This window comes from Sciurus carolinensis, chromosome 4 (genome assembly GCF_902686445.1).
Source record: "Sciurus carolinensis chromosome 4, mSciCar1.2, whole genome shotgun sequence".
NCBI lineage: Eukaryota > Metazoa > Chordata > Mammalia > Rodentia > Sciuridae > Sciurus > Sciurus carolinensis.
The window spans coordinates 38,812,740-38,884,828 of record NC_062216.1 but is presented as its reverse complement, the minus strand read 5'-3'; the positions used below and the strand labels follow the sequence as shown (position 1 = coordinate 38,884,828).

The following is a 72,089-nucleotide window of genomic DNA, read 5'->3' as shown; positions in this document are numbered from 1 at the left end:
TAATATTATGGCATTTGCAAATAAGTGGATGGAATTGGAGAATATCATGCTAAGTGAAATAAGCCAATCCCAAAAAACCAAAGGCTGGATGTTTTCCCTGATAAGTGAAGAATGATATCTAATGGGGGTGAGGGGGTGGGGAGTGAGAGAAGAATGGAGGAACTTTAGATTATGCAGAAGGAAATGAGAGGGAGGGGAGTGTGAAAAATGAGTGGAAGGAGACAGACATCATTACCCTATGTACATGTATGATTACATGAATGGTATGAATCTACATTGTGCATAACCATAGAAATGAGATGATGTACCTCGTTTGTGTACAATGAATCAAAATGCAGACTGTAAGAAATTAAAAGATAAATAAAAAAACTAAATATGCTTTCTCAGTGAAACAATCAAGCATATTTTTAAAAAACAAAATAGTTCTTTCTTTAAAATATGCTTGGGTAAACTTGGTACCTTTTACATTACCTCTTAATTTGCATTCAATGCCTCATTGATCATTAAAGTAGTATATATAGTCATTGAATACTAATTATCAAAAATATTCTTAATATAAGCAAGTGTTACATATAATTTCACCATTCATCAATAATCTTTGTAATATTGTTTATATATATATCTGTATGCATATATATATTCATTTTTTTGTCCCTTTTTCTCTTCCTTTTTCTTTTCCTCCCTCTACCTCCTTCCTCCCTTAATTTCTTTTCTTTTTTTTTTTAATATGTTTTTTAGTTGTCGATGGGTCTTTATTTTATTTATTCATTTATATGCAGTGCTGAGAATTGAACCCAGTGCCTCACACATGCTAGGTATGCACTCTACCACTGAGCCACAACCCCAGCCCTCGTTTTTCCTTTTCTACTCACCTATATGTCCAACATGCTAATTACTTCACTCATATATGTGCATATATGTTTATATGTGTGTATGTATGCATACATACAATATGTATAGTTTTTTAAAAAAATATTTTAGTTGTCCTTGGATCTTCATTTTATTTATTTATTTATTTATTTATTTATTTATTTATAAGTAGTGCTGAGACTCAAACCCAGGGCCTCACACATGCCAGGCAAGTGCTCTATCACTGAGCCACAACCCCAGCCTACAATATGTATAGTTGAGCTTTAATCCAATATATGTAATAATCATGTTGTATATATATAATTACATGTTAATGCGTATAAGTTAACTTAATTCTTTTTATCTGTTTCTGTAATTTTAATCTAACCCCACGTTGGATATAAGTCTTTCTTCTAACTCATGTGGATTATGGAGGAGTCGATGGCTCCTGGAAACTGAGATTTCAGGCCTGGGTGGCATCGGGAATTCTTTGAGTTTGCTCCGCAGTTCCCAGTGCTGTGCTCACCTCAGCTACCATAGAGCTCCTCCAGGGGGCGCCTTCTCTCACCATGCTCACTGGTTCTCTCTTAGCTTCTCTTCTCTTCAGTCCAGAGAGAGGAAAACAGAGAGCACATTCCTGCAGTGAATACTGTTTGAAACAACCTGAGCCTGTGGGACTGTCTTTTATCCAGAAAACTGACCTTTTCTATGTTTCTATCATAATCTTCACGTCTTTGAGATTTTGTTCTGCTATTTTATCAAAAGTATGTTTCAAAAGTCCCCTTTATGGCCAAACTTAATTCACAAGTTTATTTTTTAAAAAAAGAATGTCACCTGTCATGGAATATAAGTTTAAATCATTTAAATAGAATATGATAAAGCTTTTAGATACATACATAATTATTGAAAGGTAAACTGCTTATAAAGAAAAATTTTGATATATTTTATAAAATTCATCAAGTCTCTAATTTTAATTTAAGCATGTTAATTTCATTGAGGCTTAATTCTATAATGTCATTTTGTTAAAATGACACAGAAATACATACGTGTATATGCACCTCTATTATTAGCTTATTTATAATTCAGATTTGACCCCATCTCTATTTTAGTAGCAGCTGAGTGACAATCCACCCAAACTCAGCACAAGGATTCAACGGCTAACATTAATATCTCCTAATTGCTGATATAGCTTGAATTCCTGTCTTAAAAAGAAATAAAAAGGAAAGCTAAATATCACTAATGTTGTAACAGTATGTAAACTCAAATAACTCTTTGTTCCATTTTTAGTACTGAAGAATGGCAAGTGAGAATTACTTCCAAAGCACCCCAGCATACTTCAGCTTCAGTCCAAATGCTTAAAACAGGTGAGACTGTCTCCAAACTCGTTACTGCACTTGGCACAGCATGAAAGCTTGACTCCTTCACCTTGAGTGAAATAAAAGAGAAAAAGAACACCTTGAAAAATTATGGCTGATGCCTACTATACTGAGCATCTTCAACTTCTAGGTTGAAATAAATGACACCAAAGAAATTTGAATTGTTAAAAATAATAACCTAAGATCAGCTGTCAGTAAAGGTTGTGAAAGAAGACATGCTATCCTGTAGTTTGTCATTTGAACTAGAGATGGCAGACAAATGGAGAGTCCATTAGGTGGGGTGGATTATGTTGTGGCTCATTAACATCCACCCCCCACACCTGTGTGGCTTCCAACAAAAAGAGCTGGTTTAGCATTTGGGCAGAATCCTCTGTGATCCTGGGCAACAAGAGCCCACTGTCCTCCATGTCCCCAGTGTGATTGCTCCAAGTCAGCCCACGCTTCCCGATCCTCACAATCAGTCATTTTTTTCAGAAAATGTAAACGTTCCTATTCATAAATGATGTATTCACAAATGTTAGTCACATCCAACAGTCAGGAAGAATAACATGGCTCTGCCTCATTGCAACAGGGTGGGGAATAGGATGAGCCCAGAAGGAGGGGAGATGAAACGTGGCTGGACGCTGGAAGTCTCGGCCACGATTAACGCAGCTCCAGTGCAGCCTTGGACCCCCCTCCAAGCATTGCCAAGTGAGGCTCCCCTGTTATCTATCAGTTCAGTCTCTACCTATTTACAATTCATAGTATGTGAACAAATTCTGTTCAGCACACTCTCAAAGGTACTCTTTATCCATAAAATAAAATTAAAATGTAGTAGGTTGGTTGTAAATCCCTACAAGTTGACAGCAGCAAGAACCGTGAAGACGAGTTGAGAGTGTTGGTGGAGTCGTAGCAAGCCTGCCCCCCAGTCCTACTCCTCACTGAGCCCAGGGAAAAGTCACCCAGCCCATCAGTGACTCAGGGACAAGTTGCCCAGTCCATCAATGACTCAGTTTCTTTATTACGAATACGATCAGCTTCGCCAGGTTATTGGGAATACTAAATGAGATTATTTTTACAAAAAATTAGTTATAGCGCCAAGCTCATAATACAGACTTGATAAAACATCAGTACTTTTGTCATTGTAAACCAGTTTTAAAGCAATGCTGTGACCAGTTTGGCAACCTTACCAGTAGGATGGTCATGGGATATCATCTTAGCACTACATAAAAATGAAAAAAAGAAAGGAAAGCAAGCATTTATCCATGAAGAAATAACAATAAAAAACATTTTTTAACAGTTCAAAGGTTAAAGTCCCTGTTATTTATTCTTCTACCTTTAAAGTTAGAAGAATACAAAAAAAAAAAAAAAAAAAAAAAAAAAACAGTTCAAGAGAGGTGCTGGGTTCCCCATATGTGACTACTCACCATCATAGGGACAATCACAGGACAACTCTGGATCAGATCAGAGCTTAGGAGGTGGGTACTGGGTTCCAGGGAGATAGAGCGTAGGAGATGGGTACTGGGTACCAGGGAGATATAATTGCTACTGCACAGTTCAATATATGCTTGCATGAAATAACCAAGAAAATGAGTCAAATTTTCTTAGCAAAAATGTGAGAATCATCCTCATTTTGGGCCACTAAAACTATAATTTCAATCTTTTAATGGTTTGAAATTGCATCATTAAAAATGAGTGGAAGTACTTTCACTCCTACAGAACTAGCTTGAGGCAGATGCTACAATTCACCTTTGTCTCCTTTTCGCCTATGCTTTTCAGTGCCCTTTGTCTTCTTCTTACTTCTTTCCACAGGTACCTGAGTCCTCGTGCTATCCTCTGGCTCATCAGTGCTACGGTAGCCACAACAGTTTCAACAGGGAAATAACTGGAGGGCATGATTTTGAGCCAAGCCATAAAGTTAAGTTTAAGTGGGTGGGCTCAATTGTAGAATTCAAAACAATAATACTTCCAGAAAAAGAACATTTGCATCCTCTTGGGTTGGTGATAAATTTTTATTTTAGTTTTTAAACAAAATTTAACAGATTCCGGGGTTTTTTTCCCATGCTTTTGTTGGTGCATTTATAGTTGCACATGATGGTGCTTTTGTTATTGCATATTCATACAATGTAACAATGTTCTTTGGTCAGTATTATTTCCCAATATTTCCTCTTTCTCTTCCCTCTGGTGATAAATTCTTAGATACAATACCAACAGCATAATCCATAAAATGAAAGTCAGTAAGTTGGATTGTAATAATATTAAAAGTTTCTGCTCAGAAAAAGGCACAGTTAAGAGAACAAAAGACTAGTCAAAGACAGAAAAAAACTTTCACAGAGCTTATACAAAGGCATTAAGTCCAAAAATAACCAAAAAACTCTTCAAACTCAACCATAAGACAAATAATCCTATAAAACATGGGAAAGGATCTGAACAGACATTTTATCAGCAAATAAGCCTATGAAAAGATGTTTAGCACCATGAATTGTAAGTGTGATACAAATTAAGAAATATCACTATATACCTCTTAAAATGACTAAATTAAAAAAAGAAAAAGAAAAAAAAAAAAAGAAGCCAGATAATAATAATTCCAGGCAAGGATGTGGAGCAACCAGGAATTCCCATTCAGTGCAAGAATGCAAAATAATATAGCAACTTTGGAAGATAGGTTGGAGGTCTTTTTTTAAATAAAGTTGAATGGAGCCTTTCCATCAATTGCACTCCTAGGTATTTATCCAACTAATTTGAAAATGTCTCTATACCTAAGCTTGCATGTGAAAGTTTACAGCAGTTTTATTTAAAATGGATGGAAAATTGAGAGCAATCAAGGTAGAACTTAGTAGACGATAGTACATCAAATGTTGGAATATTATTCAGTAATGAAAAGGAACAAGCTATTAAGTCACACAATGACACAGGTGAATCTTAAATGAACCTTGTTAAGTGAAAGAAGTTGGTCTGTGAAAGCTACATCTATATGATATCAACTATGTGACATTCTGGAAAAGGTAAAAGTATAGAGACAGGGACAGACCAGGTGTTCAAGGCATATGTGATATTAAATAAGTAAAGCACAGGGCATAATTTGGTGGTAAAACTATTTTGCGTGACGCTCTAAAGATGAATACATGACACTGCATTTGTCACACCCCCCAGAACTCAGCACAGAGAGTGAGCCTTCATGCATGCACATTAAAAAGTGGTGTAGAATGTCAGGGAATTAAAGGATAAAATACGTAACATAATAATGAAATATAAATGAAAATATAAACCGAATCTGTTTTACAGATATGTGAAACAAATTCACTGAAAAGGGAGAGAGGAAATGATGTGGACCTAAATCCTTCTGGAAGCCACTGGATTTTGTGAAGACTGAAAATAACTCATGCAAACCTTGGGCTGCAGTTTGATAAAGCCACCCCATGGGAATGCAGGTGAACCACCCTGAAACATCACATGTGTACACCAATATCCAAGAGTTCAAGAATTGGATGGCAGGGACAAGTTTCTCACTATTGAGTTGGAGGATACAAAAGGTAAACAGTTATTTTCATGTATAACTGATACAATGGAGTGGGAGTGAGGCGGATGAACAGGATTGGACCAGTTGTAAACTGGAGTCATGAAACATAAACCTTATCAAACTCATATTTTATAACTATGATGAATAAGTAAGATTTGTTTGTAATGGATTTGCATATTTTAAATAATGTTTGGGGTATTCGCACAAAGCACAGTTCAATTATGGAATTCAAATTTTCTTTCTCCTCTCTCCCCTCTTTGCCTCTTCTCCTGCCCTGCCTGCAATCCCCGACACACTCCGTTGATGGAGCATGAAGTTCTCATCCCGGACACGTCTTACCCAGAACTGGGTTTTGTTGGGTTGCGACCACTACTGAACTTTTTTTCACTTTCTCCCAACATCCCAAATAAATGATCAGTGTTTATGTGATAAGCGCTGGAGTATAGGGAAGAGGAGGAACAATTCCTTGTCCACGATGAGCTCAGGCTTAGTAGGGCAGCCACAAGCAAGTCTCAGACTTCCAAATAGAGGCCTGCAGAGGGCGGCAATGGAGCACAATAGGGGATCTTCCTGAGAAAGCTGAAGCAGTTTCATGGACATGAGTGTTGATCCAGTTTTAAAATATAAAAAGTGGATATGGTGGTAAAGGGATGATAGGCAGTAGAAATGACAAGTGCTGTGTCAGAGAGATTGAGACACGTGATAGCAAAAGAATGTTTGATGTGACTGGGTCAAAGACACATGAGATAGGGGATGATGGGTGTCAGGAGCCAACCTTGGCCTGTAACAAAGAACCAGCGTGGTTGAGCTATTAGGGAAATCTGGGCTCAGAAACTGCCTGAGTCACGGGTTTCCCTGCCTTGGTTCACTGCAGAAGTTCAAATGCAGGCCCTGGATGTGGGAATGACCACCTAGAGCCAAATGGCTTGCTTAACTCCACCCGGCATCCTGTTCTTCATGTCAAAAGCTCCTACTGACCCCCTTCTGATCTGTACCACTATAAATGAAGCAAGCGGGGTCTCCTTTTTTTGTTAGAGTGAGACCCTTATGGGTGACTCAATGGGTCATGCCCCTGCCTCTAAGACAATTCTGTCTTCTGTCGTTATTCCTGATAAATAAATTTCATTAGCTTTTCATTTTGCAACCAGCCCATTCCTTCTTCTATAGGAACTCTTTCACTCACCCACACAGGACATGGGGCAATAGTTGGGGACAGAGGTTAAAGAGATGAGCAGAGAATGCCTGGGAATGTCTTACACATTTAGAAGTAATCCTGGAGGATTATATAATAGATTATATAATCTATAATTATAATTAAGGGAAAAAGAATCTCTACGTTTGGATGACAAAAGCAAAATAGTGGAAAATGGGGATATAGCTTGAAATGATTTGCAACATGGAGTATGGTGCAGGATTAACACAGAGAGAGAGGGGAGTTTTGCTCACTGAAAGCATAATTTTCTCATCTTTCATTATGCTACTGATACTCAAAAGACCTGATTATTTTCTGAAATCCACAACCATTGTAACATACTCTATTTAACATGAAGTAGTTTAAAATTATCCTGAAAATACATAAAAAAATTGCAATCTTATTGTAAGTTTTACAGAAAACCTAAAATATCAGGTAAGATGCAATTTCATAGGTGACATATTTTCATTTTTCACAAACTTATCTAAAAACAGAAGACCAGGGCACATTGAAAAGTATATCATGTTTACATCAATTAGTATAAAATACACTAATTTAGTCCTGTTATTGAGAACAGCGCCAGCCACGGGGGATCAAAAATTATTTGTTGAATGAGTGAGTGATTGATTGATAAAGTGATCCCATCCTATAAAACATGGGAAAGGAGCTTTCCTTTCAGTAACACCCCACAGCTGGGCTAGAGGCAGTGAAAGTCAGATAGTTTTTTTGTGTGTGGAGTTTAAGAGCAATATGACTTGCCTTGTCTTACAATTATTGGTGAATTTCTAATACTCATTTTCTCACTACATAATAATATTTATCAGAAAAAGGAATTGTGTATCATTTGATGATCTTTCATGTAGTTGATATAAACATAGAATAAGGAGCCACACAATATGGATTTTATTTTTCTGGTTGACTTTTCATTCCCTAATTCTTAATCTCTATTTGTCTGGCTTCTCACCTATAAAATAAGAATATAGATAGTACCTTTTCATAGGATAAATGCTTAGTATATTGCTAGTACCAGTTGAGTACTTCATATTCTATTTCTGAATGGAAATGGGCATCCTGAGATTCAAAAATGTTAAGACAAATCTAGTGAAATTTCTTATATTGTGGTTTTAGAGTCTTACACCATAGGGCACAGGTCACAAGGATATATAAGTGTATTGGGAGGAAAAAAGTTTTTTAGAGTACTGGATCATGATAGGCCAGGAGCTCCCCTATTATACGCTGCTGGAACTTAGAGTTGTATAGTCAGAAAGTTCATTGAAAGAGGAACCACATAAAATACTATATACATTCCATTAATATTTTAGGGAGTAAACTAAACCAAGTAAGAAAAAGGAGTAAAATAAAGATTAGAGTGAAAATAAGTGCAAAATAGAATATAAAAACAGAAGAAAAACAATAAAAATATGCCATTTCTCTGAAGAGATTAATAAAATAAACAAACTTCTAATGAGCCTCATCAGGAAAAAGACAAAGCAGACTCAAATCACTAAAATTAACAGAACTAATAAACTAGTTCAGCAACGACACAGAACATAAGATTAACATACAAAAATCAATTCTATTTCTACATACTTGGAATAAACAATCCACAAATAAAATTAAGAAAACAATTCTACAATTTTACTTAAAGCAGCATAAAAAGAATAAATACCTAGACATATATTTAACAAAAGGAGAACAAGATGTATATTCTGAAAACTGTAAGACAAATTAAAGATCTCAAATAAATGAAAAGATAACCCATAATCATGGATCAAAATACTTAAAGTTGTAGAATAGAAATACTCTACAAATTGATGTACAGATTCACCTCATTCCTTATCAAAATATCAGCTATCTTTTATTGCAAAAATTGACTAACTGATCCAATATTGTATGTAGAAATGCAAGGGATCCAAAGTAACTAAAATAATCTTGAAAAAAAATTGCCCAATTTCAAAATTTCTTGCAAAACTACCATAATCAAGATTTTGTGAAACTGACATATATAGACATATAGATCAACAGAATAGCACTGAAAAATCCAGAAATAAATCCTCACCTTTTGGCCAGTAGATTTTTGACAAGAGTTCCAAGTACATGGAATGGGAAAAAGAGAACAATCTCTTCAACAAAGGGTGTTGGGACAAGTAGAATCCATGTGGAAGAGATGGAATCTGGACTCTTATATCACATCATACACAAAATTGTCTCCAAATGGAGCATATACCTAAATGTAATTGCTGAGTCTCTAAAACCCCTAGATGAAGTTATAGGAATATATCTTAAGACCTCTGGATCAAGAACTCATTTCTTAGATAAAGCACCAAAATTACAAAGAAAATCACAAACAAGAAAAAAAAAAACACTCTACTTCATCAAATTAGAATCTCTAGGGCTTCAGAGGACACCATTAAAAAAGTGAAAAGACTTATGGAATAAGTTGCAGTATGAATGAAATATTTACAAGTTACATATATAACAAAGGACTAGTATCTGGAATAGGTAGAGAACTCTTACAACTTCATAATTAAAAAATAATAAAAATGGGTAAAGGATTTAAATTGATATTTCTCCAAAGAAGATATGCAAATATCCAATAAGCACGCAAACACACTTTAAATATTATCAGTCATTGTGGAAATGCAAATCAAAATACAATGAATTACCACTTCAAACCCTCTAGGATGGCTACAGGATCAAAAAGAGAAAATAAGTTTGAGCAAAGATGTGGAGAAATTGGAGTCCTCAAACTTTGTTGATAGGAACGTAGAATTGTGCAGCTGCTTTCAAAAACAGCTTGAGAGTCTTCAAAATGTTCAATACTGTGTTAATATACGACCTAGAAATTCCACTCCTAGGTATATATCCAAGAGAAAAATAAACATTCGTCCACCCAGAAACTTGCATGTAAATATTTATAGCCACACTATTCATAATAACCAAAAAGTGGGGAAATTCAAATTTCCACTTGATGAACAGATAAAATATGGATATCCATATGATGGAATATTATTCAGTCGTAAAATGGAATGAAGTACTAACCTTGAAAATAAGATGAAAATGAAAGAAACCAGTCAGAAGGACCACAAATTGTACGATTCAATTTATATGAGATGCCAGAATAGTCAAATCCATAGGGAACAAAAGTAGGATTAGTGATAATCTATACAAATAGAAAAAAAAATTGCTGATAAATATAAGTTTTCTGTTTGGGAGTTATGAGTTTCTAAAGTTAGATCAATACACTCTGTGCTATACTAAAAACATCACTAAATGCAAACTTTAAATGGGTGAATTTTGGTGCATGTGAATTACATATCAGTAAATCTGATTTTTAAAGACAAAGTACATTCTATCAACACGCTTAGAATGATGTTGTTAACCTTGATCAGCTGGGCAACTTCTTGGTAAAATTACCTTTTCACTCCTATCCATACTCTACTCTTTGGAGGCAATTCCCTAAGCAAGGAGTAGAGAGTTATGCTTTCCTTCCTAGAGAGAAGGAACAATTTTCAAAAGTTATTTGGAATTCTTCCATATTGGAGAATTCTCTTTCCTATTTCAGTTTTTAATTCATTCAATAATTTATTATTATTATGAACTCATGTTTTTTTTTTTTAACTTTAAGATATAACTAAATTCTGTATTAATTCATTTGTTGTAGAAAATTATTCCAGCTTTGGCCATTGGAAATTCTTTCAGATTGGGGGGTCTGTGTACTTGTAAGTAAATAACAATAAATAAGTAAAACCGACCTGAACAAATTTGAAAACACAACCAATTTCAAGTTTCAGCTCAGCAAAAGATAACAGACCCTCAAGGGTTGGAGACAGTAAGTGCTGGGCATTTGGTGGGGGGTTGAACCCGTCAAGGTATTTACAGCAGGTACTGGACGTGTCGGCAGTGAATCTGCAAGCTATTAACTCAAATGTGTTACTCATAAAATTAAGTCTATCATGCTGATAAAAGTCATTAACGCCTCCAAAGACACTTGTCTGCTTTTTCTGAGTCATTTTATCAATATCCAGGCAGAGAACCTCATGTTTAGTTACTCGACAACCCCACCATCTTCCCCCTATGCAGGAGATGACTCAGAAACAACCTGGGAAATCCAATGAGACTTCTGGATGGAATCAAATTTCTTTCTAGAGCTGCAGTAATTGTTCCGGGTGTTGAATGCAGTTTGGGCTACAGGGACAGCATCCTTCCAGTCTACTTTGTTTCAAAGCATATATCAGACCTACCTCAAGGTTTAAAGAACTCACTACTTCTCAATATTTGGTTGACCTTTCATAGAATCTCTTTGGAGATTTGAAGATTATTTGTTTGCCAGATTAACATTTATGCTTTCATTTAAGGCAGACAGATTTCTATTCTTGAGGACTGATCTTTCAGGGCAACTAATTTGTGGGAAAAAAAACGAATTTCCAGTGATAAGGCTAAGGAAGTTAAAAAAAAAAAAGTGAATTAAAATGTTTTGTTGCTCCAAATGTGTAAATAGTTGCTTATGATAACCAACAAGAAGTAATGGGCCGCAGTGCAGGCCATATAGCCTATCTCCTAGAGTGCCTGCCTCCCATGCTGGAGGCCCGGGTTCGAGTCCCCAGCACTGTGGCACTGCGAAAATAAGAAGTAATGGGCCCTCTGCTGGCTGCTTCATTTACTGATTCATGTATTCATTTGCTCAACAAATAGTCACTGAGATTCAACTGTGGTTTAGAAGCTAGTAGAATTTCTATTCAGATGGGATGATAGAAAACAAACAAAAATCAAATAAAATGCTTTAAATTACAATAAGGACACAAAGAGTATAATGTTAATGACAGCCTAGCAGGGTCTAGTTTACTTAGTGAGGACAAAGAAAATGTCTGTATGGATGTAGCATTTGAAATGAGACCTAAAAATATTAGAAAGAGCTAAGGATGGCACCTTCCAGAGAGAGAAAATAGAAAAAAAAAAAAAAAAAATGACTAAGAAAAAAGCATTGGTGGATGTCTTAGTCTGTTCATCCAGGATCACAAAATGCCAGAAACTGCAAGGTTTATAAACAAAACACAGGTCTGGAGTCTGGAATTTCTGAGATCTATGTACTAGCAGATCTGGTGAGGGTTGGTCTCCTCAGAGACAGTCCCTTTTCAGTGTGTCCTTCCATGGTGAAGGAGTCTAGCTCATTCTGGACTCTCCTTTATAATTTCATTAGGACCTAATCACACTCCCCAAAGCCCCACCTCCTAACACCATCACCTTGGGGTTTAGGATTCAACACGGGAATTGAAGCGGGGCCACATGCATTCACTCTGCTGCAATGGAGAATGGAGAATTAGGAAGGGGTTACAGTGACAAAGATGGAGAGACACGGGAGCCCCATAACTTAGGGCCTTAGGAGTCTTCGGGTGAGGAATCATTTTGTCACAGGAAAGCAGGGAGATGAAACTCCAAACCTTGGTTCTTGTGTTCCAATGAAAGAAAAATTAAATTCAGACTCCGAAAGCCATGCAAGAGAACTTTAATAGTAGTAAATGTTAGGCCAGATGTTAGGGGCAGTTTTGGTTCGTGATAACTCCCAGAAAAACACTCCGCAGACACAGGTCCCACACTTTATTTTATGCGGACAAATCCCGCCCGCTGGGGAAAAGGGGAAAGGAAAAGAAGAAGATGGCACAGGGGTTCTCCTGTTATCGGAATTTCGCGGGCTGGGAGGAACCAATAGCGGAGGAGAATTATTACAGACTGACTGATGGACCAATAACATATTAGAACGTAATGTGGGAGGCAGGAAGATTACGGCAACGTAAGCAGGAAATTCCTGTAATGGGAGAGGCAGGTGTAGGAGGCTGGGTTCCTCTAACGGGAGAGGCGGGCATAATGCATGACGGGTGGTTGGGAGGCCGGGTTCCTTACAGTAAAAAGTGAAAGTAAAGTAAAAGCAAAGTGAGGCTTAGAGAGCACTCTCAAGAGAGTGGACTGTCTCCAAGCAGAGAATGACAAACAAGACAAATTTATTACTGTTTGATGTTTACCAGGAGAACTGGGATCCTCCTTCAGCAACCTTCACCCACCGGGTGCTCAACTCCTCCTTCATGTCGGGCTGTGGAGTTTGCATTTAAGGTAGACTTTTAGCAGCCACAGATCTTTTCTCTGCCCACATTAAATAAAGTTTTTAGTACATCCATGAATACTTTTAATTGTTCTATGAAATAAAGCAGTGATGTCTATCTCTGGGGAAGTTCTTAAAGCCATGGTATTAGTTTCCTATTGCTGCTCTAACACATTGCTATGCATAGAGTTGTTGAAAGCAACACAATTTATCTTTCAGTTTTGAAGGCCAGAGTCCAAATTCAATCCTACTGGGTTAAAGTTGAGGTGTTGGCAGGGCTGTACTCTTCTGGAGGTTCTGAGGGGGAGTCATTTCCTCGCCCTTTGTAGCTTCTACAGGCTACTGGTCTTGCAGGGCTTATGGCTGCTTCTTGGTATCGCACCAATCTTTTGCTTTTGTGATCTGTCTTCTGCGCTGACCCTGAACCTCCTGCCTCCTACTTAAAAGGAGCCTAAGGATGACATGAGGCCCACTGGATCATCTGGGATAATCTCACATCTCAGGATTCTTACCTTAATCACATCACCAAGTCCCTTTTCCGTGTAAGGTAAAATATTCACAGATTCTGGGGATGGGGAAGAACATCTGGGGGATAATGGGGAGGACACTGCTCAGCCTCCACGCCCTCTGCCCACACCTTCCACCACTCCCCAGTCTCCACAAAGTGTCTGAACTTCTAGAGATCAGCAGAGGAAACGGGCAGCCCCAGACTTAAAAAACAACTTCTCAATAGCAAAATATTTTTAAAAGTAAGGAATTTCTTAAGATTTCATTCCATTAGTAAAATATCATTCATGACACCAGTTTAACTGTGGCAGCCTTGAGTACTGCAAAACACAGTGTGATTTTTTTTTTTTTTTTTTTTTTTTTTTTACTTCTTGAAAGTATTTATGGGGCAGTATTATGTTAAAACCCAGAAAAAAAATGGAGGATTAAGGGAGGTAGATAATGTTTTTTATAGAGGATGACATAACAAATAGAGAATTAGATGTAAGTGCTAATATCTGACTAACACCATGACTCTCTGAAGTTTCACCCTAAGACACAATGGTATTAACAATTGATTTAAGGAAAACCAGTGTTTTCTTGAATTTTAGTTGTGCTTAGATTTAATTTAGGGACCCTTTAAAGCAGTACAGCACCTTTTCATTCTGCGAAAATATAATAGCTGGAGATGAAGAATATTAAAGTGAGAGTACATTAAAACTCATTTGAAATATGAACAAAATCCTGTTATGTTGCCTGTCTAGTCATTTATTTTAGGACTATTTCAATATTTACTGGTTCTTTTATTTATTTCTTCGTGACACTGCTGGACTCTCTCGTCTCTATGCTAGGCTTGTATGTCGTGGCACCTCCATTGTAAGGTGCTGGCTGTTGCTTTGGGTGTGGCAGGGGCCACTGGAGGGGCCAATGGAGGCCTTTCAGAGGCAGAGTGGGACGATTAGACTGATGTTTTAATGGGCTTACTTTGGTTTCCTGGGTTGAAACTGATACCACCGTTTGCCGGTGACGAGTTCTGCTCCTTCTAATGTTGAAGATTGAACATTAGAGAAGCAAACAAGGCAAGCGTATTAAGCAGGTTTTATTTAAAGGTAATAATACAGACTTTTCCCAGCAGGAAGAAGGGGGCCATGGCTGATGTTCTAAAGTCCCCAGAAGTGAGCACACCCTACATCTTTTATAGGTTAAAGTCTCTTTTGTTCTCCAGTTCTCTCCCCCTTATCTCTCCTTCCTTCCTCCGTGACTAGGCCTGGTTTTGCATTAAGTGAGAAGCCATGGGCAGGGGGAGGGCCATGGTGATTGAGGCAGGTAAGGGCCCAGGGAGCATTAATTAGCAGCTCCATGCTTGCAGTCCTTGATAAGGGCAGGTAAATTTGGTCATCAATGGGCTCCGGAGATCCTTGACATTCCATTCTTCCAGGGGCAGTCTCCAACTTCCAGAGGCAGATGGCTTCATGGCTTCATTTCCTCGATTTGACCCGATTTCCTATTTCTACTACCTGTCCTTAATTCTGGCTTCAAAATCAGATTAGGGGAAGGAAGAATGCAAGCGAGGAGTCCAGTATCAACAGTGCAGTACATGTGTGCAACAGATTCCTGTAATAACGCAGGGTGGCTAGTGGGCATGTGACACGCCCTGAGCAACAATCACAGGTAGTTGCTTGCACTTCAAATGAAATATCAAATCTACACCAGATAGTCTATTAGCAAAATTAACAAAGTAGCATAATTCTGATGTTTAAGATGGGCGGGGACTGGTTAGCAACATCTACACACACCCCACCATTCTTGCATGAGGAATACATAGAAAACCTGTAAATTCCACACTTGTCTTCGCATCTCTAACCTGAGCCCCATTGGCCTGGCTTTGTCTGCTGAACCTCCACCTCGAGTCCTTCTATCAGAATATCCTGTCCTCTTCCCAGTGTATCTTTCAAGCCAGCTACAAAGACAGGATGCCCTAGAGCAAAGGACAAGGCAAGTAGGGGAGAAAATAAAATTTTCCTCAGCCCTCCTAGGTTCTTAGCGAGTAGATTCTGGTTAACAAAGGGAGGATTAACAAGAGAAAAACACCTGTATCATACTTTTGCAATGGAGAAATCTTTCTCTTGGGAAAGTAGTTCTCTCTACTCAGTGGCTTAGGAGCCTTGTTTAAGTCGTATTTCAACAACAACAAAAGCAATAAATCTGAGCATGACAAGACAAGGAATTGAGGAGTTTCAGGTTCAGAGGTGGGAACTGTGGGAAAGTCTTGCAGATCCCTCTGGGTCTGCTGGTGCTATCTCTGTGCCCTTCAAGGAAGGATTTACCTCTGTTGTTGGGGGCAGAGGCGGGTGGAGAAAGACCTTTAGTGTGTGTGTATCTCTGTCCTGTCACCAGGAAACAGAGGAAAAGGCAGAGATGTTTACTGAGAGGTCAAATCATTTAGGTCCATTTATGTCCAATACAACTTTACCTCACTTCGAATTTAAATCTGGATTCTAGCTGTTTGTGTTCTAGGTTGAATTTTCCTATCTGTATTCGAATAGGACATTGCTCTAAGATAGCTAATGTAAGGAACCCGGCCTCCCACCCACCCATCAATCTGCCTTACGCCCGCCTCTCCTGTTACAGGAATTTCTGGCTTACGTTGCCATAATCTTCCTGCCTCCCACATTACGTTCTAATATGTCATTGGTTCATCAGTCAGTCTGTAATAATTCTCCTCCACGATTGGTTCCTCCCAGCCCGCGAAATTACAATAACTGAGGAGAAACCCTGCGCCATCTACTTCTTTTCCTTTCCTCTTTTCCCCGAGCGGGTGCGATTTGTCCGCATAAAATAAAGTTCCTCATGTGGGACCTGTGTCTGCGGAGCGTTTTTCTGGGAGTTATTGACAAACCAAAACTGCCCCTAACATCTGCCTAACAGCTAAGATATCTTCATTAGTGTTAGGGAGTTCAGGGACATCAAGATGGCGGAGCAGGATATACAAGAAAAATGCTCCTGGAGGACCAGAAGGGGAGCTGAGTTATCATGTTCCTGTTTATGATAAATCCCATTACCATGTCAACTCCTGTCACTGAGGATTTATGGCACATGACAATTCCCACCCCATGTTCATTATTCTAAAGTAATTGATGGGGAAAAACTAGACTATATTCTAATCAGATATCCTAAGGTAACCAATGGGAGCAAACAGGGCAAGGTCTTCAGTCAGGTATGTGCAGGGAGGAGACCACTTCACAGTTAGCTAGCATTAAAGACAAGAATTCCCAGTCATCAGGGCCTTGAGCCTCTCTTCTGGCTGGGTCCAATCCACTCTACCTTATCGACTGCTACTTACACTTCATCTTCAATGTATCTGTGCTTTGCCTGTTATTTCTGTGTGTCTTACTCAAATCTTTGGGACACCAAAGACTTGGACCCCCACTGAACTCCACTCCAACAATAACATTAGGTCCTATAAATACAAAAATGCCTGGGAAGAATTAGGTCAGAATATGAGCAGCACATTGGGATCATGGGGAGTTTGCTGTTTAACATATTTTTTCTTTAAGAAGTTTATCTTGTATTTCTATTCATAAAATAATATTACAAATTCCTAAACGTTAGGGATGTAATTTGAAAAAGAACCTTAGCCAAAAGCTTCCATTCGTTGAAAAGAGAAAACTTTTCAGCAGTTAAGCACTTAAAATAGTTGACAAATTTTATATGACTTTAACCATTGACAGCAAGATAACTGCAATTTAAATGGACAACACTGACATAAAATCTTGAAAGAAATGTTGTGACTTTGAATATTAATAAGTTGGTTATATTTAGATTCATTTAGTTTTTAAAGAAAAAAAATAAAATCATCCAAACTATGAAATAATCTGTAGGTTTTTCACTTAAATAATTATCAATTGAGTTTTAACATTTTCTTTTCCATCTCTTACCCTAGTAATAAAATAAGATAGTTATGGGCCACAAAATCAATTGTAATGATTATTCTTGGATGAACTGATAGAGATAAGACTGTTGATTTCACTACATTGTTTCTGATAATTAGAGTTTAAATATTTGCATCTTTGAATCCTGTTCTTTGTAGCAATCATTCCTTGGAATAAGTTTTAAAGGGAGTTCTTAAATTTATTCCAAAATAATACTTCTTTTATAAAAGTTTGCTCTGCATTTTCTAATAGAGACTGTACTTACTTGCACAGATAAAGATTTTAATGGCTCACATTTGAATAACATTTGACTTTCTAAGGTCTCATTTTCACAAGTATGTGACCCTCAAATACCTGCAGCTCTTAGCAGAGGGGCTCCTCTGGGGCTTCCTCCCTCCCTCCCTCCCTTCTTTCCTCCCTATCTCCTTTCCTCCCTCCCTTTCTCCCTCCCTTCCTTCCCTTGCTGCACTACTCAGGCAGAACTTGGTGGCACTGTTTCTAAGTTGGTCTTGGGAACCAGACACAAGTAGATGCCCTCTGAGTCTTTCCAGGGCTTTGCACAACTCCATCTTCCTTATTGAACTGTCCCTGGTTAGTAGGGTTGAATTATGATTAGGGTACTCCTGATGAGAACAGGTGTTTGGAAACTGCAAGTTGAACACAGGGCAAGTGAATTAAGAGGCAAATGGAAGTTAAGGCTTCCGGCTCAACCTCTGTAGAGGCCAGTCTGGAGTTCAGAAGTTAGATTTGCAGAATCATTCCACCCTCTGGTGGGTACATAGGCGGCTATGCAGGTTTCATCCTGCTTTTTCAAGAGTCAAGCTTACCTTCCCTTCCTTATAATTTGTCACCAAATTTGAACAATTTCTTTCTTTCTTTTCCCTTTTGAGTCTCTAACCAGCTGACTAACTTGTGAGACACTGTCCACAAGTTAGAGATTCATACCTCAAATTCTCTCTATTCACATGAAGTGGACAACCAAATTCTGATTGAAGGTCAGCTGCTAGTCATAGTCACAAAACACTATAAACTTCAGCCCCACAAAACCTGCTTTTACTCCTATGGCCCCTGTGGTTAGTGTATGCAGAAGCTGGGACTGGCAATGCTGGGGGCTGGGGAAGGAAACACAGAGTTAGTCAGACAGCCTCTTATCCCTGAGTCTTGGAGAGTTGAGTCCATATTGTCAATATGTGTGTATGTGTGTTTTGTGTGTGTCAGGCACACGGGGTGGGGGAGGGTTATATCAATCAGCTTGGGTCACTATAAGGAAATATCTGAGATAGGCAACTTGTGAAGAAAATAGGCTTGCTTAGTTTAGTTTTGGAGATTCAAAGGCAAGGTGCCTCCAAGGACTCAGTTCTGGTGAGGGTGACAGTTCTGATGAGAGGCACATCATGGCAGAGTCGTTTATCAAAGCCAAAGGTCGAATCTCCAGAAAGTGGAGAGAGACTGAGAGGCAGTTCCCATAATCCTCTGCGTGGACACCTCCCCACTTAGAGTCCTAAGCACTCCTAACTCCCCTAGCTAAACGTCCATGGCACTCCAACATCACTACTCTAGGGATCAGGCCCCAATACTGCTTCCCTGGGAACACAGGAGGAGCACTTTGAGGGCAACCCATTCAAATATTATAAGGGTGTCTTCCTGTCTTTTGTCTTTCTTCCTTCCTTTCTTTCTGTTTGAATCAACCATCATTATATAATATATGATATATCATATATAATCATGATATATATATATATATATATCAGGGATTGAACCCAGGGGCATTTAAACAATGAGCTACATCCCCAGCCCTTCTTTATATTTTTTATATTTTATTTTGAGACAGGGTCTTGCTGAGTTGCTTATGGCCTCGCTAAGTTGCTGAGGCTGGCTTTGAACTTTCTAGCCTCCTGCCCTCAGCCTTCTGAGCTGCTGGTATTATAGGCATGCACCACTGTGTCCTGCATGGTTTATTTTTTTCTTAAATACAACATAATCCTAATAATTCTTTGAGTAATCAACTGAGAGGATTCTGTTGCCCATGTTGAGCAAAGCTGGTGTGGAGGATGTGTAGAGAGGTTTGGGGACATAGAAGGGTGGGGAGGATAGCACAGTGTAAGGGAAACCACAGAGAGATGGCAAGAGGGGTCCTGAGCCACTGGCACTTGCCGGAAGGCAGGTGACAACAGGGAAAGGTTGGTGAGACACAGGACAGTACTCTCTCTGCCATCCCAAAGTTGCTTGTGGAGGACAGCTCAGTGCATGCAACCCAGGGTGGACTCTCCCCCAGAGACTCAGACTACTTAGTACAGGTAGGAGAGGCCTTGGGACCAAAGGACTGAAGGGCATATGGTTTAAAGGAGAAACTGCTATCTAGGAACTAGATATTTACAATTATACTTGAAAAGTCAAACACATTTGGATTGAAGTGGTTGATTTGATTTAATGTTCCCAGATATTACATATACATAGAATTTGTTTCAACATATAAATTAAATGGGCTCTGCTCACATGCTGCTTTAAAATTTAACAGAGGTATAAAAGTGCCATCTAGTGGGAAAATGGAGAAATGAATCGAAAATACTTGAAGCTGATTTGTCTTTTTTTTTTTTTTTCCCCTCCTGTAAAAAAAACATTACTTTGTTATAATGGAAGTAATATCTTATGTTACATGGTTTGCTGTTGTTCTATCTTCCTCAGGAACACATCCTTTTTATCCTGATCTTGAGCTTTCTCCAAGTGCCTGTCTTGCTTTCTCATCTCATAAAACCTGGTGCATCCTTCTAATTCGGTTTAAAATTACAAATTGTATGTATTTTATTTTGTTGCTCAGTAGACAGTAAACTTCATAAAACTAGGAACAAATCACTCACCCTGTATCCCCAAAGTTCAGGATGATATTATCACATAATTGTTTTCAATAAATACTTTTCTTATTGGATGAGTTGTCTAGCTATTAATACAAATCAAAAGCCATTCAAATTCTAGGTTATTAAATTATTCCAGAACAGCAATTGTACAATTTTAAATACTTACAGGAAAGAGAAGACCCCACTATTTAGAATACAGGGACTGTACTATAATCATCCATTTGCTCCAGATTGTTTTTACCTGTAGTATCGATGCAATTTATATTAATTTCTGTCCAAGGCTGCTTTTCCTTGGGGCTGGGGGTGGCTGGCTTCCCTCATTTCCATCAGCCTCCCCCTCCTATAATGCTGCCATTAAATCTACCATCTATGCACAAATAGTTTTCCAGGCAAGTACATCTTTAAGATTTGTCCACTAAAGGTGTCTCTTCCAGGTAAATTGCTGTACCCTGTCCTCTCTCACGGAGAAATTCTGGAGTCTTCATTCACATTCCTCTGTAGTTTGTGCCTACCCAACTCGATTTGAAATACATATATATTAAACATCGAAAAGACAAGAATTTCTGACCATTCTAAAAAACTGTCAGTGAATTCATATAATTCTTTATAGCAGAAACATGTTAATGTAGGCAGAGTACAGATTCCTGCAAATTGATGGGGACTGTCCTTGTCACCATTTCTTCCAGTTTCCACTTTCTTTTAATGAATCTTTTTTTGGGGTGGTTTCTTTTAGCAGTCCTCCTACCTAATCTCTTGGTGCCAGTACTTGATATTTTTCTAATATATCTGCCATATTATAATCTTCAAAAATAGTATTTCTTTGACTGAATGAAAGTCTGATCAGAAAGCAAGAAACTTGATGCTGGAAACAGTTGTGATTATCCAAGAATGGGAGTTTTAAAAATGACGGTTTGTTTTCCCTGGGGTACATTCTTGCAAATACCACGCCTATTGGACTTTTGACTGTGGAAGAAACATGCTGTCACCGTATCTTCTTCAGGGGTAGCAACACCCTCTTCCCTCTTCCAGGAAGCAATCTGGCATGTCATTCAGGGGGCCAAAGGCACCTGGAAACTCCTTCATGCTGCTTGAGTTTTCTCCAAAATCCAGTCCACATACTTGGCCACGTTGGTGTAAATGCCTGGTCGTTCCCTTTGAGCACAGCCTTCACCCCAGCTCGTGATGCCCACCAAAACCCAGACCTCATTGTGCTTGCAGGACAGGGGCCCCCCGGAGTCTCCCTACGGAAAGGGGAGGAAAAAAAAGTGCCCCTGGTCACTCAGAAACTACCTGTCTTAAATATAATTTATATATATATATAGTTGTAGGTGGACACAATACCTTTATTTTATTTTTGTGTGGTGCAGAGGATTGAACCCAGTGCCTCATGCATTCTAGGCAAGCACTTAACCACTAAGCCACAACCCCAGTCCCTTAAATACAATTTATTCAGAGTGATTTTGCTGAAAATTCTGTCCTGGCCTTCATAAATTTCAAAAAACCTGATTGCTCAATGCATCTAGGTTGTCCCTTCTAGATTTCAGTTTAAGTAACTCAAATTCAGCGTCTCCTGCTCATTGGCTGAAGACTGCTTTTTAAATTTGTATCAAAAATTCCAATTTGAAAATGTTGTGGGTGGAGAACATCCACTTACCTTACAAGCATCCTTCCCTCCTTCTTTATAGCCTGCGCAGATCATCTTATTGGTTATTTTATGCCCTCTGTATCTTGTCTGGCATTCTTCATTTGACACCAAAGGTACCCTGGCTTTTTGAAGAGTGTTTTGTATTTTGTCTGAAAAAAATGTTTTTATGTTTTTAGTGGAATAACCATATATACTATATATATACACACACACACACAAATACATATGTATATAATATATCCATATATACCATGTATGCATATACACATATATATATATATACAACATATATACACTATATATACATATGTACAATATCTGCACATATGTAAACATATATATGGATATTAAAAATCATACCTATATGAAAATCTACAAAGAAAAAATATTAGTTTAGCTATTACTTTTTTACCTCATAGACATTTTGTAATTGAGAGTATAAAGAAGACATTCCCATTATTGTGTGTATATTTTGTTAATCTAATTGAATTCAAAAATTAATTACAACTAACTAGAATTACTTTCCAGAGGAAATAATTGGATAACGAGCTAGGACATCTACTGAAAAATGCTTAGTCTCCCATTAAACATCATTAAAAATAGTCTTTAAAGAGATTTAATCACATTTAAAGTTTCTAGTCAAACAGACATGATATTTTTTTACTGTACTTCCTATAATTGATTTGACTTACGTTTTGGCTATATGACGTGTTAGACTAGAAAAGTTTGTGCCTAAACTATTGTTTTTATTTTTAGGATGCAGTATATTTTAGAACATCATTTTTTACCTCTTAGTTTTCTGTACCCCCATCCAGTCACCCAGCAGTCAGTATATATTACGTTTCTATCTCCTTTGGAAGGTAGGCATATGGGCCGTTGCAAGTCTAAATTTAAAAAATCATAGTTTAGTTATTAGAAACTATATATTTTGTTTCCCTGAAAAGACTCTCTTCTTTCACTTTATATTGTTTTCTTCATATATTATATTCATTTTTTGCATCTCTTTTGTATATTTTCATTTCTCATTTTCAGTGTTACATATTATGTGTCCTGAAAGGAAGATATTAGGTGAAATCATTCTTAATACTCTAGTACATTATAAAATTATGTCACCCCATGCACTGTAATAAAGCTTGAAGAAAACTCACTTTTTCACCCAAATTCTCAAAATATGATTGCATAATCAGGCAAGTGTGCCAGTTTTAACAGAGTGAAAGACTAAATTTCTAGACCCTCTGCCTGGAGAGACTGGTCAGCAGGGTCAAGCTGTGGCTCTTGTAAGGTTGAACCTTTTATCTAGGTCACCTTTATAGACTACTTTCCACTTAAAATTCTACATACCTGTGTAGTTCATGGTTGTTTCCAGTTTCAACAAGGCAATATCGTATCCACTTTCTGCCATTTCATACTGATCATGAATTATTATTTCTTGAACTCCAAAAAAAGACTTACTCTCATTTATTTCAGATTGATTTACAATGCCACCATAGACACGCAGAATTTTAGGTGACTCTACACTGAGGAGAAAACAATAGAGGAAGAAAAATTTCCTTCACTAAATAATTTCCAAACATTCTGAGCTGCATAGCTATTTAACTGGCTATTATTATTAATACTTTCTGCCATTGGTGTAACTTTTAAGTCGAAAGAAATGATTTCATCTCCAAAATTTCAATCACATATTTTCCAAAGAAAGAAAGTACTGGAATAACTTAACACAGAGAATGAAGGCTCTTTCCATTCTCCATCATGTACATATACCCACAACTGGATTTTAGTTTAATCCCTGGATTTTAGTTTAATCCCTGAGAAATTCACATGGACTTTCTGTACTCCATTTTCCCACATGTAAAAAGTGAAGACTACTGGCCTCAAATGTGTTCTTGAGTTATGATATGAGTACTCTGTATACTGATAGGAAAGCAATAACTAAAGCAAATACACAAAACTGTCTGGAGACAACTCAGGGGATGATGAAGAGGAAGTTTGATCAACTTAAATTCCCTGGGTTATATGCACTCATATATTCTCCAGCTGCAGCTTTTATGCCTGGCTAATGTTGAAAGTGACGTAGGGAATCCAACTTGAGAATGTATAATGAAGCCCTTCTGCATTTGGGATGGGTGGGGGGACGTGTTTGCATTTAAATGGGAAATGAATGGTCATGTTCCTGCACCTATTCTGATGTTGGTAGACCTTGAATGGTTCTTCCTTTTTGCACTTTTTTCCTGCTAAAGTTTAAGAAAGGTAATAATTCATGTAGCAAATAGGATAGGATAGTTTACTCTTTAAGGTATGTATTAATATGCTAGTAGTATGAGGATGGCAAACTATTAAAAAATAGCACTGTACTGACCCAAAGAAGCAATGTGCAGCCGTTAATATCCACTGGTTTCCAATGATGGAGCCTCCACAGAGGTGTCTCTGGGTGGGTGACATGATCTGTAGTGTCACTTGCCATGGCCACTCACCTCGAACAGATGCAGTTCCTCCAACAATTCTGGGTTTGATTTTGGTTGTGCACTCTACAACAGAAAGATCACAGTAAGTAGCGTCTTGTATCTTCATGTTCCACCAGTGTCTGTGTTCCATGAGGAAGAAAAGGAGAAAAGTTTCCTTCAGATCATGAGTTTACCACGACCCTGAGTGCAATAGACTTCATAATTAAAATGACAAAACAAAACATGCACATAAAAATGGAAAGACCAGGTCATCTTCTAATTACATGCTCAAAAGAATGTTACTGTCCTCATTTGATACCACAAGTAGTCTCACTGATGTTTCTTTTAATGTGGTGTTGGCCAAGTATGGCCACGAACTAATAACATCACCTTGGAACTTGTTAAAAAATGTCAATTCTTGAGCTCCACCTCAGATCCGAAACTCTGACAGTGAAAATGGTCTATTCACTAGTTTTGTGGGGGTAAAAGACTCTTGCTAGCCTTTTCTTTTTCCCATGGGAAAATGAATGTATAATTCTGGGGTAGACTTCAAACAGATGAGGGAATAAGAAAAGGAAATTTGATGGGGACAACAGTTAACAGTAAGCTAAGATAAGGATGAGCATAGTATGATTTTGGACTGCCAAAAAGAGAGTTCTCATTTAAGAGTGGATAGGGTGGAAATTAGTTTTGGAGGGCCATTTTGAAGATTTTACCTATATTCTGGAATTTCTGGGAAACCCTTCTAGTTTCCAAGCTGGAAAGTGGCATAAATGGAAAGTTTAGGGAAAGTAATAGGTAAGCAGTAACTAAGATATGTTATAAATAACTCAATCAAGACCTTGTTAGGTACAGGACATAGATCTTGATTTTCTTTCTATTTTATTTCTCAGTTTAAACAAAATGCTAAAAATATGATTTTCACCATTATATTTGGTATTAAGGAGTGTTTCCTTTAGGCATTGTTAGGTATCTTCAGAAAACTACACTACATTGTAGATGAATGACAGGATATTTTGAACAGTTCAGACTGTCCCTCTTATATATTAAGGTGTTATTTCATCTAGGATAGTGCAATAAAACCTAGTTATCTAATTCACTAAATTCAGAAGGGGCACTAAAAATGCATAAGATTTTATTTGTTTGTCTTATATTTTCTCCAAAGCTATCGACCTATACCTGATATAGTCTATAACTTCCCCGGTCAGAGTCTATAAATTCAACAGAGAAGAAAGTGAAAGAGGAGGAGTGGAAATGGAATCTGCAATTTATCAAGGTGAATATGCTGGTTCCCCTTTTTAAACCATGCCAACATCACTTAACAAAGTTTGCTGCATGTCTCTTCTAATGATAGGAGGTTGAATTAAGACAACAGAATTTTTTCCAGTGCTCCTTTTAAAGTAAGTTTACTGTAAAGAAAACAGAGAAAGTATGAAATACAATTTAATTGACTTGTTTTCTAAAGAGGCTTGGGTTACCCAAAGATTCTCAGAGCCTCTCTACACTATAGTAAGGCATAGTTTTCTAGTTAGAATATTGATGTTGGACATAATGTAACATCTGTATGGGCTACAAAACAAGTTCTCAGAGTTAAGTATTGAATCACTTTCTTGGTATAGCAAATAATCTGACACAAAAGATTTTTTATACTTCTAAACTATTATAAGGTATGAATATCATTTTCATTTTACTTATTAAATATCATTTTCATCTTAACTTATAGTGCCTTAAAATTTTGGATATTAAGTCAAACAAAGAAGTCTAACAGGGAGTTACAGTAATGTATGGAGAAGTGTTTGTGGTACAGTCTTTCCCAATGGGATTCTGTCCCTTAGAAAAATTCTATTTGCCTACAAACCATTTCTTGCTATTGTGCTCAGAAATTAGCAGCTAGGATTGAAACATTACTGAACTGATTTTTATTATTATTTCTATAATTATAAGCTTTGTGTAATCTAGATGATCTTTTTATTTCCACCTTACCACACTCATTGGTTTAAATTAAAAATATATTTTTGTTTTAAATATCTCTGCCAGTATTCATAAGTCTACAGAGTTTTGCAGGGAAAACTGAAAGAATGATAGTCACTCTCTGAAAAAGAAGTTACTTCAGTATTTTTTGAATAAATGCATGATTTTAAAGACATGATGGTTATTTATGCTTCACTTGAAGATCCAGTGAGGGTAAAGTGAATAATTTGATTTATCAAGGTATGATTGATATTTCGATCATCAAGAATAATAAAGAAAGATCCTTGGCCCTGAGAACAAGCGTCAGTTATATAAGTGTTGTCTGCCCTTGTGTCTCATGAAATGCTGGTTGTATAAAGGCTCTGAACTTAAACACATATTCAATTCCTACTAGGCAATGTAAAGTTTAGTCAAATCAATTTATACTTTTAAAGTGTGGTTAGCTTATGTGAAAGAAAAATAACAGAAAATGGTTAAATTTGTTATTTTACTCCTTTTCTTTCCTCCATGGCTATTATCGACTACCTTAGTCATGCTACATTCAGTGTCGAACAACTCCTTCTGATGTACTTTTTTCAAGTGACATTAGACTCACCATTATCCATTTTACATAACCTTAGTGTATATCCAGAGATGCCTCCTCTTCCATGAAGTATTTTAGTTGGAGATCCATTGAAAGAAAGTTTTAAGTAACATTTGCCCCTATAATTGGAAACAAAATGGTATAAATAAACATAACGTCCTTCACATAGAGGTGGGACAGGCGCATCTATCACCTTGACCCTTCGTTTGTCTTACTTCCTTTCACGGTAAGATTCTTGAGGTGGGAAGTAGGTGAAAAACTGGCAGCGAATGGTGTTGGTGCACATTTTCTGGCAGGCTTCATGACCTTTCACTTCTACAATGTCCAGTTCTTCTCCCAAGAAGTCAGTGTCATGGTAAAATGAAGAATGACAGAGGACTAGATAACAAATCACATATCAGATATGAGACGCAGAACCTTACATCAATCTTTTCCAGAACAGTTGATCTCAACAGGAAGAAAGTACCCTCATCGTTCACCTGGGATGCTGTGCTTGCAAGTTTGTAGACTGAAACCAGAGAGAGCTTTGCTTTTTGTGATGCGAGTACTTGGTAATCCACTTTCAGATGTTTTAAGGAGACAAAGATTTCTGATATGAAAAAGGGAAACAGCAACATGTCATAAAAACACATCAGAGGAAAAGAACATTTTTCTCAGCATCTCTTGAAAGTAAAGACAGGTCACATTGGCATGAATAGTGAAAACGTTCCTATTTTGAAAGTACCCTTCATGGATTATTGAGTAACAGTCTATGACCCGTAAGTTGTAGACAGATTTTCAAAACAAAATCATCAGGATATCTAAAAACTTTCAGATCTTGCTCTATTGTCAGTATTCCTAGTATCTTCTCTCTTTATTTCAATACTCTTAGTCTATCTCAAAGATTCAAGAATTTTTATGCTACCGAGAAGTCTCCTATCCAGGTTTGTTCCAGTTTAGAAGTGGTAAGTGAAATACATGGTTGACTCTGTACCCTGGCAGCATCTTCTTGGAAGGTAGTGACTTTTCCTAAGCACCGCAAAATCACTCTTGAGCAGAGTTGTCCAATAGAAATTTCTTCAATGATGGAAATATTCTCTATCCATGCCATGCAACACAGAAGCAACAAGCTATATGTGGCTTTCCGCCATTTGGAATGTGACTAGTACAGTTGAAGAAGTGAATTTTTAATTTCATTTAATTAATTTAATCAATTAGTTTAATTAGTTAATTGATTTTAATTTAAATAGTCAAATCTTGCCTTGTAGCTGCCATGTTCCTATCAACCCTGTTTTATGGATCAAATGTATTGCTAATTTTGTAGGTATTGATTGGTAATTTTATAAAAGGAAATAAATATGACAAAGAAAACAGAGAAGCAATTATCATAAAATGACAGTCATCTTTCTAATTTCTGAATTTTATGAGGCTCTAAGTCTCTATCTTTGGACATTCTTTCTTCTCTGCATTCAATCATTTGGTGCTCTCACCCATGTAATGGTCTGAATTATCAGCTATGTTCTGGGAATACCCTAACATGGATCTATAGCATAAAACTCCCTTCTGAATCTAACGTTTATTTTCAATTGCCTATTCAACATTTTCCCTTCACCTCTGCCTTTCATGAAATCTTCCACATCTCAGCTAGTAGTATTTCCATTCTTCTGAATCCTTGGGCCAAAAATATCAGGCTTATTCTTTCCTTTACAGCCTACACTGTATCCAAAAGCAACTCTTATTGACTCTAGGTGACAATATGTCCCAATCTGAACACTTCTCTATCATCTGCATCCTGATCAAAGGAGGTAAGTTTGGTGTCTATTTAGTTCACTAGTAATAGTGCTAGAAAAATGCCTGATATATAATAGGCACCAAATAAATCATTAAATTTGTTTAGCAAATGAAATTAACAGATACATTTTTCTGTGACAGATCCTGAAATTGCAACCTCACTCAATGGAAAACAAGGTTTACCTGATGGGCAAGGAACTCCAGAGTTTACCTGGCTGAATAGCTCTGGGGTAATGCTCTCCTCAACAGTGGGCAGCCATGTCAAGCAAGGGCTCTCAGATATATAGAATCTAGGTTTGAAGCTGACTTAAAATTGTTTTTTTTAAATTAAATTACTATTTTTTTAGTGAATCTTGTTAGTGAGGGGCAACAACCCTAGCAATTGTCCTTTTGAAGACTGAAGAATTTCCTCTTCTTTTTATATTGTTGTTAATATTCATCAGTAGAGAAATGGGGTCTCTATTCTTGAATCCCTCTCTGCCACCACCCCAATCCTCTTGATGTAGACTTTTACCCCTTCCCCACATTGGATCCCATCTTTCACTGACATTTCTGCTCCCAGTTCAGTTATCTCAAATGGTATCGGACTCCATTGCCTCTTAACAGCCATGATTATTCTCTTCACAACTCTCCCTCACCTCCCAAACTAAAGATCGAGAAAAGTCCTTGGTGACATTGGATTTGCAGTCAGTAGGTGGGGAATAGGAAGGGAGAGGGGCTAGGGATTCTTTGCAATTTTAATCCAATACGGACATTCAGAATACTTGGTTTTAGTTACTCAGAATGTTTAATGATGAATTTTAATCATCTGTGTTAAAAAGGCAAATGACCCTTAAATGTAATTCCTTACCTTTGAGATTCTTTTGGCCATTCCTGGGAAAAGAAGGTAAAAAACAAACAATTGGGATGATGAGTACAAATGCGTTGGCAGACAAAAACATCCGGAGTCAAAATACTGTCGATGTTGCTGTCTGCAAGCACCGTACTAGGGAAGATGTCCCTAATACAACCTGGATAATAGGAGAAACCGTGGTGGGAAATCAATGTGCTAGCAGAATTGTGAAAATTCCAGTCCCAGTATTTGTAAATTCCACCTTAAAATATTTAAATTTACCCTAAGATCTTTTAAAAAATATTTTGAATTTAGAGAAACATGAAGTAACTACTTTAAACTTGAAGTTTAAATATAAACTCTATATAAGACATAGCTAAGTTTATCACACAAAAATGGTAAAAGATCATTGGGTCCATTTCATCAGTGACCATTGAGAGGGATCCAAAGTTAGCATCATTGCACATATCATCAGCTCTGTGCCAGCTAATGTTTCAACCAGCTCACTGAGAAAACAGTAGTTACCCAGGTTAGAAAGCGCACAGGATTTCAATGAAAAGCCAGATGCCACATTGCGGAGCTTCGTTATTTTGGTTGGTGTCCCTGTTTGGGTGTACTTCAACAGACAAATATTACTGAATAAAAACAAAAATGGAAAAAGTTTTTATTCTTCCACCTGCAAGTGGGTAAAAGCACAAGATGATGGGAAATGATCATTTGAGAGAAGACTTAGGCATGAAACAAAGGAATTACCCCCCAAAAGAACATTCCTCCGAGAGGTGAGGCAGCTGACTTGAGTCTTAGCACCACCGCTAGGCACTCGATGGTGCCATGAATTTTGCAGACTTTTATTTCCTCATCAGTAAAATGACAGTTTAAGAGAAGTGATGAGTAGATGGGTAGATTTTTATTTATTTATTTTTTCTGTAGGGTTAAACTACACCATCATTTTGGCAGGGAAGAGAATTAGCCATCAGACCAATTGCAACTGTTTTGAAATTGCCAATTTAAATATGAAGCACTTTTGAAATTAGCTAGGATATGGGTTACACACACATATTTTATAACTGTGTCATTAAAAGACAGACTATCATAAATTAAACTCATCCAAATTGGGCTTTAAATGAACTTTTCACGACAAAAACAGTTATTGCTATTATGCAAATGTCTTTTAGGGGTTAATAAATTTTAGCCTCAGACTGATGAAAAACAATTTCAGTGAGTCAGCCTTTAATTTTTCCTTGAGTGTCTTCATGTCCTTAGGTTCAGCTTTTGGCTCACTCACCGATGCTCTTCGCTGGGAAAATCCCTTGCTGCATATGTGAAAAAGTGACAGTGGATGTCATTTGTGCATCTCTCTTGGCATTCTCGAGCATTCTTGGCAATAGAGTCATTATAGTTTATTCCTTTCATGTCCAGGTCCACATAAATATCTTTGTGGCAAGCTGGAATTACAAGTGGGAAATATGGGCAACTTCCAGATCCCAGGGACAACTGCAGTATTTCTAATTTCTCAACAGTCCCCCTGACTTGAACTTGTAACCTTTTCACCAAGGATTCCTTAGAAGTCCTTTGTTTTTATTTTAATCTTGCTTAATTCCTACTTTCAATGGAAGTCAATGTCCTTTTTATTGCAACAATTTTACACTTGTTAATTTGCATCTTGATTTGTTGACCTAGCCTCTCTTAGCCCCTAAACTCCATTGACATTGTTTGAATAATCAACCTATACCTATTCAAGTATCTGGGTTTTTTTTTTTTTTTTTTTTTTTTTTTTAATTAAGAAAAGTGGTACTTCAGTCTTTGTATTTGCCCCCTTTGATTTGAATTAATATATATAATAAAGGCTTTCAAGGAAGCTTTTAGGCTGGAAAGTTGAAAGAATATAAAGAAATGATGAGAACTGAGTTCTTTTATGAGGAAAAAGAAATTCTAATGAACTGTAGTGTTGCATGCTGGGAGCTGTGTACTTGTGTGTGAGAGGTTTTACACTGAAAGAACTTCAATAGGGGAGTTTATTTCCACATAGCAGAGTTTTGTTTTATAGCCATAAAACCATATCTGATGTAATTATATGCATTGTCATCATAGCTAGTATTTATCAATTCCAACAAGACATCTTACCACTTAATTGGTGCGGGCATTGCTTGAAAGAATATCCAGAAATCGCTCCTGTGTTATTCACCCTTGGCAGTGTTTCTGTGACACTGTCTTTTAGGACACAGGTAAACCTGTTTTTTAGAAACAGCATTACCAGGTGGAAATGTGTGTTTTAAAATAACAGGTCTTAGAAGTTAGCACACAGAAAGCCAAAGAGAAGGAAACCAACTATCTCTTGCCAAAACAAATATTTAACCCAAACAAATATTTTCTAAGCAAGACTGTTACTTTGTTTTTCATTTCATCATTTCTACATTTAAAAGACCACATATTACTCCTTAACAAGAAATAAACAGGAGCGGGTGAACTATGACCTATTGCTAAAACACTGCTGAAAATCTGCCTGTTTTCATATAACCCATGAGCTAAGAATGGTTTTCATATTTTTAAATGATTACAGGTTAAGTAGTGATAAAGCATGTGCATGATGTCCCTGATTTGGCCATTGGACCAGCAAAGACTAAGCATTTAGTCTCTGCCTTTTTAATAAAAGGCTTGCGGATTCCTGTTCTAGATTTCTGTAAACTTTGTAAATTCAGGATACTTACTATATGAATATCTGTGAATGTGGCAATAACACACAAAGATGTTTACAACTTAAATTTGCAGAAAGCCTTAATTACTGAATTTTTTAGTCCAATTTGGAAACAAAAGTGCTGGGTGGAATGTTAGAAATTTTAAAAATATGACCAGAGAGTTTTAAAAACAACCAAATGCAATTTGTGAATTTTGATGAGATCATAGTTAATTGCTGCAAATTACATTTGGTGGTCAAGTAAAATGATATAAAAAAAATTCTTGTTTTTTTTTCTTTGGCAAAGAATAGTGTGTATTGAAGTGCTTAGGGATGACAAGTCATGATGTCTTAAAATTACTTGAAATGTTCAGACATATGTACATATAGAGGTGGGTAAAGTAAAAATAGCAGTCTTGGTGGTGGTAGGGGATTATTGCATTATTTTAAAAAAATACCTTCATAAATGTTTAATTTTTCTAATAAAATAGTTGGAAGAAATTTCTCACTTAAATAATATCAATTAATAGAAAAGCAAATAAATAACAGAAAGATTAATATGGATAAAAGTGGAGAGAAAGGGAAAAAAATGCACCCTTAATACTGAGACCCCAAGAGAGACTGGAAAAGCCACAGAGGCATAAATATTCCCCCTAATATGCTTAAATAGCATTTTTGTCGTAGTTAATATTTCAACTGAAGATCAATTTATCTTCATGTTGTTAACTGTACATTATATGAAATGTTAGACAGAAACTTATTAGTATGTAATTGGCCCAAGAATTCTAGTTCTTCGATGTAGAAACATTAGCGTTTACCATTGAGTAGGATCCTCAGCTGACGTTTCAGACATAAACGTGAAGAGCAAACATCTTGGGTGCTGGGTGCAGACCACTTGACAGTACTTGGCACTTGGTGTAAACACAGTAGCAATATCTCCTCCTTGAAAGTAGGAGTCTTTGAACAGCCTTGTCACACATTCTAAGAGGCAACACATGGCAAAAGTTACCGTGGATTTTCATGGGTATGTGTCTAGTTAGATAATAATCTGGTAGAGGCAAGGCAAACAGGTCTACCTAACAGAAAGTATGCCCGAACTTGAACATCAAAGCAAACAACAGTTTTATGTCAGTTTTTTTTAATGAGTGGTCTTAGGTGGAAAAAAAAAAATCACAAATGGCACATATGCCTGAATGACATCTCACTATTAAAAAGTTATCTTGTATAAAATTTAAAAATTTTTTCCCATTATAAGAGATACCTAATATCTCACATGGTGTGTAACGTTTTTAGGTCATCCAATCCTTAGCCATTGAGGTTGTAGTTTTTAATCTTCGCATATTCTCACTGAGAAGTGGTGTGCTGCTATGCACCTTTTTCTTCATAATGTTATAAAATGACACATGACCAAAATGGAAATATTTCATACAGAATAAAATATTACTCAAATATCTGTTGTTACAACTTTATTCCATAAATATCTTGGAAAATGCAAATGCAGTTGAAACCATTGTAGAAGGTTTATAGGATTCAGTTAGTCTATCAACTCGGTGAGGAAAAGTTTTATGTTCATTTTCACTAACCTCTAACTGATATGTGGTCTTCTATTATAAATGTAAGCAACAAACTACTTTGGTATTCATGGTATCTTTGACTTTTTCATAATAACAATCAGATTTTTTAAAAGTACTACAGTTGTGGATATTTCAGATTTCCTTATCACTCCTTACTACTCTTAGGTCCACCACTGAGTTTGTTACATAATACAGAAATAAGAACCATATCCATTTCTCGTATCACATTTTTTACATTTAAACTAATTACATTCAATGTAATTGATTTTCTCAATAATCCTATCTGTTTTTAGTTTATGCATTTAAAAATATTACTCCAAGAGCAGAATCTATAGTGTTCACTGAACTGCCACAGAGATCTGTGGGACTGATAAACCTGCCTCAAAAATTCACCAGTATACCTTCTAAATTATCCACACATAACCTCCAAATATCACATGATTTCTCCCCAAATGATAGGTATTTCAAAAACGACTTGAAAATTTGTTGACTCCCAAGTTCTGTGTTAATTGCAACCAATCTCTACAGTAGCCTCCCAAGAACTGAGGGTCTGTTCTCACCTCAAGGTATTCCTATTGACCATGGAAGCCACACGTGCCTATATTCTTACAAAGCAATCATGCTACCTTAAAATATTATTTTGAATAAGAATCTTAATTATTTAGTAAGTTTAATAGATTTTAAAACATTAAAAATGGTAATTTTCTTAGGCTATATCTCCTGTTAATTAAGCCATTTACTTTTAAAGGCAGACTGATTTTTTAAATCCAGACATAATGTTTTAGTAAAATTTAGTAAAACTCACCATTCGGTGAGTTTTTGTTTGTTGGTTTGAATATTGAATTAGCATTCAGGTTTCTTTTTAATTTGACTAAAATAATTTGTATGGTACTGTTTTGGAGTTTTCTAGGTACACAATTATATTATCTATGAGCAGAGTTAATTTTCTTCTGATCTTTTACCTTTTATTTCTTCTTTCCTCCTCACTGTGCCGACCGGGTTCTCCAGGACAATGTTTAAGGTGACAGCAGATATTGTCTTATCCCACATCCCTTAGAAAGTTTTCAGTATTTCATTATTGACTTTTTCATTTGGAATTTTCCATTTACATTTTGGTTATATTTTGGCTGACTCTTTTGTTATTTTTTAGCTCAGTTCCATTGTAACTGAATAGCATGCACTGTATAATGTTCACACATCAAAGTTTGTGGTGATTTATTTTAAGTTTTTGCATGTGGTCAATTTTTGTTATTGTTCCATATACAATGCCTAAAGAGCATAGGTATGTATATATGTAATTATTGAGTCCAGTGTTCAAAATATGTCAGTCAAGTTAGTACTGACATATTTATCAATAAAATAAAAATATAATTTCAAAATAATGACAATGAGGAAATATAATCTGGATGATAACCAAAAAGATAACTGAAATTATAAACTATATAGTTTAATATATTATAGGCTACTTACTTTATTTCAAATCTTTACCTAGATTTTTGCCAGTTTTCACATGTCAGAAAAAAGTTTAACAATGGTATCAGAAATTAAATGCAATATGCCTACGTCATTTTTTTAAAGGAATGCTTATGTTTTCATAAGAATAGAAAATAAACATTGGGCCTAAAAATACTTATATTAATATAATCTACTGAATATTGCTGAAATAATTTATAAAGAAATTTAGTGAAAGCAACATAGGGTGGAGAATTAACAGCAATACATTATTGAAATGTATAAACTATGTATGCATGTTTGTATGACATTTTTTAGTCCAAAGTTACTAGTGTGTGTTTATATTATTGAACTGACTGCTTATGGAAAACTGAAATATCAATGAGGCAAATAAAAACTTCTGCTTTTTAAATGCTGTTATTTGTTATCATTTATATGTGTTATGTAGATAGATGGATATGTATGAAAATAAAAATATAATAGAGATACAGCTATAGGTATAGATATTCTTCACCCCGATTTCTGTTCCTGCTTTGAAAACTCCTGGAGGTTTAAGTGAAAAATAAATAAAACAATTTATTTCCTTCCCTGGAGTAAATGGCATGGGATTCTTCTACGCGTGTGCAGTTCATACTGTGATTTTCTTGCATAGACTTATGCTTTCTTGTTTCTCACTCTACAGACCAATAAATTAAGCTATTTCCAGTCCATTCTTAAGGATTTACTTACCACCAGAAACAGAGGCAAATAAAATGAAATGTACCATTTGGCATAATAAGATCATCCTACAAAGAGAAAAATGTGCAAGTTTTTAGAACATAAAAAGTATATTCATGCCAGGTGTGGTGGCACATGCCTGGGGTCCCAGCAATTCAGGAGGCTGAGGCAGGAGAATTGCAAGTTCAAGGCCAAACTCAGCAATTTAGCAAGGCTCCAGCAACTTAGGCAGACTCTGTCTCAAAATGAAAAAAAAAAAAAAAAAAAAAAAAACTAAATTGGGCTGGGGATGGGACTCAGTGGTAAAGCACATTTGGGTTCAATCCCCAGTACCAATAAATAAATAAATAAATAAAATCTCTGTCTTATATATACATATGTATATACAATTTTATATTATATATATTCATATATATAATTAGTTTACTGACATCAAAATTTAAAAGAAATAGGGAGAGAAGGGAGTAGTAAATTAAATAGAGTTCACAGGGCTCCTATCATGATACTGAATTTTATCTTTTCAGAATTTCAGAATGGTCCTTGTCATGGTGGGTGTGTGGCATTCCACCCTGTCACAGTTCTGTAGAAGCCCTAACTCACAGGGCAGGTTCTCTCCCTTGCCTTTCTTCCTGCCCTCACTCTGCCTCCAGCTCACTGTTAATCAGATGCTCTGACCATCTGCTCTTCCCACCCCAATTTTCCAACTTTACTTCCTCTTCCAGTTCATGTCCTTTCTTTCCATATTGGAGGTCTCTTTCTATATCTCTCAAAGGTCTCTGAGTGATTTTCTACTTATAACATTTTCTATTTTAAAAAATTCTGGGCAAATGAAGACATTTGTAAATTGACTTAATTGCCTACAGATGCACTTACTCCCATTAAGCACTGAAAGCATTGTTTTGCGAAAAATGAACTCATCCATGAGACAAGTCAGTCCTTCTGATCCCTCAGTGTTGCTCTGGAATGTCTTTTTAATTTGCAAAATACTAATTTTTGAGTACACACTGACACTCTCCTTTCATTATGCGTCTCTCAAATTTATTATACAAAATATTCAAAATGTGAAATCAAACACATACTAAAAATTAATCTTTCTCTATTGCAAATTTTTAAAACCCCCCATTGGCAGGAAAAAAAAAAGCATTTCAAGGCATAATTGCTTAAGAGAAATGTTAAGTAATAATTTTTGAAATCATACCTGAAAATACCTTGTTTGCTTATTTGCTGCAATTCTCAATAAGGGTGTTTTTCTTCTTCCAAAAGGATCTTTATCCTTTCCTAAATAAGCATGTGTAGGTGATGCTCACTCAAATATTTATTTTTCCTGGTTTCCAACGTTAAACTTTCGTTTACAGCATATTCAGGAAAGTCTTTAAAAACTCTGTGTATCGGAAATGTACCTTAAGAGAGTTACTAGCTTTTTCAATACGCTAAAATTATTTTTGATCTTTTTATTGTATACTCAACAAGTGACACACACAGAGACAGCTAGAGAACTCGAATTTGCCTTAGAAGTTGGACAAACTCACATCTAGAATGCCTGCTAGCCAAAGCTGCATGTAGCCACACTTGCCATAATTAATTGTTAACCACGAATTCTAGTCAAAGTTCAATCTCAGAGTCTACTAAGAAAACACAGAATGTCTGATGAACTGCGGTGTATGAAGGAAGGAGACCAGTTGCTGTGGGCTGGGGATGGGTAAAAAGTAAGGTCTGTCTCTACAGATTTATTTTCTTTTAAATAACATTGCTTGGGCTGAGGATATAGCTCAGTTGGTAGAGTGCTTGCCTGAGAAGAACAAGGTCCTGGGTTCGATTCCCAAAACTCAAAAAAAAAAAAAAGTCTTACTTTTCAGAAGCTTATGCAGATATGATTAGTTTTAAGAAGCTGAACTCTATCTCATTTGTGAGCATTGCCTAAATTTTTTTTAACAAGAAACTTTAAAAGGTCTCATAGGTTTTTAAATTTTATTTTTATTTATTTATTTATTTTTGTTACTTTTTAAAATAATTTTTATTTTTTTGGTCATCTCAGGATATTGAGACACAAATGGAGAACAAGGAAGTGACATGACAAACTATTAAAATGCCACCTCAATTACTTGAAGGATAAGGAGCTTGTACTGGAGGAAACTTCCAGTAGTAGGGCTTGTTGCCACCTATGGAAAAGAAAATTGACAAGTATTTTTCTGGGTTTCCCACAGTTGTGATTCAGTTCTGATCCTTCCTATTGAGCTTGAAGAAGGGCTAAGAGCTTTGTAGATGTCATGATAATCCCTGTTCTCTGTTATCCAGACCTATTCAATAGTTTACTAGTCATGTCACTTGAGCAAACACCAGGTAGCTACACTGTATACCAGCTACCTATGGATTCTGGGCCATGTTGCTTTATCGCTCAGGGTCTTAGTCCTCATTAGACACTCACTAGTCCTAATGATGTCTGGGTGGTCTCCTGATAATCCAACAGAAAATTTGGGGAGGGGCAATATGTCCCATTTAAGTAAATTTTAGAGAAAGATAATTTTATGGTTTAGAGAAAGTTCCCAATTTTTCATAGGAAAACTAAAAAGGCTTGGGTTTTACAAATGGAATTAAAATTTTCAAAAATATTCTGGAGACCAGGACAGTAATGAATGTACAAGTTTGTCCCTGTTAGAGATCATGCTGGAGTGATGTGTACCAAAGGGAACACTGGACTTTGTTCAGGGACAACACAGTAATGTGAGTGTGATCTTGTGAACCTAAACAATGTCACCAGTTGACTGTAAGCATTTCAATATTTGGGGACATAGGGAGGCAATCTCATTTCCCGTATATCATTATCATAGCAATGCTACTGTGGACTTTCTGAATAGTTGTTTTTTTTTTTTTTTTTCCTGAATAGATTTTGAAGGTCAGGCTTACCCAAGCCCTCGAGGCCAAAGACCCAAGTGGAAAGATGGCCCAAGATGAGGAAACACTGGCCAACCCTTTCACAAAGTCCTACAGAAGGGAAAATATGGGGGAGAAAAAGAACTTACCAAGTAAAGGTATGTTTGAAATTCAAGGTATAAATAGATGGGAGCATTTTTGAAAGGAAGAGAGAAGCCAGCCTTTGTTCCATTGGACCGAAAGGTAAAAGGGACAGGGTGCTGAACTTAGGTCTTCACAAGAAGTACTAATGCACTGTTGTTTTGTTCTGTGTAAAGGTTGCTCCTCTGTTTTTATTTGATCTATCCCCAATACGTTGTGACCCATCTTGGCATAAAATGTCCTTAGTAACTGTCTCGAGTTTCCCACTTAAAATGAAGTACATTCCAGTCACACAAAAGACCAGTATGTATGATGCTTGGCCTTTTATGAAGTTCAAACAGAACAGCAAACTTACACCACGAAAGGTTATCATGGCCAACTGATATGTGAGATTATGTTAAGGCCTCTCTTCCTATATGGTTACTCCCATAAACTCCCATTTTTCCTAAATCCCCTATAAAAAGAAGATAATAACTCCTTTTTAATCTTATTAAGAGAATCAGAAAGATTTTAAATGGGAGAAATGCTTCACTGGAAAACCAGATACTATTTTCCTAAATTTAATTTAGCTAGTTAGTGAAATCTCTAAAGCCTTTGAAGTAGCATAAGGACTCTGAAATATTGTTCTCTATTCAAATCAAAGTACAATAAGATTCTTAACTGCATAAATTTTTTTTTTAAATAGAACTTTCTTTCAAATTGAAAGTAGAAATTCTAAAAATTCTTTTCAAGGAATGCATTCCAGCTTAAAATTCTGATATCACTACTTTTATTATAAAGGTAATTTTTTTTCTGTGCAATATTTTTTAAGCCCCAACCAAACTCAGAAGACAAAATTTGCAAGGAAAATCCAAAATTTAGTCAAAAGAAGCCCAAGTGTAAATCACAAGTTAGGAACATAGGTAACAGAGGTGCTGGGCCTATGGTAACCTAAAATTCTATCTGGGACAGGAAAGACCACAATGTCCAGGTGGAGTCCTCTTCTCAATCACAGTCACAACCCACTTCCTCTTGGAGTGCCTATTCTCTCTCATCAAAACTCCCTTTGGAAAGGGCACAGCCTGCCATGTCCTACAACTCCCATCTTGATGCTGTCCCTGAAATTTCTCCTTTTTATTATCAAGTTTTGATGCCCACCTTTGATCAGGGTTTCAGCAATACTGGCATTATTGATATCAGGTCCAAATCATTCTTTGTTTCGGGGTCTGTCCTGGGCACTGCATTATGTTCAGCAGTGTTCCTGGCCTCTACCTGCTACAGTTGGTTACACCTCCTCCACCAGCTATGACCACCAAAAGGTCTGCAGCCATTGTCAGATCATCCCTGGTTGAGAACAGCTGTCCTGGATGGTAATGAAAATAACTGATGATGGTCATAAAATGGTTCTGGCATCTTTTATCCTTCTCTTAGTATGAGGTCAGATGATATTGACTTAGAAGACATCATCTGGGATATGAATGCTAAGCTTAGTCCTGGCTGTGTCCTTGAAAGTGAACTTGAGCTAATCTTTTTACCTCTTCAAGCCTCCATTGATTCATCTTCATAATAAAGATGGATTTATTCATTAGCTATTTACCACATGTCCTCTTATCTGCAGTATGGATGAGAGAGAGCCTCCTTTGAAGTGGCTCACGGTTTAGTGGAGAAGTTAGACATTAACAATAAGTTAAAAAAAAAGTTTCAAGTTTAATCAGAGACAGATGTTGGAGCCCTTGGTTACCCTCCTGTGAGATGGTATGGGCACTGTGTATTACACATGCATACTGTTGGCACAGGGCAAGAGCTGCACTAGTTTCCAGGGTTGGCACTGTCAACTCTTTCTTGGATGGACCTGCCAGAGACCCGCGCCTCCTATCACTGTTCCTTGTGAGGGTGATGTCATCCCAACCTCTCACTTCTTAGCCTCTTACATGCTTCTTAGTCCCATGAGGCTCTTAGCTGTGTGAAGGGAAGAGAGCATCCCAGTACCAAGAGACTCGAGTTGGAAACCTCAAAATGGTAATTTATGCCTTAGGAAAGTTTCACATTTCAAAATTCTCTCTGTTTTGCCCAAACGAGGTCTTTCCTTGAGCAACCAAAGCCCAGGGGTTTACCCTGTAGGCATTCCAAAGTCCTATTTACACACCCTTTGGAATTATCAATACCAAAAACCAGAGATGAGAGATTTTAATTGCAAACAATTTTTTTCCTTTTAAATATAAAACAACTTCCATGCAGAACAAGACTAATACCTTTATTGCATTCAAAAGTAAAAGTTGAAATTGTATGCTTTTTAAAAATCAATTCATGCAGTCTAGCCAGGTTTTACAAAAATCATTTTGCTTCTGGACTAAATTCTTAACCCTTAATTTTCCTATTGCAAGGTCGGTGGATAACCTGGACTTTATGGCTTTCCTTCGGCCTCTCCAACTTTAATCCTTTCTACCAGTCAATGTGTCTTTGAGTATGCAAGGAAAAATTCACTTTTAGAAAACTTCACTTTTCTATTTTTCTAGAGATTAAAGATTGTGTAAATGGTCAATTCTGGGTAAATGTTAACCAACTTAACTGAACTGAATCAAGGTACCTCTAATCAGTTGTGGGACTTGCCAAACAAGTTTGGAATTTGTGTTGCATGAGGATTTATATCATCCCTTTCAAGTCTGCTCATGATTACTGATGATCATGAATTTACAAGTCTATATTTTATGAAACATGGTATTCCTAACAATGCTTCTTGAATTACTATTGCGGAAACTAATAGTCATTGATGTCCACTGCCCGGATTAATGTCCTTTGCAAAGCAGATTTCTTGGTTTCCAGGAGGGCTGTACAGTGAGTCTATTGCAGGATCTGCAACCAGGAAAACTCAGACCTGTGGTCCTCATCTGCATATCCACACAAGATGCCTATGGCAGTGCTGGGGACGCAGAGGTAGGGGCCTGAAATGAAAAGGTACCCTCTTCTCTTAGATTCCAGAAACCCATCTTTTTATTGTCAAGGGGAATGTTACACATATCTCCTTCACCTACTGAGCAGAACAAAACTTGAGTTTCCTAGCTCTTCACCCCAAAGACACAGGCAGCATTAGGTCCTAATGAGCTGGCAGGTGAGGCATGGACAAGTTATACCTCTGAGATATGTTGAGTTTCAGCAGAAGCAGGAAGATCAGAATGATCCCAGGCACTGGGCTGCAATCGGGAGTCACTTATCTGTTCTGTTTCAAAACCAGAAGGAAACTCTTTTTTTTAAATTGTGTTCTTCTGCTGTTTTATTTCACAATGAAATCTCAGAGCTCTTCAGTGATCTCCATTAGGAGCTCTTGGCTACTGAATACTGAAAGTGAGCTTCAGCAGGGCATCTTCCCCAGAATCTGTGTGCCTGTTGTTTTTTTTTTTTTTTTTTTTTTTTCATCCTTAGAACAAGGATGTGAGGTAGACACTCCTCTCCACGTTTTGCAGGTGAGGACTCCAAGGCTTAGAACTTGACCAGAACCCAGATTGTAAATCTAGAGCTAAAACCCTGGGTTCTCCCTCATTCTCCAGCCTCCTTATGCCGATGACTTCATCAAAGCATCTCTGTTGCGGTTCTGTGTCTTCTCTAAAATCCAGTCCACATACTCAGCAACTTTGGTGTAGACTCCAGGTTGTTCCCTGCGGCCACAGCCTTCACCCCAACTGGTGATGCCCACCAACTGCCACATTCCATTGTGTTTACAGACTAAGGGACCACCGGAGTCTCCCTGTGTCACAGAGGGTAGAAAAATAAAATGGCAGAAGATTACAACGGAGGTGATACAAATAAGTGACTGCCTTTAAAATTCTGCAGTCCCACTTCACATAGCACACACAGCATACACAGTTTCTGGAAGATTCTCAGGCCCTCTTGTGTTCCTTGTTAGCTACTCTGTGTGGTAACAATTATTCCCTCATCCATTCTAGGGTTTTAAATGCAACCTAGAAATTTGGACAACCTTATCCCAAAGTAAAAGAAATCTAATGTTCTTATATTTTAGATTATAGTAAATACAACTTGTCCTCCTTAAGTACAGATTGTGACATATATATCAGAAATAATATCTGATGTTCATTATATTTGATTTGTTAAAGGATATAAAATCATCAGATTATTTGTCTCTAAGTTTTAAAAAATCCACAATGAATTGTACTATTGGAAAATAGTACAGTGAAATGAATAACCTCACGTAAACTGTGGTGTATTTCATACCCTAATGCAGTACCTTACAAGCATCTTTGCCCCCTTCTTTGTAGCCAGCACAGACCATCTGCTTGGTTATGACATAATCTTTGTATCTTTTCTGGCATTCATCATTTGTTACCAAAGGAATATTTGCCTTTTGTAGAATATTTTGGATTTCACCTGCAAAGTAACCAATATATAACTTCAGAGGGAGGAAATGCAATAAATATGGAAATAGGATTAAAGTCTTAAAGCAAAGAAGGAAGGTGCACTTTCCATTAGGGTTATATTTTCGGATAAAGACAGTAAATGTCAAGAAGGTAGAGAGAGATAGAGAGTGCATAGAGAGCACCCTGTATTGGCCTTTGTTTCTACAACCCTGTACCTAGGCTGAGCAAAGGCTCTGTTTCCATATTATCTGCAACCCTCTCATCTCAACAGAAGTACCTCAGAAATTCCTTCATACATTTATCGCCTACAATACAAATCTGTACATTCTTATACAAATATTTAAATATTCAAAATTATAATACAAAAATATTTAATTTGTGAAATAAATCCCAAACTTCTGACAATGGAGGAGTATTTTGTTTTTTGAATAAACACATTTTCCATGAAGAACAATTTATTCACAAATAACTTCATTTCTACCCAAGTCCAGGTTCCTTCTTGGATATACATCGGAAATTTTCTTTGCTTAGTTAAAGTTACTTTCACTCTTCCTCTCTCATGGTACTTGTACAAAAATGTGAAAATTTTGAATTCAGCTGAATACAGGGCTGATTCAGGGATTCGGGAAGATAGAAATTGGTCTGCTACTCTTTGTAAAGAATGACACAAATATTAGTTCCTATTGTATTACAGGGAACTTAATTTTGAAAAGGAAGAATCATGTTTCTGGAAAAGTTCAAGGGCAATTGGAATACTCCAAGTATCTATAAGCAGGGGATCTTCACCTAGAGTCTATACAAATAATCACATGGTCTATAAACTCAGAAAAAAAAATACATCTTTATATTTACTAAAGGTCAACTAAAGTCTAACATGCCCTCCAATTATAAATGTAGACCATACACACTTAGCAGCAACATTAACTTAGTCATAGAAAGGGATCACGGATATTTTGGTATCATTACTGTGGTAGATAACTGAAAATATCACATGTACTCCTCACTATTGCACACTGATGGCTGATATTAAAACAGCTTTCTATTTAATACATTAATAAAGAAGCACACATATCACTGTATCACATCTTTTGATGTATTTTGATAACAGTATTGCAATATAATTAGTTTTCTTTCTAATTGTGCATGCTTTATTTAATCACTTAAAGGCATTATTAATGAGAGAGCTCAGGCTTCATCAGATTGCAGTAAGGACGCATGGAAAAAAAATTAAGAATTGGACATAAAGAAAGGCTGTCATGTTGGCCTGTGTTACTGGTCATAATATCAAGGAAGAACCTGGTAGTGGGAGACAGGAACACTGTTAATACTGAGGACCAGATGCACTTCAGTGGGCTTATTGACCTTATGGGGCCCCGTTCTTTGTGCAAAGTCAAGCAAATCATCTTTATTATGAAATAAGATGCTTAAAAGTTTAGCTTATAAATTTTTTCAAGACTCAGCAAAAATATCTTCTCAAGAATCACTGAACAAACATTTGGGAATAAATAGAGTTGAAAGATCATGAGTGTGGACATAATTTTAGACAGAAACTGACTAGATTGATCTACTCCTGGGTTATAAGACTGACTTCGGGAGCTACACTGAGAATGTCAGACTGTACCTCTTTCTTTATTGTAGCCCCATCCAGTTACCCAACAGTTGGTATAAATTGCATTTGCATCGTATTTGGAAGGTAGGCATATTGGTTTTTGGAATTCTGAAAGAAAATTTTAAAACCAGAGTTGAGTTAAATAAAGTTATAGATATTGACTTGAAAAATACATCCTTATATTTTCCCATATTCTCTTACCACAGAAAAACATCAAGATTGACCCTTCTACTTGTTGCTCAATTTCTCAGGTCCATGATTCAAGAAAATTTCTCACCATTGGCATCATTTTCCCATGTCATTTTTGACATTAAAATTTCCCAGAATAAATAAAAAAACTCACAATGCAAATTTACCATCAAAAGCATTTAGAGGTTCTAGTGTCTTATGCAGTGTATGTATGATAGAGTTAACAGTGGTGGCGAAACTGTCTACACTTCACAGTATTGCATTACTTAATTATTATAATAAACCAATGAGGAAATCATCATCCTGATTTTACAGATGAGGGAATGAGAGATCCAAAGAGAAGCAAGATGCTGGAGGTCACATAATATTGTGAATGTACATTAACAATGAATTCTGTTAGTGGGCATTCAGGTCCTGTGATGCATTTTACCTCCAAAGTCAACCCCGATGCTCCGGTCTTCCCAGAGCTTCCCTCTGCATCATTATATTCTCTACCCAAGTGATTCCTAGAAATTAACATCTGGTTCCACTTACCCACATATACTCCTAATATTCCTAAGCCTGAGCAATGGTATTTCTGCTACCCTTGCAGAAGTCTTCTGATCCAGATGGCAAAGATGATGTATCTGCAATTGAATCCCTCCATGAAAGAACTAATTAACATTTCTTACCCCTTAAGTAGAAAGATATTTTAGGTCAAGTCACAGGCTCTTCTCTACCTTCACAACTGCTCTTCTTCCCCTCAACTCCATCAACTAGGGAATAAAGAGTCTGTCCTCTCACTAGAAATGCTATGAAAAATTTAAACCAATACAATTCAGCTGCATAGGTTTTCCTTAAATATGCTACTTACCTGTATAATTCAGGGGCGCCTGAAGTTTTATTAAGGCAATGTCATGACTACTTTCTGAGATTTTATATTTCTGGTGAATAATAATCTCTTTTATCCGTGAGAAAGGAGTTTCTTTTGTAATGTTGGACAGTTTCACAAAACCACCGTAAATGCGCCAAACATCCGGTAAGGGAATCCTAGGAGAGAAAAACAAATTCTTTGTTGGAATTGGAGAGACTCATCTTTGATATTGCTCCTTTCCCCTCTCACTTTCTCTTTCAAATAAAAAGGACAGGAAATCCTTTTTGGATTTATTTTATTTGTCACCAAGAGCAGCAGTAGCGAATCTCTTAGGATTTAATTTAGAATATTGAAAATGCACATTTATATATTTACATCATATTTACTACAAGTAAAAGTACAAGAATATTGTTGTCCCATTCTGAGAAGCTGTGGGAAAATCAAGTTCAGTTCACCAAACCTGAAAGCAATTGTTTTCTTTTTTTTTTTCCAGAAAAATCAGAGACTGATAGAAAATAGGCCACATTAGGGGGACTTCTTATTTAAGATCTATCTATATTTTTGCAAAGTATGAGCATTTAAATGGACTGCTTAAAAGATTAATGTATAACAAATAATTCCGAATTTGTAGTTTTATTTTGTGCAAAGATCTGGAAAATATTACCATCAAGTGCTGTAAGAATGGCTCACACAAGTTTCCAAAGGAAACACTGGAGCTATCATGTGCAAATAGTTTTCTTTCAATTAAATCACAAAGTTCCTATGTTTATTATCTCCTATAAACTCACAACACTGAGTCTTTAAGAATGAAATTTCTTCATCCCAAATTGCAGTGCATTCAACAAAAAGAGACTACGATTTCCTGTCTTGGAGCTTTTTCTTTTGCGCCAACCCTCTACTCTTTGCAAGGCCACGTGCTGCAAAGAGGTAAGTGAAGCAACCCTGTGGGGAGGTGGCCCTGTGCAGGAGCCTTGGGTAACCCACCTGTGCACTGACTGCTACTCTTTCATGGCTTTATGTTCAGTCCTCATATGCAGCAACCTGGGCCTGCCCTTTTTGGCAGGAGAAGGGGTGAGTTTTACTAAAATAAAAATACTTCAATTTGTTTCTTTGTCAGAGAAATTTAGCATCTTTTAGGACCTCTTTTGCTCATTATATGCTTTGTTCATTTCTCATTGAATGTAGCCGGTATTTTCTGAGAAATGTTTATGTTCCAGGTCTAGTGCTAAACATTGAAGTGTGTCATTTAATCCTTTCAATAACATTACAAATTAGTTACTATTATTATTCACATTCTAAATAAAATGTAACTCATAAAGATTTACAAGTTGTCCATGGTCATGATGTTAATAAATGGCAGAAATGTGACTCAGACCCTTTTCTAACTACAAAGTCTAAGTGTTTTAGAACTTTAAAACCCTGCCCTATTATATTGTTTGCTTCATAAAAATAGAAATATTGTATCAAATTACATACATTGAAATATGTAGATTAATAAACTATCAGAATTTTGCCCTCCTTATTACTCTTGGTATCTTTATACATCAAAGAACAGAAAGTAAAATTATTATTGGCCTGAAAAAGAAGTCTTTGAAGAATACATTTAAAGAGTGGAGGGAGCAGCTGGACATTTTGTAGGTTTTTCTATAGAAAAGTCCTGAAAATAAGTCACCCTCTGTCAGGCCCCTATAATTGCTAAATATTCACAATATCATCCCTGCTTTAAAATGTCTTTGACATCACTAATCATCAGGGAGATGCAAATTAAATCCGCGATGGGATATTATCTCACTCTAATAAGAATGGTATTGGTAAAAAGACAAAAGATATTAAGTGCTGGCAAAGACATGGCATAAAGGAAAACCTTGCACACTGTTGGTGGGAATGCACGTTAGTACTGCCCCTTTGGAAAACGGGATGGAAGTTTCCCCCCAAAATTAAAAATAGAACCATTAGATGATCCATCAATCCCACTACTGGCTATTCATCCAAAGGAAATGAAAGTAATATGTTGAAGACACATAAGAACTCCCCTTGGTGCTAATCGAATAGCTCTATACAGGTGATCAACAAATATATGAAAAAGTGCTCATCATTCTTAGTAATTAGAGAAATGCAAATTAAAACCACCCTAAGATTTCATCTAACTCCAAATAGAATGACTATTATCAAGAACACAAGCAATAATAAGTGTTGGTGTGGATGTGGGAGAAAGGCACACTCATACATTGCTGGTGGAGTTGCAAATTGGTGCAGCCACTCTGGAAAGCAGTATGGAGATTTCTCAGAAAGCTTGGAATGGACCCACCATTTGACCCAGCTATCCCACTCCTTGGGTTATACCCAAAGGACTTAAAATCAGCATACTACAGTGATACAGCCACATCGATGTTCATAGCAGCTCAATTCACAATAGCTAGATTGTGGAACCAACCTAGATGCCCTTCAACAGAAGAATGGATAAAGAAACTGTGGTATATATACACAATGGAATTTTACTCTGCCATAAAGAAGAATAAAATTATAGCATTTGCTGGTAAATGGATGAAGTTGGAAAATATCATGCTAAGTGAAATAGGCCAAGCCCAAAAAACTAAAGGCCGAATGTTTTCTCTGATAAGTACATGACAATATATAATGAGGGGGGTGGTGAAGGGAAGAGAAGAATGAATGAACTTTGGATGGTGTAGAGGATAATGGTGTAGAGGGGAGAGGGACAGAAAGAGAGTAGAATGAAACAGACAGTATTACCCTATGTACATGTATGATTACATGAATAGTGTGAATCTACATTGTGTACAACCATAGAAGTGAAAAGTTGTACCCCATTTGTGTACAAGGAACCAAAATGGTCCGTAAAAATTTAAAAAATATTTTCATAAAAAGAGAAAGAAAAAAGAAAAATAATACTAATAAAAAAGAACTCCCATGTTCCCTGCAGCACTATTCACAATCACCAAGACACTAAAGCAACCTAGGCGTCCATCAGCAGATGGATGTGGTGCATACACACGACAGAATGCCATTCAGTCGTAAAATGGGATGATATCCTGTCAACTGTAACAACATGGATGAACCTGGAGATGATCATATTAGGTGAAATAAGCAAGAACAGAAAGGCAGATATGTATAATCTTACTCCTATGCAGAATATAAAAATGCTGATTTCATAGAAGCTGAGAGGGAAATGGTGGTTACCAGGGGCTGAGAAGAGTAGGGTTGATCCATGGGTACTAAGTTACAGTTAAATAGGAGTAAAATATCCTTGAATAGTGTGGCACAATAGGGTGACTAGAGAATGATAATGTACTATATATTTCAGAAGACTAGAAGAAAGGTTTTTGAATGTTTTCTTTTAAAGAAAAAATAAATGTTTGAGGAGATAGGTTTATGCTGACTTAGACATCACACAGTACATGCATTCATTGAAACAACATGGTACACCACCAATATGTATAATTTTATATTTTTATTTATCAGTTAAAAGTAAGCTCAAATAAAACTTTAAAAAATTAGAAAACAGAATAATTCTCCATTAATAAATCACATGATGACAGAAAAACTGTACCTTTTTCAAAATGAACAGGCAAGATAAGACATATTCAAAACTTACCCATCAAAGCAATGGGCAGCAGTCAGGATCCACTGGTTTCCAATGATTGACCCTCCACACAGGTGACTCCGGGTGGTCAGCTTCACCTGCAGGCTGACCTGCCAGGGCCACTCTCCCAAAGAAGAGTTTGTTCCTCCCACAATGCGTGGGTTTGTTTTTGTGCAGACTGAAAAGTTTTGAAGCTAATGGTTAGAATTAGAAGTGAGTGAGTCCCCATCCAGCAAGGACAACTGGATGCATAATTCTGATACAGAAGACAAATCAAGCTATCAAAATAACAGGGCCATCCCTTTGCAGTTCCATGACAAAGTGATCCATACTCACCAGAACTGTCCCCTGTTTTACACAATCTCAAAGAATAACCAGAGGTCCCTTGGATCCCATATGTAATCCTGGTGGGGGAACCATCTGAAGATAACCTCAAAGAACATTTACACCTGCATCAAAAGAACAGTGTAAAATTAAACCTTCACAGAAAAGTATGAAATTATTCCATCAATCATGAAATAAATGTTCCCTTACTTCTCTCCCTTACAGTCTTCTGGGAGTAAAGAGTAAGTAAAAAACTGACATCGAACTGTTTCTGTACACATCTCTTGGCAAGCAGTTACTCCTTGCGTGATGGTCACGTTCAGTTCTTCCCCTCTGAAGTCAACTCCAGAGTAGATTTTCTTGTGGCATGGTTCTGTGCCAAGAATAAACATAAAAAGATTTTTTTAAAAAATGAGAAAAGCAACAAACCACATGGGCACAAATTTCTGGTGCCTCCAGGACTTTCATCACTATTACATTTTAGAAAGTCCTACACTCTGTCATGTGTACTATGATCAGTGAATCCCATTACCTGGCAGAGTTTTTCTGCAGGACAAAAGGCTATGTCCAGATATAACGTTTTCCTGAAGAGTAAGGGGACTTGGTGTCCCACGTTCAGAAGTCTTAAGGAAGCAAACATTTCTATTTAAAGAAAAATGGGAGAGAGAAAGAAAAAAAAGTTGCATTAATCCTGCTCAAGTTTTCAATTCTGGAACATTCCAATGAAATTAACACAGGTGCATTCAAATAGGTTGAAAATCATAATCCAGAACTTAAATGTTTTAGCATAATAATTAATATTATTATATTATAACATAACTAAATCATCATTATATTCTTATATGTTGCATTCTTTATTTAAGTTTTTATAGGTTTTCCACATCTGGGGTGATGGTACCAAATGGGTTAAAAGCATCAGGCAAGTGTGAAAGCAGCTCACATCAAAAAAGCAGCTCTGTACATTTTTTTCTTTTGAGAAACTCTCTTCGAAATAAATCAGACCACAGGGCTCTAGTAAATTATAGAGATTAAATGTAAATCAAGCCACCTTTCCCTGTGGTGAAAATTAATAGGCACAAATAACCTAAGAAGGGCATAATTAAGTTCCACTTTCTACTTGGAAAAATAAAACCCCAAAGACGTCAAAGAAGTAATTAACCTTCTATTACCCCCATAAAGAGAAGAGAGGGTTATGTAAGATATAGAGGTCAGTCAAGAACCTTGATCAGGATAAACAGGGCTCTAATTTCTAGAACGCAAAACAATGAGAGGCCACTGTCTTCAAAGACACACAGCCAGCGAGCAGCTACCACAAAACATTAAGACCTGTAAAAAAGGCATTTTCTCGGTTCTTTTCCATACCACGTGTTTCGTTTTCAATGGTGCATTTGTTTCAGATAAGAGGAGGTACGTGGGAAAGACCACGCATCTCTCAATTCATCTGCCTCTGACAGAAAAGTACCTGCTTAAACTGCAGGCTCTAGTGCTTTGAGGGAGATGAACAAAACTGTTTCAAAACTCAAACCGCAGAGGTGGCGTGAGAACAGCGGCCTGCGCCCCTTCATACTCGCCTCTCTGATTCTACATCCCATTCGTTGGTGTGGAAGGTGAAGAAGAGGCAGTTAGCGCGATAGGTGCAGATGGTCCGGCACACAAGGGCATCCGGAGTGACAACTCTGGCAACATCCACGTCGGAAAACGCAAGTTGCTGGAAAAGGTCCATGTGGCAACCTGAGGACTCACAAAGGACAGACACTCCTCAACCAACCACCAAGGCTACATTTTCTGATCCTTGTCATCATAGCTAAGGAAATTATGCCAGTTTGTCATCTGTGGCAGGAGGCGTCCTAGATGGACAACTGTCTCTTCAAATATCCCCAAATTTATTGTTTGGCATTTGGAAGAAGGCAAAACTATTCTGATAAGAGACAATCTACATCAGAGAAATAAAATAAGCCTCCAGTTCCATCTTCCCTCAACACAAAATGGTGAAGTTACTTAGAATGTGTTTGCTTGATATTACCCTGATCCCAAGTCAGGCCTTAGGAGCATAAGGTTTATTAAGTTCTTGAATATGATGAAGACTATTTTAATAAGAAGAGAGCAACAAAATTCTAGGCAGCCAGCAAAATGCCCTTTCCCCTTTGAAATTAGAACAGGAAAATTTTTCACTTTCATTCTCCTTATGTAATTTTATTTTTCAATTTCATTTTTTCTTCTGTTTATATTATTTAATCAATGTTATTAAAATTATGGAAGCTTTAGGAATAATGAATTTAAATGAACACATTTGGATTGAGACAGCACCTCCCATGGTACTTTCCTATGTTCAGACATGGAAATTAGACCTTGACTCATTAAATTAAAAAAATAATTTGCACAGACCCTTGAAGCTGGAAGAAAATGAATGGGTCATTGATACCAGCATGATAGGTTCTTCTTTAACTTTATGTAGACATTCATAGTGAGAAGGATCTCACTACTTCCTAACAAGACCCACTATAAATGTTAGTTATAGTTATAGTTATAGTTATGTTAGGGTTATTTCTTATTTTCTTAATTATGAGTCAACGGGACTACATAGATTAATTCTTTATTAATGACAGCCTTTAAAAAAAAGACTGAAAGTAAAACATGTGACCCCAAATTAAGATTGTCATCTAAACCCATTTTTGAGATTAATACCTTTAACCCTTTTCTCTGATCATTCAAAACGTTTCTATTCCTTCTAGCTGTTTTATCATCCCAGTTGCCCTCTTTCAAAGTGTTCCAACTTTCTATTGCTGCACCCCAACTGTGGAATACAGAATTGAGCATGATCATAAAGCAGGGCCTACTTTGTGCTTTGAATATAACCCTTGATGCTCTGCCTCTGTCACTTGGTTTAAAACTGACCTGTCGGGGATTTTTACCCCCTTCCTCTTTGCTCCATCCCCCTCTCTCACCATGGAGAAGCAAGATTAACCTTTTTCCTATCCTAGGTCAAGTTTTCTGTCCTTTGGATCATGGACAACAAGAATGAAAGAATCCAGATTTTGGGACTGGTGCCAGCAGGTCCCAGAAATGGCTATCTCTCAAGGGTACAAATAAACCGTGACTCCCAACAGGGCACAACTGAGTGCAGCCTTTGTATCCCCTCTTGAAAGGCCCACTCTTCCCTCCAAGGGTTAGAATCTCAGTGTCTGGGAAAGCAGTTCCCTGTTTTTAATAAAACATTTTTCTTTTTCTTCTTAAAATCTTGTCCTTATTATTAGACTGGCATCGGGTCTGAGCTTTCAGTACCAAATCTGGGACCCCAATGGAACCTGAGCGTGTCCCGCACTCTGGCCTTCTTGGGCAGGTCTGGCACATCAAGTGCCTCCCCCTTTCATGCTGAGCATGCAAGATGACTGGTGAGTTTGGTGAGAGTCAACTGCCAGAGAACTAGGAGATGGAGTGAGTTTGTTTCAGGTTGAACCAGAAGAGCTGTTCCTGTAAGTAAAGGGAGGGACCATCCCAGCAGCTGCCAAGACTCCTTTTGCTTTGGGGAACTCCCTCTTCTCTCTCTGAACTCTATGGGTTGCTCTATCAGTTGGTATACTTTGAGAGAAAGGAAACTGTATACAGTAAAATCAACACCTGGGCCATCTGGTAAGCTCTCCTGGTGTGCAAGCTAAGACCCTTGATTCTACACATCTGCTTCCCCTTTATGGGGACATCTGTGGAGCCATGGTGAGTAGTTATGGTTAGGTTGGAATAGGAAATCTAGAGGCTATTTTCCCCCATTTGGTCTGTTTTTAAGTTTCCCATCTGTCTGCCTTGGTTTTGGGGATTTCCTCTGTGTTTTTGTTAGACATGGGCAATGCCATGTTTATCCCACTGGGTAGGTAACCTCTTGGGAAAGATCTTGGCTGAATGGACCACATATCAATATAAGCCTATGAATAAGGAAAAGCTGATGTTTTACTGTAACACAATCTGGCCATTGAATGGTATTGTGAATTATTACATGACTTTGCATTTGGAGTTGGCTGTTAGAGGTCAAATAAGTGGAAGAGTTCTGTATGTGCAGGCATTTATGTAGATCCATGATATGGAGTCAAAAAGGCCAGGAACTAAGTTGATGGTACAAAGAAAGGCCCTGCCTCTGGTGTGCAAGGATAGCAGGACTTTGGAAGAAAAAAACGCAAAAGATTTAAAGCCTTTCAACCCAGTGCCAGGTGACCCAACACTGCCTCTCAGCCTGGCCCCAGTTCCAGGTATGTGGGTTAGGGGGTTGCCAGCCCTCAGCTGGAGAAAAAAATTCCAGGAAGCCACCGGAGGTGTGGAGAAATGTGTGCATGGGGTGAGTGAAACCCCTGAGGACTCGACCGCTGCCCCACCTTCTAGTCTCCTTTGCCTGCAGTGGTGGGGACAGGCTCACCAGCCAAAGAGGACTTGGTGGTGGGTGCAAACACCACTAGATCGTGCTCTGGGCACAGGAGTGTTTTCTCCTTTTAAGATCCAGCAGGACACCTCATTTTGCCAGGGTACACCCCTAAGTGGGGCAGAGCAATGCTTGCTATGAAAGTATCCCATTAACATACATGCAGAGGGGGACAGGCAGGGTGAACAACTGCACATGGCGGTGGGGACCCCAGAGAGGCGGGGGAAGCTGCTGCTTGAAAATCTTCAACTAGAGTAGGTCAAAATAAAAAGCACCCCACCAAAAACAAACTAACAAAACACCCTGAAAAGCCTCTTCTCTCGTCCCAGAGTCCTCAAAAAAAGAAAGAAAGAAAGAAAGGAAGGAAAAAAGAAAGAAAGAAAGGAAGGAAGAAAAGGCGAAGGTCTTGGACTGTTGTACTACCAGACTATGCCACAGCTGCACCATAAGCAGCAGGGGCCACATCCTGTAGCAATAGGAGAAACTGCATAAGGAGAAAGCTTCAGTGAGTGGAGGGGGCAATCGACATAAACCTCTCAGAGCTAGTTGATTGCCTAATGTACTTAATGCCAGGGAGGAACAAAACCTAAAATCAATAGACTTTGTTGGCAGTCCTTGTAAAGGGATCCTCAAGGAAGTCTAAAGAAAAGGATGGGAAGGGCCATCCTCCACTGAAAATCAGCATGCCCACTGTTAGAAGAGGGAGCCCACTGTCAGCAGGAAACTCACTCAAAGTTGATGATATTGCAATAACAATAAGAGTGACAAGTCAGGTGCAATGACATCCTTTGCTCCAACCCCTTGAATGCAAACTGGGAGAACAGATTAGCTTTTTGTACATGCCAGAGTGTCCAAGCCCTCTTCTAGGATGAGATTCTTGTGTAAATTAATAGCCGAAACGACCTTTTCACCCAAAAAGCAAGTACCACCAGAAAACATGCCCTGGTTCCTGCTTTCAGTTGCCAACCAGGATAGGGAAACTGAGCCTGCTTTACTGGAGGTCTGTTAAAAAATGAGTAAGGTCGTATGGGCTGAAGGGACCCTGGGAAGGGTGATCAGTGCCATCTTAACCAAGATTTTACTTAAGGAAGAGGTGGTAACTCCTGAAGAAATGGTATTTCCTCCTGTAAGAGAAAGGCATTGATAAGGATTCAGCCTTTTCTGGACAAATTTTCAAACACAGATTGAGTCAGCTTTGCAAGATCCCTTATAATACTCCAATTCTTCCTCACACTGACGAGTACTGATTTGTGCAAGACTTGAGAGCTATAAATAAATAATATCATTCAGTATATTCAGCCCATAGCACCAAATCCATACATCCTGGTGACTGTGGTGCCAGGAGACTGTGACTAGTTCACAGTGCTAGATTTAGAAGACGATTCTTCTGCAGCCACTGGATGCAGAGGAAAAAAAGGTCCCAGGACTGTCCGCTTTGAGTGGCAGGACCCTAATATCAAAGTAACCACCTAGTATTATTGGACTGTCCTACTCTATGGATTAAACAACTCTCATACTATTTAATGAGAGTCTGGCAGAAGAACTGCAAGGGTTATGGCTGGATCAAGGAATTCTTTTGCAATACGTGGATGACCTGCTTATAGCTAGCCCCAACTCTAATCACTACCTTTTATACGCTCTTGTTGTATTGAAGCACCTCACCTTATGAGGATATAAGTGCTCACTAAAAAGTCTCAGGTTTATAAACAAGTTACCTAACTAAGTCAAAGAATCCAAAGTTTAATATTGGTTCAGAAGCAAGATGTTCCAGGGCCTCTGAGAAGTTGGGAACCAGAGACAGTTACATGGGTTTCTAGTAATGTCAGGATTCTGACATATTTGGATCCTTAATTTTCAACTGATTGCCAAACCCCTGTATGAGACCCTAAAAGTAACAGAAATAGAAACTGGATTTAGACTCCAGAATGCCAAACTGCCTTTGAGAATTTAAAACAAAGCCTCATGAAATGCTTGCCCCAGGCCTGCCTGACTTACAAAAGGAGTTCATGAGAAATAAGGCAAAGCCCCTGAAATTCTCTTACAGACATGGGGAGACATATTGAGACCCATAGCTTATTCATCAAAATAGCGTAACCACACAGAAAAGGATGTCCCCTGCCTTCAGGAGATGACTGCCACTTGTGATTTACTACAAGAGGCTGAAAAGTTCACTGTAGGATAACCCATTACTGTGTTAGTTCCTCACCAAATCCTGGTCCTACTAAAACAGAAGGATGGCTACTGACTGACTCCTGGAAGGTTGTAGAGATACTAGGGCATCCTATCAGGGAGTCCAAATGTTAACATTAAAACTATCTAAATCAACAAACTACAATAACACAGCCACATCAGTGTGCATAGCAGCTCAGTTCACAATAGCTAGATTGTGGAACCAACCTTAGACGCCCTTCAACAGATGAATGGATAAAGAAACTCTGGTATGTATATACAATGGAATACTATTCAGACATAAAGAAGAATAATATTATGGCATTTACAAATAAATGGATGGAATTGGAGAATATCATGCTAAGTGAAATAAGCCAAGCCCAAAAAACCAAAGGTAGAATGTTTTCCCTGATAAGTGGAGAATGATATATAATGGGGGTGGTGGGGTGGAGAGTGAGAGAAGAATAGGGAAACTTCAGAATATGTAGAAGGAAATGAGAGGGAGAAGGGTATGAAAAATAGTGGAATGAGACAGACATTATTACCCTATGTACATGTATGATTACACAAATGGTATAAATCTACATTGTGTACAACCATAGAAACGAAATGATGTACCCCATTTGTTACCATGAATCAAAATGCAGTCTGTAAAAAATTAAAAGCTAAATAAAAACAAACAAAGAAACAAAAAAACTATCCAACTTGAATCCAGATATCTGTTGCCAGCAGATGGTAACAGGCTAGTACAACATGGCTGCTCAGAAATCTTGAGACTGTTTACTCCAGCAGCTTGGATTTGCTTGGTCAACCTCACACAGAGCTGCACTGGGACCTCTTCACCAACAGGAACAGCTTCACGGACAACGGCCAGCAGAGCTCTGGATATACTGTGGTCATGGAACCACAGGTACTAAAGGCTAAGGCTTTGCCACTGGGCCCAGAAAGCCCAGCTAATTGCTCTGACAAGAGCGCTTAGACTTCTAAAGAAAAGAAGGTGAACATTTATACTGACTCAAAATATACTTCCATGATAGTTCATGCACATGAAACTCTCTAGAAAGAGAGCTCCTCATAGCTAGAACAAAGACATTAAACATGCCCTTGAAATAATGTCATTAATAAATGAAAAATGAAAAATAAAATAGACTGAGGATGTGGCTCAATGGGTAAGCACCTCAGTGTTCAATCCCTTCTACAAAACCACACACACACACACACACACACACACAAGCTTCAAACACACACACACACACACACACAAGCTTCAAACACACACACACACACACACACACACACAAAAGCTTCAAATACACACACATACACACATATACACAAGTTCCACACACACACATAAACACAAGCTTCCGAAATAACTAAAAGTTTTCTAGAAGGACCTGATCCCAAGATATAGACTCCACTCCTCTATGCAAAGTGTCTCTCTTCAAAGGTGACCCAGCAACTGAGCAAAGCATTTGCTATCCAACCGAAGCTATACACATCCTGGAGATCCCAATCTACAAGGAAAAGGGAAAAGATAAATCACACCTAAAAGAAAGCAGTGGCTAAATTATGGCAACAAGCCCCCCTGCAGTGGGATAAGGTGCTGCTAATTGCTCTCCTCTGGATGCAGTGATCCCAGAAGCAGGCTTAAATTGAGACTTGGGGGAAAAGTAATGCATGGGAGAAACTTCTGATACCTTGGGACAGTGGGTGAGTAGAAAATGGGAATATGTGGATATATAAAAAAAAAACTAGATTAAGTATGAACTAGTTGAACTAGTATGTTCAACAAATCAGTCAAATATTAACTGCTATACATAAATGTGTTTCTTCCAGGTCCCAATCAAGTTTGAAATGTCTCTCTCACTTCAGGTGGAAGTCCAAAAGAACAATGACAAGAACAGGTTTCAAAACCTTCCATTCTAAAGACCCATTTTTAGCAGGAAGCAGCGTGGAGAAGCTGTTGCCCATTTTTCCATAGAAATGGAAGACAGAAATTGATGGTAGGGAAAAAGTAACAGGGATTCAATTTGTGCTTTGGTACAATCTTTCCTCCCTGCCACTGCAACTTATTTTAAAACCCACATTTTTCCCTGTCCTCTTCTCACTCTTCCCCTCTCTTTCCCATCTTCTCTCTCTTTCCCATCTTAGGCCAAGTTATCTGTCCTTCAGCTCATGGACCATGGGAAGGAAGGAATCCAGACTTTAGGGTTGGTACCAGCGGGGCTGAGGAATGACTATTTCTCAAGGTTGCAAATGAATCTTGACTCCTAACAGGGCATAACTAGAACATAGCTTTTGTATCCCCTCTAGAAAAACCTTCTGTTCCCCCTGACAGAATGAAAGTCTCTGAGACAAAAGTCCCCTGTGTTTCTCCTTTGCTAACAAAGCAATCAAATTAATTTTTCCTTTTTCTCAAAACCTTGTCCTCACTAAGTGTACAGTAGTGCATGCCTCTAATCCCAGTGGCTCAGGAATCTGAGGATTACAAGTTCAAAGCTAGTATCAGCAACTTAGCAAGGACCTAAAACCCAGTGAGACCCTGTCTCAAAATAAAAAATAAAAATGGTTCAGTAGTTAAGTACTCCTGGATTCAATTCCTGGTGCAAAAACAAACAAACAAAAAAACCACTTGTCCTCACTGTTGGATCAGCATTGGGGACAAGGACTGAGTTTTGGTATCAATCTTTCAGTCTCGGTCTGACCCATGCAGGTGACAAAAGAACTTCTTGATTCCAAAAACTATTTTCTTTCTTTTTAAAGCCAACTTGTTTGGTTTGTCTACCAAATGCACTATAAAATTTAGAGTAAGGACTTCCAAAGATCATCTCCTCCACAAAAGTAGGGAGAATACTGGCTAAATCAACAGAACCAATATTTTCTAGAGCTCTGGAAACTAACCAAAGGCAAACAATAATCCAGGGAGCAATAACAAAAAAAATAAAAATAAAAAAGGAAAAAGCAACACCTTTGTCCTATTCCAAGATGGCAGTCATTATTTGAGGTGTCATAAAGTTCTCTGGAGAATCCCACTCCCAAGACTAGAATTTCTTTGACCCAACTTTGAGATTACTCTTTTTTTTTTTTTTTTTTTTTTTCAGCCTTTTCCTTGGGAACATTTGCTGAGGGAAAAGGAAAAAAGAAGAAAAAGAAAAACAAAAGCACAGTGACTATACAGCATTGTAGCTGCCTAAGGCATTAGTAACAGCTGGAGCAAATACCAAGCAAGTAAGATAGTAAGAGTTTTCTTGATCAGGATTGCAAATAGTTTTGTCACAGGGATGGGGGAAATGTGAGATCCTAAAACCTTCTTTCAAAATCCATGCAGGAAGCAGCTCAAGAAGAGAAAGAAGCTTTAAACATATTCACATTTGGGTTGAGAGGGAGGAAGTTTTGCATTAAAAGAGGAGGTGGGAGGAGGGGGTAGTGAAATAAGTGTAACCAGGTTCAAGTCCTAGCTCTGATTTGGCTGTGTGACCTGGAGCAGATCATTTCACCTCTAGGAGCCTCAGTTTCTTGTGAAATTAGGAAAATCCCTGGTGAAACTAAAGATAGGGGACAAATGTGTGGTGATGACTGAAGTCACCCTGAACTTATGAATTTTGGGGGACAATTAAGCCTAGAGACAGTCTTGTCTTGTGGAGTTCGTTTGAAGACTTTGGAAGAATGAATCCAGGGAAAAGTCATTCTCGTAAGAGTTTATGCCACTTTCTGAAATATCCAGGATTTTTATCACTCTGTAGATTAAAGTAAAATGTGATTTCACTGGAACTTAACAAGAAAGCAAGCACAGGACAGGTTGAGATTAGATATATGAGGTGTTCTTTGAGGCTGTGGACAGCAGCCGGGAAGGGCCTGAGGCTTCCACACATGCCTGCTTGTCTTTCTGCTTTCTTCCACCATGTTATGACACACCATGAGGCACTTGCTAGATGCAACCGCCTAGTTTTGAACTTCCCAGCCTGAGCTGAATAAACCTCTTTTTAAAAATATAAGCTACTCAATCTCAGGCATTCTGCTACCATAACAGAAAATATACTGAGACAAGCGCTATGTACAAAAGGCAATACATCCGAATAAGGAGGCCAACCTCCTGTAGTCCTTCAGAAATTCTTTCAGAAAATAAATGTGAATAGTAAAATTAGATAATCAGAAGATTTGAATCAACAAACTGGTACACACCATAAATAGGAAAAGGAATGCATTTTTTCTGACTTCCCAATCTTCCACTGAGAGTTTCTTGCCCAGAACCTAAGATAGGCCTTAGCACAGAGCTAATACTTAGTACTATGCTGAACTGATTTGTTTCAATAAAATCTCATTAATAATAATATTGTGCTAAACAAGATTAAATTTCATGGCAATTGTCTGGATAATTCAATTGAAATTGCCTATATGTCTGGAATAATAGGGTTTTACTGATTCATTATGTTAGAGTCATTTCACCAGATATCGACATGATTAAGAAATGGTCCTACAGTTTTTGCTACACTATCACTGTACTAGTTTCCTATTACTGCTCTCATAGGAGGATTATCACAAACTTAAAGACTTAAAACAGGACAATTTGATATTTTATAGTTCTAGAGATCAGAAGTCTGAAATGGGTCTTTCTAGACTAAAATTTGGATGTTGGCAGGGTTTTGTTCCCTTGGAATGCTCTCTAGGAAGATCTATTTCCTCATCCTTTTCAGCTTCTAAAGGCCTCCTGCATTCCTCTTGTAACTTTAAAGCCAGGAGTGTAATCTCTCTCTAACTCTGGCCCTACTGCTCCCCACATTCTCTTACAATGATACAGGTGCCTAGATCAGATGCGTACAGATAATCCAGAATAATCTCCCCATTTCAAAGTCCTTAACTTGGTCACATTTACAAAGGCACTTTTGCCAAGTAAGGTAACATATTCAAGGGTTCCAGTGACTCATTCTGTGCACACAGTGAAACAGTGGTCCTCTACTTACCAATTTCTGAAAGTGCACAGGGCTTCAGTGAGAATCCAGACACCACATTGTCCAGTACCTTGATACTGGTAGGTGTTCCATTTGGACTCTGCTTTAATAGGCAATTGTTCCTGAATGTGTAGAAAAAAAGGTTACTCTGCATCTTGCACTTGGAGGTGTGTGCCGCTGTCCAGGTAGTATTTGGCACTGAAATGATCCACGTTCAGTAGAAAATAAACAAGGCAATCTAAACAAAAACCTTTAATGGTGAGTGGGTTAGGGGTCTGCATTACTAATAAAAGGGACATCCTTCCCCTCCGCAGAAAGAAGTTTATGCTGATAATGGAATGGAAGACCCTAAATCTTCATTCCACAAATATAGCTTATTTGTGGACCAAATGGAGCTTATTCTCTTCAGAGAAAATGACAGGCAAATAGGAAGGTAGTTAGGACAAAATACCAGCTTGGTTTTTGGTTGGGAAAAGAAGAAGGTATAAAGAATACAAGTAATTCCAGAAAGCACCATCATAAAAGACAAACACTATGAGTTTGACTTACCGATACCCAGCATTATAAAACTTTTGTGTGGCATACGTGAAAAATTGGCAGCGAATATTATTGGTGCACAATTTTTGGCATTCTTCAACACTTTTAACCTTAGAAAGATTAAAATTGGTTCCTCTCATGTCAATTCCCTCATAAATGTCTCGGTGGCAAGCTGTACAAATGAAACACATGGAACTGAGTCAGTCAAGTTCCTTTCTAGAGAGAACTCACCCCCCACCATTGGGCAGGATAGTTTTGAAGGATAATATCCCCAGTTTAACTAGGGGATTTAAATTTTTTAATATGTTTCTAAATTGTCAAACTCTGCTTGAAATAAATATAATCTAATATGTTTTTCCCTTAGAATATCACCATTAAAAAGGGGTTATTTTGCTTCCAAGATATGTGCATTAATGCAGGTAATATTTCACATTGAAATTATCAGTGGGCACTGGAAAATAAAAAAGACAATAATAATAAGGATCCTGATCATGTGTTCCAGGAGTTTGTGTAATTAAACAGACTAATGTGCCTTTGACCTCTTGCACTGAGTGAAGGAGCTTCTTTACCTCTGTTGTATTTCTCCAGTTTTGACTACTCAGGTCTGATTATGAATTATCTCTGTAAGCCCTGCCATTGACTGCTCTGTGTCAAATCTTTATAAAATGTGGAGAGTTCTTATATATGCATATTAAAAGTTTCCAATTTTGTTCTAAAAGTTTGTTCAATTCTATTTAAGCACCCTTTTAATTGACATTTATCATGTGCAAAAAATGTAGATAATTAACAGTGAATCAAATTAGTCTTTCTTTCTTTCTTTTTCTTTTTAACCATTTGTTAGTTAGACCCTTGGTTAAGAAACCAGTATAACTAGCAGTATAAACCCAAATCTATTATTATATATTCACCTCCTAAGACATGTGAATCCATAAAACTAATTTTCAGCATGGGAAGGTCAGGAAATGTACACAGTTGCAGGAACACAGTATATGGAGATGGGCAGGGGAGTGGATGACCTCCAATGGTACCTGAAGACAGGACTCTGTAGGTTATAGAAACAAAGTCTCTTCTCAGGTTTACTACAGATGAAAATAATAGGCTAAGGGTTGGGATGGGATACTTACAAAAACTCCTCTTTATGATTATATGAAAACTTTAAATCTACCTCTGTTTTTGACTAAAATTGATCCTGAGTTTGGAGACTGTGTACTTCCTGGGAGCATTTCCCCCCGCCCACTTATTTAAGAGAATTGAAGAGAATGAAAGAGAAACCTTAAAATTAAGCTAGTAAGTTGACTAATTTGGGGCATAAACGAATAACAGCAGTATTGAAAAATGGCACAAAATTTATTATTCTTTAAATTTTGCTATAAAATACAACAATTGGGAATGATAATACCAAATTATATTAGGATAGAAACTTGATCTTATAAATAGGAAATGCACTTTGCCTCAGGGTAACTACACCTATTACACTGACTTAGTCAGGCCTTCATATTTATAACTCAGGCCCTGCCACCCGTGGTTAACTGGTTAAAATTTCTAACTGCAGGCTCAAAATGTGGCTTATTCAGAAAATGGTGTCAGTGGAGGAGGAAAAGTTCACTTCTGAAATTTGAACCTATAAAATTAATGGGATACAGTAAAGATACTGTAGTAATGACAGATAGTCCCAGCACAGTTACTTTAAGATTCCACCCACCCACCAGTTGAGAGAAACTTTTGACTTTCTGTCCAGTCCCAGTCATGCTAAAGAAACACTTCCTTTGTCATATATGGTTTCAGATAGTGTTAGAAATTGTTTCCTAAGAAACCAGTTGCATCAGGTGTTGAAATTAAAGTCCTTGAACATTCTGGTCTTCATATTTCTTCTAAGCATTATTCTTAGCCAGATTTACAGAACCCAGTCCTTCAGTTTGCTTGAATGGTATACAACAAGGTTTCTTAAACCCTTGCCGATGGCACTATTGACATTTGGCACCAGAAAATTCTTCGTGGTGGAGGATGACCCTATGCCTTGAAAAATGTGAAGCAGCATCTCTGGCTTCTACTCATTATATGTAGAACTACCTCCCCTAGTTGAGACCACCAAAAATATCTCCAGGCATCGGCAAATGTTCCCAGGGTGGGGATAAAATCACTGCTGATTGAGAACTACTGAAAACCACTGATAAGAACCACAGATTACCCTCAAGTGAACTGAGGAGAGAGATGGTTCTTGAATTTTCTTATCTATCTTATCTGGAATCAAGAAAAGACTCTCCTTTGGCTATGTTTTCACTTTCTGCAAATATTAAACTATATTGCTAACCTCATAAATAACAGAGGCTCATTAAGCATGTGTGTGTTGACTGATATGTTGACTGATAAAGACAAGAGAATTGTCAAGTTAAACATGCTTCTCTCTTTTATGTCCATTATACTATCTCATCTCGGTTATTTTTCTGGGTGCTCCCTTCCAAAAGTGCACAACAATACAGATTTTGAGCAAAAGCTATTTTAAAGTAGATCAGCTATTAAATTTTGCTAAATAACAAAATGCACATCTTACCACTTATTTGGTGGCCACACTGCTTTAAGGAATGCCCAGAGATGGCACTTGTCCTATGCATCCTTGGTAGCGTTCCGGTAACACTGTCTTTCAAGAAGCAGCCAAACCTGTTTTTAAAAGTAACTTCACTTAGGAAGTAGAATCAATAAACATACACTGAAGAAATGTCTGGCATTTTCTATACACTAGTAAAGGAAGCCAGGAATAAGAAAATTAATTCTATTTCCCAACACTTGCTGGAAAAACATTCTCAGAGGCAATTGCATAATATCTGGTGGTCTCTGTAATACTTCACCTAAGCATTGTTTTTCTTCATGCTCACATTTCTTTAAGAATAGAAAGTCAATCATATTAGAGTTAATTATTCCTGTCTTTCTAAAATTCCAGAGTGATTCCCAACTGGTGATTTTTTTTTTTTTTTTTTTTTTTTTTTTTGTACTGGGGATATTGAACCCAGGGACGCTTAGCCACTGAACCCCATTCCCAGACCTTTTTAATTTTTATTTGCTGAGAGCCTTGCTAAGTTGCTGAGACTGGCTTTGAACTTGGGATCCTCCTGCCTCAGCCTCCAGAGCTGCTGGAGTTACAGTTGTGTGCCACCACACCCAGTTTGGTGATTGTTTTTATAAATAATTTACTTTAAAAAATTAAATCAGTTCTAGGCGTTGGATCCCTATATAGTACTTATCATGCTTATTAGTTCTTTGTAGTCTACATCTACTAGAAGACTTCTTTCTGTCTTTAATGTCAATCTTAATGTTAATTTCATTATTTATGAGGAATCTAGAACTTAATTCAGCTATTAATGTGATGACTCTCACAGTCTGGGTTTTCTGTAGTTTAACATATAAGATCAGAGAATGAGTATTCAATTCTAATTATTAAACTCAAATAGAGTGGGAGATAAGAAAAGAGTCATGAATATGGAAATGGGAACAAAATATTTTGTTCTGGGTATTGATCAAAATGAAAGAAAATTAAGATAAAGCTATTGGTGTGTGCAATAGGCATCTTTACAAACTAAGATTTTAATCATTATTTTTCAAATACTTTTTCAAACTATCATTTGATAATACATTTCTCTCTCTCTCTCTCTCTCTCTCTCTCTCTCTCACACACACACACACACACACACACACACATACACACACAAACCCTGTGCACTCTAGGTGACCAAACTAGCGTACTATAGGCACCATTCACTAAGACCAAGATCTGCCTTCTCTCAAGATCCCAAGTCCTGGATCTTATTCAATTATGTTCTCAACAAAATGCTTGTTTCATGTTATATTTTCTTTTCTTTTCTTTTTTTTTTTCTTTTTTCTTTTTTTGGTACTGGAGATTGAACTTAGAGATACTTTACCACTGATTCACATCCCAGCCCTTTAAAAAATTTTTTTTTATTTTGAGACAGGGTCTCACTAAGTTGCTGAGGCTGGCTTCAAACTTGTGATCCTTCTGCCTCAGCCTCCTGAGTTGCTGGGATTACAGGCATGCACCACTGTGCCTAGCATTTTATACTTAAGACTACACTATCCACAAATGTGATAGTAAGTCAGACACATTTAGGGAAAATGTTTACCTATTATTTGATTATTTCTTGAGACAATCTCTTAATCTGATGATTTTTAAGTACGTTTTTATTGAAGCATTGGATTGAAAATAACTGGCTTCTACTACTTTAAGTCACTTCAGTGATTTTTAAAATACACATTTCGAGGACCAAGACATTTTGGTTCAGTAGGTCTGGCCTGTGACCTAAGAGTCAGAAGATCCTGATGAAGCTGGTCTCTGAACTCATTTGAGAATCCAGTGAGATATTTTGGCTTTTTGCACATATCTGATATCAGTTTGAAAAATGACTGACTTTTCCCATAATGAAATAAACACTCTTACTTTTTCTCTGGCTCTTTAGTTGAACTTGCTGGAAGAAAGCTGAATAGCAAACACCTGGGGTGGAACGTGCACATCATCCGACAGTGCTCGGCATCTGGGCTGTACAAGGCAGTGATATCCCCACCTCTGAAGAAAGTATTGTGGTATAGATGAGTCAGGCAGCCTGTGATATAATCATCGAGAATAATGTGGAATGACTGTAGATAATAATCAGAACAGAAATATATTGTGTTCTTAACCTTCTTACTTCTTCTAGTGACTACTCAAGATGTTTATAGCATGACTTTAATCATGGAAGTAGAATGAAACATACTAAGGAAATTATTTAAGTGACATATAATGCTATTTAAATAATAAATAACATTGGAAGTACTTCTGTGTAAAGATTTCAATTATTGTTAATCATACAATAATTTGCAGATCAAATATCCCCCATAAAATATACTAACTTGATTTCTCCCTATGCCTGACATGCTATGAAAATAAGCCCTAAATATAATGATATTTGATCTATTTTCAAACTTTCAAAACAAACATCTCCCTAGATACAACTCTGTAAGGGAAGCTTCAACCAGGCTTTATTTTCTGCATCTGACATATTTTTTTTTTTTTTTAGAGAGAAATTAAGTAACTGGTTCTCAGAGTGTACAGATTTGCCCAAGATCTACAGATAAATGGAGCCTTTCTAATTTCAAATCTTATTTCCCTTTTCTAGCATGCAATGTTAAATGTTGTTCTCAACTACACTTAATTCAAGAAAATTGTTTTTTTTTTAATTTTTAAATCAATTTTTATTCAATTTCTATCAAGATACTTTTTAGATAGTTTAAGCAAATGCATGCATATACTAAATCAAAAATAAATTTTGAACCACTTGCTATTTGGAGTTAATCACAACTCTTAATTACTTTGCCCCACATATTACTAGAGAATTGTCTGCACTGGCTTTCCCATCTGAATTTGGATTCACCTTGAAAGACCCAGTTCCAATTCTGCTTAATAAGCTATCCTACTCAGGTAGTGCATCCATTTTAGTTAATCAACTTTCAGTTAACCAGGCAATATCCAGTGGCCACTGTCTATACCCTAGTGCAGTAGTCACTCTTCAATTTAAATAGTGTGTATTTTTGTGTTGCCTTTCAGAGAACAGGCAGCTCAGACAACATGTATTTCCTTAGATTTTAACATTTTCTTTGTACCATCCTATCCTGTCTGGGGACTATGGTCCTGAGACCCATTTGACAACCTAAACCAGCAAGATTCCTTCTTTTCCTCTTAGCTTTGTGGCTAAGAAGCTTATCCCTTGGGTAAGGTCTATATTTGGAAGAAACATAAATCTCTTCAGGTGAAAGTTCTGGGAATACAAGTTCCCAAGTGTGTATACCTAGATTTTGTACATACACAAAACACCAAGTAGTTGGCCCAGGAACAATGCTAGCCATAAAGAGCCTTGATGTTTAGACTTTTGGTGTTTTGGCTTATTCTTAATTATCAAGCAATCACGCCATCTTGATTGCAAGGTACAAATTATGACCAACACTGAGAGTTGAGTCTTTGTGAACAGCCATGTGAGTCAGATGATAGAAGGGTAACTAGGAATGTATCAACTTTGGAGCTAAACGGAAAGAAAGTTCTAGTAGGTATTCATGTCCATCCTCTAGTTATCATGGCTTTCATAGTTTTCACATGTCCCTGGACATAGAGCAGGTTATTTGGTCCTGTTGAAAAAAAATTACATGATCAATGAAGAGAAGCAAATCACTCTAACTTTTTTTAAAAAAATTAGGTGACAAATATAAAAAGATAACCTACCAAAGAAATAAAAGTGACTAGTAAGTATGTGAAAAATGATAAGAATCATGAATTCATATAAGGTAAAACAATTAGGTGTCAATTTACCCATAAGGTTAGCAAAGAGTCAAAATTAAAGAACTAGTGTTTGCATATTGATTTTGTTTGCAAGTGATAGAAAAATTAGTTCAAAGTGGCTTGGATACACATGACATTTATTGGTTCAGATGCCAAAAAGCACATGGTAAATCTGGCTTTAGGAGTAGTTGTATAATGTATTCAACAGATAATAACATCAGTACACAATTTGTCTACATCAGTTTGCTCTGTTGTGTAGTGGTACCATTGATCTCATTAGTGGCCTTATTTCTAGGTCTGAGCCAAAGTGTTATTAAAAGACTTTGGCTCTGATTGGGTCATTGCAGTCAGCAGGATGTGTGTACTTCCTGATTCAGGTCTTGCTGGGGCATAAGCAGAAGCAGTGTCACCAGAAACACATGGACCAAAACTGGGAGGCAGCAGGTCTCCAAAATAAATTAGGCTACTGTTAACAAAAGGTCACAATATGTCAGGTTACAAAGCTACAGATGCCTATTAGAGTTGACCTAAGCAGACAATCGAGCATTCTCACATGCCAGTGGAAAGAACTTACTATAAAATTACCCTATGGAATATAATTTCATGATACATGTCATTTAAACCTTTAAAATATTCACCTTTGTATCTAGTACTTCTATTTCCCTCTGATTTTGGGGGGAGATACCGAGGATCAAACTCAGGAACCCTCAACCACTGAGCCACATCCCAGCCCTATTTTGTATTTTATTTAGAGACAGGGTCTCAGTGAGTTTCTTAGCACCTTGCTTTTGCTGAGGTTGGCTTTGAACTCTTGATCCTCCTGTCTCAGCCTCCCCAGCCTATGTGATCACAAGCATGTACCACCGCGCCCAGCAATTTCCCAAAATTTAACCTACAGAAATAATCAAATATCTGTGTGAGAATGTGCATTCAAAATACTATGAAAAGGAAAGGGTACCAACAAGTGTGATACGTATTTATTTGAACTAAATGTAGCTATAAATGACAAAGTTAAAGAGTATTTGTAATTAATAACACCTTTGCAAAATGTGTAAATAAACACAAGTAGAAAACTATCTGAAAGGCTAAACAAAAAATTTTAACAATGGCTATTTCTGCATTTAGGGACAACATGCAATATACAGTTTCTCATTTTCTGTGAATTTATACCTTCAATTTTCCTTATGTAATCATAATTTTAAATTTTTTTGTTAGTGCTTTATAGTTATATATAGTAATTGGGTTCATCCTGACAAACTTATGAGTTTTTTTCTTTGGTACTGCAGATTGTACTCAGAATACTACTGAGCTTCATTCAGAGCTACTCCCTAACCCTTTTTAAATTTTAAGACAGGGTCTCACTAAGTTGCTTGGGGCCTACCAAAGTTGCTGAGGCTGGTTTTGAACTTACATTCTTCCTACCTCAGTCTCCTGAGCTTGTGGGATTATGTGCACTACCATGCCTGGCTTGATTTTTTAAATTTGTTTGCCAGAAAAATAAAATTGAAGTGATCAAGGTCCATAGTATCTCCGGCTTATCCTTCTTCACATGATTAATTTGGTTTTTACATGGCCATGATTATGGTATAGAAATGTAGTTAGGGGTTGAGGGACAGATGAAGAGTCGGTGTGACTTAGAGGTTTTTTGTTTTTTTGTTTGTTTGTTTGTTTAGTTTATCCTGAAAAAAATAGTTTCTCATTACAAATATAAATCTTACCCAGAGGTATTTATCATAGCCACACATCTAAGAGATTGATAAAAAACCTTAGAGTGATTATCTAAAGTCATCATAGACTCAGAATCTACCCCTAATGGTAACCCAGAGAATATTTCACTCAGCAATGACTAATGAAAAAGATCCAAAGTAATTCTGCAAGTTAAGGGAATAGGTAAAGAAAGAAATTATATCAAAACATGGTGTTGAAAACTGTGGTATATATACACAATGGAATATTACTCAGCCATAAATAAGAATAAAATTATGGCATTTGCTGGATGAAGCTGGAAAATATCATGCTAAGTGAAATAGGCCAAGCCCAAAAAACCAAAGGCCAAAAGTTTTTTCTGAGAAGTGGATGAGGATATATAATGAGGTGGGGTGGTGGGGGGAAGAGAAGAATGGAGGAACTTTGGACAGTGTAGAGGAAAATGGGGTGGGAGGGGGTGGGGGACAGAAAGATAGTAGAATGAAACAGACAGTATTACCCTATGTACATGTATGATTACATGAGTAGTGTGAATCTACATTGTTTACAACCATAGAAAAGAAAAGTTGTACCCCATTTGTGTACAATGAATCAAAATGCAGTTTGTAAAAATTTAAAAAATTAATAAAAAAAGAAAACTATTCAGCTACAGTATCAAAGATATGTTTTAGTAAGTTAACTTTAAACCATTTCTGAAATGGTTCCCTAGTAGCCTAGAGTAAAACCATGTACCATGTACCTATCAGACACTTGGTTGGACCCAGATACTATGCACTGCCCAGTACTCTTTTTAATTTTTAATGGTAAAAATAAAAACAGAAGTCTAATTGTTCATTTTGAGATCTTCTTTGTAAAGAGTCAGCTCCAAACAGAAGCTTTTCTATCACTTGCTCTAAGACATCTCATTTCCGGTCTCCTCCTCCTGATAAATCGTGTATGTTAAGGAGAACATTTCTGGGAAGAGGTTCTTGCCTCCAAACATTAATAGGATATTTCTCCTGAATTATCAGGGGCTGCCTCCTTCCTCAAACCTGTATATTCCATACCATTCTCTAGGATGGTATGATTTGCTCTCTCACACACCCTTAACTTTACCCTTAACTTGTGGATAATCTACTTACCACAGGAAACTGAAGTAAACAAGCAAATGAAGTAAGCAACTTGCTTGAATGAAAACATCCTAAAAACAACGATGCATATATGTCTGTTAGTTTGGGATCATATCTAACACATTTAACACAAACATTAATCTTAGTTGATACAGATTTTCTTGTAATTGTCTGAATTATAAACCAAAGCACAAAATTATCAATAGAGAGCCAGGACTTTTTAATGTTTTGTGGATTTTTTGTTTGGTTGGTTGGTTTTACTTTTTATCTCTAGGAATTTGGAAAATCTTATAATGCTTCCCAAGATAGAGAATTCCCAAGATAGATAAAGATGAGACCTTTAGATTATTTTTGTTAGTTTTTCACCTCTGTTGCTAATAATTTTGAAAAGGGAATTGATAGAGAAGAATTAAACCATTGTTAAACCTCTTAACTTAAATAAAAAGAAATTTATCATAATATCAATTATACCAATCCAAAATCTATATGTATTAAAATCGTAAAGCCCCTTTAAAAAGTTAAACCAATCGAATACTGTCTTTGATTTTAAAGTGTTATGTGTTTAAATATTTCCACATACAAGAGCATCTTTTCTTTCTAGACTTTCTACATACTCAGAAAATTAGAACACAAACTAGTAGATTCTTTGTAAAATAGAATAAGAAGTATACTTCAGAAACAACACTATTTGGAAGCAATCAGAATAATAGAAATTTGCTACCTGAAAGCCCAATTGCTTCTGTGGTTCTGGAGATGAGGGAGTCTCTTGCCACTTAAAACTGAACAGTCCTCTAGCTGTTCTAATGTGGCACTGCAGGCAATATTTGCTTGGCTTCAATATTGACTTTGGGTTGCTGCCAACACTTTCAACTTTTTGTCCTGTCAATATAATCCCTGAACACCCTATTCCTGTGTTCAGCTACTTAATATATTAACTATTTCATAGAGAAATATCAACAAGATGGCAGAATAGGAATTTCTGGCACTCATTCCCTTGAAAAAAAAAACTCAA

At 37.2% G+C, this 72,089-nt stretch overlaps 2 protein-coding genes across 6 annotated transcripts; both read right to left on the bottom strand.

Moving 5' to 3' along the window:
- Positions 1 to 19,839: 19,839 nt before the first annotated feature.
- Positions 19,840 to 37,468, bottom strand: F11 (coagulation factor XI). Of its 5 annotated transcripts, none has more exons than XM_047551476.1 (16): positions 37,144 to 37,468; positions 35,958 to 36,013; positions 34,739 to 34,828; positions 33,021 to 33,183; positions 31,653 to 31,759; positions 30,814 to 30,973; positions 30,054 to 30,163; positions 29,547 to 29,706; positions 27,406 to 27,515; positions 27,142 to 27,304; positions 26,939 to 27,045; positions 24,288 to 24,456; positions 23,273 to 23,448; positions 22,720 to 22,815; positions 21,941 to 22,080; positions 19,840 to 21,527 (listed from the first exon to the last, which is right to left on the bottom strand). In XM_047551476.1, exons 2-16 carry the CDS (start codon positions 36,010 to 36,012, stop codon positions 21,366 to 21,368), a joined length of 1,968 nt encoding a protein of 655 aa, XP_047407432.1. In that variant the 5' UTR covers position 36,013; positions 37,144 to 37,468; the 3' UTR covers positions 19,840 to 21,365. The 5 variants fall into 5 exon arrangements, with proteins under 5 accessions (XP_047407432.1, XP_047407434.1, XP_047407433.1 ...); XM_047551478.1 differs by having other exon boundaries at positions 23,273 to 23,443; positions 24,403 to 24,456; XM_047551477.1 differs by lacking the exon at positions 34,739 to 34,828.
- Positions 37,469 to 41,169: 3,701 nt separating this feature from the next.
- Positions 41,170 to 71,876, bottom strand: Klkb1 (kallikrein B1). The gene is made up of 15 exons (XM_047551271.1): positions 71,799 to 71,876; positions 71,090 to 71,148; positions 66,393 to 66,555; positions 64,497 to 64,603; positions 61,958 to 62,117; positions 61,421 to 61,530; positions 51,454 to 51,613; positions 50,415 to 50,524; positions 50,093 to 50,255; positions 49,895 to 50,007; positions 49,571 to 49,736; positions 45,958 to 46,133; positions 44,928 to 45,023; positions 43,177 to 43,316; positions 41,170 to 42,678 (listed from the first exon to the last, which is right to left on the bottom strand). The coding sequence occupies exons 2-15, from the start codon at positions 71,145 to 71,147 to the stop codon at positions 42,487 to 42,489; spliced, it is 1,914 nt and encodes a 637-aa protein (XP_047407227.1). The 5' UTR covers position 71,148; positions 71,799 to 71,876; the 3' UTR covers positions 41,170 to 42,486.
- Between the last annotated feature and the right edge of the window lie 213 nt (positions 71,877 to 72,089).

Coding starts and splice junctions, on each gene's coding strand:
- F11 (XM_047551476.1), bottom strand. CDS start 36,012: ATGATCTTATTATGCCAAATGGTACATTTCATTTTATTTGCCTCTGTT. Junction 22,816..23,272: donor AACAACCATGAACTACACAG/GTATGTAGAATT, acceptor TTTTAAATTTAG/ACTTGCAACGGCCCATATGC. Junction 21,528..21,940: donor GAGGGAAGGATGCTTGTAAG/GTAAGTGGATGT, acceptor CCCTTTCCGTAG/GGAGACTCCGGGGGGCCCCT.
- Klkb1 (XM_047551271.1), bottom strand. CDS start 71,147: ATGTTTTCATTCAAGCAAGTTGCTTACTTCATTTGCTTGTTTACTTCA. Junction 50,256..50,414: donor CTGCAGAAAAACTCTGCCAG/GTAATGGGATTC, acceptor TTCTTGGCACAG/AACCATGCCACAAGAAAATC. Junction 42,679..43,176: donor GGGGCAAAGATGCTTGTAAG/GTACTGCATTAG, acceptor TCTGTGACACAG/GGAGACTCCGGTGGTCCCTT.